The 72089-nt window shown below is 43.8% G+C and overlaps 4 protein-coding genes, 1 long non-coding RNA gene and 2 pseudogenes across 5 annotated transcripts; 4 read left to right on the top strand and 3 right to left on the bottom strand.

The window, feature by feature from the left end:
- Positions 1–5951, bottom strand: part of LOC129600316 (trehalase-like) — a 7740-nt pseudogene extending 1789 nt beyond the window's left edge.
- Positions 5952–8641: 2690 nt separating this feature from the next.
- On the top strand, positions 8642–11367 carry LOC129600323 (uncharacterized). The gene is made up of 2 exons (XR_008692039.1): positions 8642–9322; positions 10664–11367. It is a non-coding gene; the product is annotated as an uncharacterized LOC129600323 (long non-coding RNA).
- Positions 11368–11710: 343 nt separating this feature from the next.
- LOC129600326 (uncharacterized) lies at positions 11711–14246 on the top strand. The gene is made up of 5 exons (XM_055498808.1): positions 11711–11875; positions 11993–12278; positions 12693–12813; positions 12874–13067; positions 13288–14246. Exons 2-5 carry the CDS (start codon positions 11997–11999, stop codon positions 13966–13968), a joined length of 1278 nt encoding a protein of 425 aa, XP_055354783.1. The 5' UTR covers positions 11711–11875; positions 11993–11996; the 3' UTR covers positions 13969–14246.
- Positions 13994–15414, bottom strand: LOC129600327 (U-scoloptoxin(01)-Er1a-like). Its single transcript, XM_055498809.1, has 2 exons — positions 15019–15414; positions 13994–14593 (listed from the first exon to the last, which is right to left on the bottom strand). Exons 1-2 carry the CDS (start codon positions 15357–15359, stop codon positions 14395–14397), a joined length of 540 nt encoding a protein of 179 aa, XP_055354784.1. The 5' UTR covers positions 15360–15414; the 3' UTR covers positions 13994–14394.
- Positions 15415–29425: 14011 nt separating this feature from the next.
- LOC129600335 (D-alanine--D-alanine ligase-like) lies at positions 29426–32416 on the bottom strand. The gene is made up of 4 exons (XM_055498816.1): positions 32271–32416; positions 31996–32197; positions 30055–30696; positions 29426–30001 (listed from the first exon to the last, which is right to left on the bottom strand). Exons 1-4 carry the CDS (start codon positions 32414–32416, stop codon positions 29846–29848), a joined length of 1146 nt encoding a protein of 381 aa, XP_055354791.1. The 3' UTR covers positions 29426–29845.
- A 2445-nt stretch (positions 32417–34861) lies between these two features.
- LOC129600334 (melatonin receptor type 1A-like) lies at positions 34862–39491 on the top strand (annotated as a pseudogene).
- A 6549-nt stretch (positions 39492–46040) lies between these two features.
- On the top strand, positions 46041–47683 carry LOC129600328 (uncharacterized). The gene is made up of 2 exons (XM_055498810.1): positions 46041–46990; positions 47049–47683. Exons 1-2 carry the CDS (start codon positions 46111–46113, stop codon positions 47579–47581), a joined length of 1413 nt encoding a protein of 470 aa, XP_055354785.1. The 5' UTR covers positions 46041–46110; the 3' UTR covers positions 47582–47683.
- Positions 47684–72089: the final 24406 nt, after the last annotated feature.

The following is a 72089-nucleotide window of genomic DNA, read 5'->3' as shown; positions in this document are numbered from 1 at the left end:
CAACGCCGCGTCCGCTGCAGCGCGCCGCCACCGGCGTCAGCAGGGACAAGTAGAAGGTGGGCCGCTGCTCCTGCCGGCGCAGATCATAATCTCGCCACATCTTCGCGCTGCTGTTCCAGAACACCGATTGGATGGCGTCGCCGCGGTCCAGCGCCAACTGCCGGTACGAATCCGCGCGCACCGGATCCCCTACACAACAACCATTTTTTGGCATGAGAAAAACAAATACTGAAGACCAAAATTTTTCGATTTATTTTATTATTTATTGATTATTACTACTATTTTCCAACAGAAATCAAACAGTAAATCCATGTGTAATTTCATGAGAAAAATCGTCTATTTCGACCCAAAGAAAGGATTTATATTTTTTAATTTATTAAAGCATGAAAAGTCGTCGTCGTTTTGTTAAAGAAAGGTAGATTTTCTATTTCCAATGCAATACGGAATGAAAGCCTGATTTTATTCGTTAAGTAAGGCTTGGTACTTTTTATTACGGTAAATAAACAGGAGCCGGGTTAAGGTTTTCAATTTTAAAATAAAATAATTCAAAATAATTCAAAAGGTAGTTTCATTACTGTATTTTTTAAAAAAAAACTATGGGAGACAGCGCTGACCGGTGAGTTGGTAGAGATCGCTGAGGACGTTCTCGGTGGCGCACAGCAGCGCGTTGAGATCCACCGGGACGATGCTGCGCGTGCGGATCGTCAGAAACTCCGCGCCGGCGCTGTCCAGCCAGCGCGTCGAGAAATCCAGTCCGCTCTCCGCGCCCGCCGCCACATTGGCGTAGAAACTCGCCGGACCTACAGGAAAAAAAGCGCCACAATCCGTTAGGCGGAAAATAATGCAAAAGAATTTACAAAAAAAAATTAAAAATGTTTCTTAATAAAAATAAAATTACTGCACGTCTGCTGCAATACGAGTACTTTGAAAATCATACAAAACAACGATTAAAATATAATTAGAAAAGTACCGAAAAACAAATAGCGAGAATACAAAAAGTAACCAAAGAATGCCCAAAAGAAACCAATAAAATAATGATAAAATAATCAAAAAATGCCGGAACGCAGTAACAAAAATGATTAAAAACGTTTGATTAAATCAGGTAAAAAATGTCCCGAAAAATCGAGCAACCATGTTAAAAATTAACTGAAAAATACGGAAATAAACAAATAAAAATGTGGAAAAATAAATGCGAAAAACTAGCAAAATACCAAAATGATAAAAAATGAAGGTAATTACGTACTCTGGATGGATTTGTTGAGGAGATCCTGCGCGTCATGGTAGTCCTCGAAGTAGGACTCGGGGCGCGGCGTGCTGAGGCCGCCGCCCGTGTAGCGGTTGAGCGTCAGCGCCTGGCCGCGGAAATTGAAGGTGGTGCTGCGTTCCTTCATCCAGAATTTGTACTCCTTCTCCAGGTACGGCAGCAGCTTGCGCAGCACGAAGTCGGCGTCGGCCGGCGGGACATTCGGGTGCTTGATGTAGTGGTCGATCATCAGCGCCAGCACCGGCGGCTCCGACCGCCGGATGTAGTACACGCGGTTCCCGTTCGGGATGAACCCGTACCTACAGTAACGTTCGACATGGAAAGCGGTCGATTTTCTTGATTTTTTTCTATAATTCTTTTACATTTTTAGGTTTTCTTTCCATAATTATGTCAGGAAAAAATATAGTTAAATCTGGTTTTTTTTACAAAATTTAACAACGATCAACCATCTAATTTCAAGAGAATTAACTGCGAAAATTTCCTGTCTCTGCTGCCGGGAAATTCAGATTTTTCTAGTTTGACTTTTTTTATTTATACCAAAAACAAAACCACGTCACTGGAAATTTATCATACTTTTCGCTTGTTAATTTTTTGCGTGCTTGCTTCTTTTTTGCTTAGCTAAAGTAGAGAAAAATCATTTTTCTGCTAATTTTAACGGTAAATACACAATTAAAAAGCAAATAAAAATCGAAAAAAAATTTAATTGAATCGATAATTGCGCAGTGAAGGCAGGCTGCTTGTGCGGGCCATCGCGATGACCGGGGAACACGCGGCGTTGCATAAACGCTGCTGAAAAGCGGAAGGTGTGTCCCTATCTATCGCGCATCGGGTCATCGCACAAACCACAATCAGCTGGCAGCAGCCGGCACTGGACGATAAGACCATCTCTGTCTTATCGCCCACCGCCACAAGCGCCGGATGACATAACTGACCAGCGGCGATGGCCATAACATGAAACAAGCGATAGGCCGGCGCCCCAGCGTCTTGGCTGCTCCGACAGTAGCGATAAAATTATCAAAATTAACCCAATTACTCAATTATGCTCAATTAAAATAACCCAATTACATCAACCAGACAATACTAAACTAGCCTAATTAATAAAATAAAAAATATTCATTAAAGTATATCCAGTACAAATTTAACTACGCAAATTATGTAGAAATTCAGTTGAATAAAGCATGCAACTGTTTTATGGGTAAATTGATGGACATTCGACCGGCACTCACTGGTCAATGAGGTAGGCGAAGTTGAGGAGCATGCCCTTGGCGGTGTCCGTCATGCCCGAGACGAGGAGGCCCTGCAGCGTCCAGAAGGAGTCCCAGTAGTACACTTCGCGGAAACGGCCCCCGGGCACGATGAAGGGGTTGGGCAGGCTGATGATGGAGTGCCGCGTCGGTTCCTGGCTGGCCGACGCCGCCACCTGCACCCACACAAATGTTATTAATTTGCATCAGACAATTAAAACAATACTGCAGTAAATTGTATAAACAAAGTAAACAAAATACAGAGAATATTTAATAAAATTTAATAATAAATGTAAGGGAAAACGTGGGAAACTTTTTATAAAACCGACAAGACGCTGGCGCTGCCTCTCGCTATTCCGAAAACAAACGTGCAAAGAGCCACTGTTCTACAATAGTCTACATAATAACGATAAATTTACAGGCAACCCGAGGCTGGCAGTGAACAATGAACATACACAACAAACTGCACAACAAACGCCTGGCCCGAGGCTCCATTAAAATGGAACCACGTACAAAAGAAAACCGGCTGCAGACACCTTACGTAACCACACATTTATCTGGAAGAAAACAACAGGCTCGCCATGGCGAATCTTTGACTGCTAAAAACCGTAAAGAAAAACCGGCAATAAATGCAATTATTTACCGGAAAAATATACTACGAGCCGCGCGAGGAAATAAAATTTGCCCACTTAATTAAATACGATTTACTGCTAAGATAAGAAAAAGGAACTAACTAATCAATAACCGTGAATTCACAAAATAACTACCGCTGAAATAACAAAAAATAAATACAGTAAATACCGCTAAACTGATAAAATATTAAATAAGTACCGCCAAACCAATAAAATAAAATCAAAATAAATAGCCTGCTAAAGCGCTTAGAAATGATGCAAATGAATAAATGTGTACCTTGCGTCCGAGATCGCGCCAGCGGATGTGGACTTGCTCGGCGAAGTCGCGCAGCGGCTGGTTGACGATCTGGTCGTAGACGGGGAGGCCGCCCTCGGCGACGGTCTTGTAGTCGGCGGGGATGACCTGGAGGAGGTCGGTGCCGGCCGGCTGGAAGTAGGTGTCGACGAAGGCGCGCAGTTCGGCCTGGCTGATGTTGGGCCAGGGCCCCAGCTGCGCGAAGGCCGCCAGCGCCGCCTCCACCGGCGTCTTCAGCGCCCCGTCCACGTACGACTTGGAGTCGGTGAAGAGGCCCGACAGCTGCACCGCGTGCAGGATCGGCCCATAACAGTAGATCGGGCTGCAAACGAAAAATAAGTTAAATAAAGCAAATTAAAATTATGAGCACAAGCCACAAATGAAACTAAACAAACAGAACACTTTAAACAATAACCACAGATAAATAAGAAATCAAAAAACTTCAACAAGTAACTGAATCTTCAGATTAGGTTGCAAAATAAATTAAGTGACTAAAAGTTTTAGTCACTTAATTTATTTTGCAATCTAATAGTTTTTATTTTGCGTTTAATAGTTTTTACTGTTTTAGTCTAAAACAATAAAAACTACTAAACGCAAATCATGACAACAAAATGAACAAACACACTTCAGAAATATGTTGTAGCACATTATAAAGCAACTTTATTACTTATTCTCTAAAATCATAAATAACGGCTAAATACCGCAGTCTTAGAAAACAACTTTACCATCAACGAAAGGAATAAAAATAAGTAAATAAAAATCCAATCGTGCTGCAAATTGAGAATAAAATAAATTAATAACATCCCAGACAAATTACATACATATACAACTTGGTACAAGGTAACAAGTAAATCAATTAATTTAATTTATTAAACGATAAAAAAATAATAAATCGGCTACCTGGGCTGAGGAAAAAAAAGGAGAAAAATTCAAACCAATTAAAAATATCCTAAATAAACTGAAACCTGCCGAAAACAATTACAAAAAAAATTAACCAAACACTTTAAGAAGTTTAACACTAGAAAACCAACAACGAACTATTGAAAAATGAAAATAAAAACTGTCTCAGTTGAAAATATTTATTCACAACGACGGAAAACATCAGAAAAATCAATATTCACGATTTCACCGATCCAGCCCGATTATTTCTGCGAAACCACGAGCGTAAGTCAATAAACATCTATTTAACTCAACCAGCACGTGCTGCGATGAATAGATTGATAGGAAATCAAAATAAACAACACGACTCTCACCATTACATCGGCGCACAGCCTGTGCAAATCTGCATCGCCTGTCTCTCGCAACGGCAGGCAAAAACCCACCTTTCAGCGAAACACTGCAGAGTTCAGCACTCAACCAACTCAGTCCCCATCGTCGAACCCATTCACAATTTCACACCATTGTCTAACCACATTACCTTACAGGTAAATAAAGAAAAAATCAATCGAAAAATCCAAACAACGTCTCCGCGATGCGCGTGCCCAACCGATACCCAATCAGACACACGACGATCAGGAAAAGAAGATACTGCCATAAAAACACCACGAAACTGTACCCATCCATCGCGGATACGATATGGAATTAATTTTTCATAAAAATCTACATCCTAGAATCTAAAATAGTAAATTCTTCCGTCAAAAATTAAAATAATCATCTCATTCTGATCAGATCGTGAAGCGCGCCAAAAAAAGCAGACAACGAAATTCAGCACGATAAAATTAGCGTGCGCAGGGCCGGAAGACCCCTGTTATGCTACAGCTCGCTACGCCACAGCTTATACGGTGAAAATAACACGCACAGGGCCGGAAAACCCTTGACATAGCTACAGCGCGCCACGCCACATTTCATGAACAAACACGAAAATTCTGTTCGTACCTGGAACAGGCGGTCACTTTGCGACTGGCCCCGCTGCCCGTCACCAATCCGCAAATGATCAGACAAAACAGGATGAAATTTCTAACCCGTCCATGTCCATGGTGAAGAGTTGACGGAGCCATAATCAGGGGAAGAAGAAGGAAGAAACAGGAGTGGATCGTGAATGTGTTGCATTCAGCTGGAGTGCATGCATAAAGCCAACTACTACAGGAAATCCACACCTTGCGCTCAGTAAATTATTACAATTTTTGGAGGATTTTGCAGGCAAGGGAATTTCCAGGATTTCCTGCTGATTGTCGTGTACAGCAGCGTCGATCAATATTTTGGGAAAGTCGCGATGGAAACAATAATCCGGAATGCACAATAAATTTATGGAAAATTAAACTAATCGGAAATATTGCACCATATGCCAACAGACAGGAAATTAAGCGATTGCGCAGTGAATAAAAATATCGAATGGAAGCGATCCGATCCGAATTCAACGATTAAACTCGAACAGATGTTGCTAAAATGGGACGGGCAAATGCTATGAAAATTCCCTTGGGAAGTTACTGGCGCAATAAACGAGCGGATGCGTGGTGAATTGCTAACTGGATGTGCTATAAATTATCGCCGTGCGTGGTCGGGTTACGATCGCGGCACAATAAACAGTGCAAAACATTTCCTGAATGCGATGACACATACTGGACGGACAACCAATCAGCAGCAGCCAACGCGACACACCCCCGGCAGCAACACTGCAACAGCCAATCCGGTTGTGGCGTTCCGCCCTCGCCACACCGCGCGAGGTTGAGTCAGCGCCAGTATTATCTGTGCCAGCGCCCGAGACGGCGATTTGGCTGCTCTGATTTGTCGATGTTTTCCGTTTTTGAACAAAACATTTTGCCGAAGGGATTATTACAGCGTAGAGCTAGCACTCGTACTGGTCAGCTATGAGTTCATGAAAGCCGGTACTTGTAACTTGAAAAATAACTGATACCAAAAGTACGAGTATTAGTACGAGTCGGACAATGTACACTGTACAGATATACTTTACTGTAAGCAAATTTAACTAATTTTCGATCCTTATTATTTTCATTGATCACTCTCCAACTGAATATATTCTATATTTCGCGCAAAACTAAACGGTTGTAACGCAATGAAAAAAAAGTGAAGAAAAGGGTTTTGAAGGTGCTATACAGAATAGTTTACGCGGATTATATTTTGATACAATTTCCACACAATCGTCCTGGACTGGCACAATCAGGTCATTTCCTGCCGTTGGAATGGAGGTACTACGCCAGGTGCTGTTAAGGAATTATAGCGTTGCTGCTGCAATTCGATCAGTGCCACCTTGCGGTCCGCTAACTGCAGTTAGGTGGACCGGAAACGGGACATGTGCAGCTGTAGCTTATATAGATATTATGAGAATATAGTATATATCGATAGCCAAAAAGCTAGGCCGGTACACTTGCAGATGACCGGAAGCGTGGCTCCTCGATTTGAATTTGCGTCTGGTTTACATTGGTTCTATTAATTCTTATTTATACCAATGTACAGTACATAAAATTAATGTCTATATAAGAGTAAGCACATATGATAGATGTACGCATGTAACTACAATGTACGTATGTTCGTACATACATGTATATAATATCTATATCTATATATTATGACAAGCTGGGTCTGCGATATCCGTAGAGAGCGCGCCGGATGCTGTAACATTCACTTGATACTGGATACTTCTAATAATTATACTAGTCGATTCTGATGATTAGGGTATCATTTCTACTTATCGTTAGTGTGGCATTAGTATTGCAATTCAACACTAACGAATAGTAAAAACAGCTAGGGTAGGATAGGGCTGATTGTCTTCTTTAATTTTTGTCATGAATTCCAGGCTGCATGCGTATGGCTACCACTAAAATAATTTTAGTTAATTGTTGGAAGGCTGGATTATTTCCAAACATGTACATGTTAATGAGCATGTATCAATTCAATCAAAACTATCGCTTGTGAAAGTACTACGGGTAGTATCTTTATTTCACGATCAGTAAGTAAGTACAAAGTATATATGGCTTCGATCGCCTGCAACAAATTAATTCGACCTCATCGCGTGCTGCATTCCAACTACACATACTTCTGCTAAACGCAAATTAGTTTTAGTAAAGCATAAAGCTGACATTCGATGTTCCATTACATAATTGATGTGTGAGTTATGTTTTATTAGGCTGTTTCCTTATAATACATGAATCATGCCTTAACGCATAATATGCAAATGATGCAATCGGGATACGTTGTAGGCTGCGCTGGTCCGGAGTACCTTTGTTGTGTACATGTATATTATATTATTAAGGAAAGTGGCCCGGTACATGGTACCAAGTCGTGTACATGTAGGAAAACTTTCTCTTTCGCGCACTCCCAAACACATTTTGATTTCGGTTTATGACGGTTCTATAGCTAGGTGATTTGTATACACTGGCGTGAAAACCGTCTGTGCGCGCAGCATCCGGTTCGGGAGTTATGGCTGTTAGAAAATGTAAATGCATTCAGGCATACCAAAAGTCTCATAATAAACCGATCTCCTTCAGAATTTGCACGTAAATGCATATGGCCATAAATAAAGATCGTTTTCACACTGATCCTGACTTCCATGATTTTTTTCAAAATTTAAAATGAATTTTTACATTTTTGAAATTCGTTTTAAAATTTGAAAACATGCTGGAACAGTGGATCGGTGTAAAAACGTTCTTCGTAGTTAAATGCATTAACGTGCAGAATTTGAAGGAGATCGGTCCATAATGAAACTTTTGGCACACCTGAATGCATTTAAACTTTTTGGAATTTTTTAACAGCCATAACTCCCGAACCGGATGTTGCGCGCACAAACGGTTTTCACGCCAGTGTATATACAAATCATCTGGCTATAACAGAATATCATAAAACAAGAGAAAAAAATGCTTTGGGAGTGCGCGCAAGTGAAAAACTTCGTGCTTGTACACGACTTTGGTACCATATGTACCGGGCCACTTCCCTTAAATCAGTACGAGTCATAAACTGTACGAAAGTACGGTGTACGCCGGTCTAGGGTAGCCGAAATGACACCGATTGTAACGGTGAAAAAAAGAAATATCTACCAGTATATTGTGCAGTTTTAATTGCAGGTTATGTGCGTTCTCTAATATGTACTGGTACTTTTATGACACTCTCTAAATACGAACGCTACCATTCTGTATACATCACGAGCTCAGCGCCATCGTGCATTTGTCCGCGAGGCGATCGTAAAAAAAGTCCTCGCAAGAGACAAACAAAAACAGCAAAAATAAGACAAAACGCCGGTTTTTCACTTTTCACAAGGGCTGCTTTTCTGGGTATTAGTCACATAAAACGCTGGTATACGTGACATGTAGTACATTACACGCTTGCGCCGGATGGAGTTGAAGCTTGTTGAGCCTGAATTCCGCGGCGACGAATTAAGTGTATTTTATACCGCTTATAACATTCATGTACAATATTATACTGCATTACTGTGCACAAGCAGCAGCGGCCCGCGGGTATCTTTCGGCGAGGAAAAGTATTCGGCCATAATTCACACTTTCTGTTTTCTTATGAACTACACCATGTACACGACTGCATTATCCGTGAATGCGACGAACTGAAGGACCTGTATAGAAACTTATGGTGCTGCAGTAAATCAAAGAACCCAGACGTAACATGACTGCATACGCGTCGTAAGACACTCTTTGGCAATCAACTGATCAACAACACTGTGCTGCAATTAACACTTATATTTGCCTTATATTTTCATCCTCTGGATGTGCTCTTTTTTTGTCCCAAGATTGTGGAGCGTTTTGGCGACCTGATTACAGTCTAAAGCATTGATTTTGGCGACCTTTGATCTGATTGGTGCACGCGGAGGGGACAGTTAAGGACATTTGTCGTGTGTGAGCTGGCGTATCCGGATATGGATCGGCCCCTGCTGCGACGCAGAGCCCTATAGTCCGTAACCTTTACTTCTCCTTGTTTTTAACTGGTAAGACATTCGAGACGGGTGATCATGATGTGCCGGAAGCGGTACCTGTTTATCGTGTAGCTGGAAATAACGGAAAATTGCCTTAATTAATTGGCGCAATTAGCCTCGCTCAGCCTAATGGTCCTTTCCTCACGTACTATACACGTATTGTGACGTATTCAGTGACACCTACTGACCACCGACATTGACCATATACTTACTATTGTTGCACCACAGACAAATTAAGAGATTTCCTTAACATATCAGTGCAGTTGTTTTTCCATCGAAATTTTGATTTCGATTCTACTTAAGCGTACAGGCAATGCTGATTTATAGGGAAACTAAAGTAGCCAATAAAATTAATTACACTTGTACATTTTGAGAACGACCGAAGCTTCCCAAAATATAATTAACCGCATTTTTTGCCTAGAATCCTGTACATATGGGTTTATTCAAACTGCATTATTTATTTTCTTTTAATTTTTATGACATTGGCGCGTGAGACTCAATCCTTGCAAAATCAATTGTTATGTTTTCTTCCTTTTCTCGAATTATTTATTTTTTTGCAATCAGACATATTCAGAAAAGGCTACTGCATTGATCTGCTGTTTATGCATACGCCTTCCGTTTGTTTTTTTATAGAAACGTTCGTTGCTCATGATTCATGGTAGTGATACAATGAGAATATCTATAAAGTATAGCGATAGAGTAGCAACTGCTGTTAACCAAAAGATCTCAAAACGTCCATGTATCATGCGAATTGTCTAGGTAAAGCGTTTTTGGCGTTGTGCATGTTATCTGTATGACGTCACTGGATGTACGTTGAGAGCGTTAATTTATTCAGTCCAACTGGAAGTGGAATTTTATTTAATATTTTCTTAAAAATTTGACTTATTCCATCCAACCGGAAGTGGTTTCATGTTATGTTATATCAGGTGAACTAAGTGCCGCGTTCCGCATGGCGCATGGGCAGAAGAGGATGTTTCATTTAACATCTGTGTCAAAATTTTATTTTATAAGAATACGATATTATTCGGCTTTAGTTAGTGTGCACGCTTTCAATTTGCGGGATTAACGATAAATTCCCAGCAGGGTAGCAGTTTCCGCTTGCGGAGAATTATAGCTGCATATATACATAATACGGCATTAATCGGGCTCAACCAGTTGGCAAATCCAGTCCGAAGTTGCCGGGAAATATGCGCAATTATACAGCTCGCGGCTGACATGTATCTGTACATGTACAGTTGATTTGCAAGTAGAAGTTAATAAACTGCAATATACACTGCTCGCTTAATCAGTCTGACAAGGGACGTGATTCTCCGAAACCCTGGTAATGACGTTGTGGGCGTTGTCTACTTGCAGGTCATCATTTTGCCGGGATCGGATAAATTGGGATACTTTCATCATGGGTAACGCGGTGGTGGCGGTGATGCTGCGCAACGAGTGCAACGACAAGCGCGAGCGCGAGAAGGTGGAGAAGAACGACCACAAGAAGTACGTGCAGAAGAAGACGCAGCTCAACAAGAAGCGCACCTCCATGGCGCCCAGCGCCAGCCAGCCCAGCAAGGTCAAGTTCAAGAAGCAGACCAGCACGACGCCGCCGGCCAAGAAGGCCTAGATCATTCCCCCATCGGTGGACGTGACGTGGAAAGGAACCGGCTAATTTTTGTACCTGTACATAATACAGTACGTACAAGCAACATCACGCATATGGACACCGTTTAATGCAAAGGTCAATATGTTTATGTTAAAGAAATTATCAATCCCATGGTGAAGCGCGATGCCACTCAGGCGTCGCGCGTAACGCTTGCTTTCCTTAATTATGATCCTTCATTACTACTTACGTATAACAGTTTATTATGTGCATATTCTAATGCATTATAAATAATTACTTAATTAATCTGCACTGCTGTTCTCTTCTTCCTTGTTACAGATTTTATCAGCTGATTGTGCTTTTCCCGATAAAATATGGTCGTTTTCACTTCGAAATATATGATGATGCAAGAATTGGTCAGTGTAGAAAAATCACAAATTTGGCAAAACAATAAATTTAAGGATTTCGCTGCCGTTCTATGGATTTCTGTGTACGTTCTATCATGTTAGGTGGTTACTTGTAAAATTCGGCAGCCTGTTATGGAATACAAATGCTGACAATTCATACATACTCTGTATTCAATAGAAACTTCCCCTTTTTTCCGATGAGAGTGGTCGAAAAATACAAATTAAACACTACTTTGTATAATAAAATTGCACTGTTATTTGGGATTTATTTTTACGGACGGCCGAGGCGTTTAGTCTTACCGCTGTCGAAGCACGTAGCCGACCGCGGTGGATGGGCAGTCAGGTACTAAAAATGTTCGGACCGGCTCTGGCGACTGCCTCCTTTCAAGCGTTAGCAGTGCACAGAATTCTTGCCTGCTTTTTCGTTCTGGGTTCGCACAAGTTCTCCTCCTTCGCGATCTTCATCTTCCTCGCCGTTCTTATCGAAATCACAAGCGGAACAGTATTTCTCTGGATTGGATAGTTGTACGTGTCGCGTACAACATATTTTCTGGAAATCGAAGGGAAAATCAGGTAAGAGACAGCGACACATGCAGATCGATGCCTGGTTTCGATGCATCTACGGCGATCGCTCAACTCTTGGCTGGCTACTGCGATTGCTCCGTTCAGACCATGTCAACGGTGTTGCAGAACCATGCCGCCATCCCGAAAAACATTGCTACCGCGTCCAGCTGCGGGAGGATCGCGTGGTCCTCCGCAGCAACAGGCGCGAGCAGGCAGACGCCGCCGTCAACAGGGAACTCACCGCAAGCGCCGACAGCGGACGGCTGCCACGGTTCCCTCGCCTCCGTCTCCATCCACCGGACAGGAAGGCTCGCCGCTTCGTACGATTAAACGGGAGCCGTCGGAGGAGCGGAAGGCCTCCGTCAGCGGGATGACGGTTCAGGCTGACAAGGACGACCGACCCGTGCACAAGGTGAGACACGCGTCCATCGTCAGCGACGCAGCAGTGGGCGCGAACAGAGAACCGCTGAAGTGCGCTATGTATTTGGGCGGATATCTATATTAGTTTCCTGCGTATCAAGTTCAAGATTGTTGTCGTTTTTGTTGAACTTATTTATTCACCTATAAATTTATTATTTGTTTGATTTATATCTTTCTAAAAAACGTTGTTGACCCATAGCTTAAAAGGCTAGCAATGAGGCAGTCGAAGTTGAGCAAGGATGCCTCGTTTTCACGGGTTTTGAACAGGCACGAAAACTGTCACTTTCGTACTCTTTTTTGCTTTGTTTTATGACATTCCGTAGCCAGATGATTTGTATACATGGGCGTGAAAAAGTACCCTGCAATGGCCAGATTTTGTCGCTGCCATGTAATGTGATATTGATAGACCAACCGACGCGTTAAACGCCGCCGGTCGCCCCGCCCCATCCAACCGGTCACCCACGACGATGCGCCGGTGTCGTCCCGGCTGCGCCAGCCCAACACCCAGCAGCGCCGCGCCGCGGAACGTAAGCAACGACCGCTGACTAGCGAATGTCCGGACGTAACTCTATCCGTGTGTACTGTAGGTCGTGCCCGTTTTCTGCCTGACGAAGCGGTGGACCATCGCGTTCTGGAGAGCGCCGGTCGCGGGGAAACAGCGAAAAACCCGGCTGCACCGGACTATACGCAGCACGACGCCCGTGTCAAGCGCCTGCGCAGGGGGGCGAAAAAGGCCGCCGGTGAGCAGCCGCGCAAGAGACGCCGGACACGTCGCATCACGGTCAGTCCGTCGCAGCAAACGTTATTTGTTTTTTTTTTACTTGCAGGCTGCCCTTTTCACTGAAATTTTATTAGTACTGTCTGCTATTTTATTATGCTATTTCATTCATATTTCATATTTAAATACTTTATGTATTTCATATCTAAATAATTCTTTAGATTATATTATCAAAGTTATTTTACATATGTTTTTATATTTAATGTTTTGTATACTATTTTAGAAGAAAAAAGGGCAGCGGCTGTGCGGGACCGTGCAGACGGTGGAGGACGCCGGCTTCGAGCAGGAGGCCAGCGTGGCCCGGCTGCCGAAGCAGCGCAACGACTCGCCCGCCGTCGGGGACCGCGCTGAGCGCCATACTCCCCCGGCGGCGGTGGAGGTGGACACCGACGTCAGCGAGATCATCGTGGTGGACGATATGGACGAGGACGGACCCGGCGCGGCGCCATCGACCCGGGACGCGGCGCCCATACTCCCGGACAACGGCGGAACACTGCACAACGCCCTGGATGTTGTGCTGCGCGCGGGGTGTTGCAGCAGCAGACCCCGGTCACCCCGGGGCGGTGGGCGCGGCGGGACCGACCGTTCCTCCGGTGAATCTGCCGCCCAGCGTCACCACCGCCGCCCCGCCCGTCTTCGCCAGTGCCGCGCCGGGTTTCGGGGGGTTTCTGCCGCCGGTGTGGCAGCCGCCCATGGGGAGCGGTTACGGCTGGCCGGGCGTGCCGCTGCCGCCGTGGTGGTGGCCGTGGGGCGGCGCGCCCGGCTTCTTCCCGGGATTCGGGATGCCGGCGCCCGGGCCGGGGTTTCTCTACGGGATGAACGCGGGCGGCGTGCCTGGGCAGCCAATGGCGATTCCCGGGGCGGCAGCGGCCCAGTCGGGGATCAAACCGGGGGCGCCGGTTAACGGTGGACAGTGACGCGCCGGAAATGGCCTTGGAATTGTTATTGCACGTACTCGATTTTTGTATTGAGGCTTTTTTTGTTAATTGTTGTTCTGTTTGTTGACGATCGGCAATATTAAATTGTGTGTTCTGCGACACTGACATTTATTGAGCGGATAGTGGATGAATTTGTGCAGCAGCGCTCCAGTGCCAGGTGATTAATTAAGCGGTTGGACAGTACGGGAAAATTACAGGAATATCTCTCGAATTAAATGTATGGACCAAAATTAACTTGATGATACGTGTTACAGCGCTCTTGATAAAGCGAAAGCGAAAGACGAAAACTCGACTATGCGCATGATGTGCATTCAGCAGAGCAATTAGAACTGGTAAGTCAGGAATGAAAGCAAAGCAGGCGATGGGAAATTAACGACAGAGGGCCGGGAATCTTAGGTGCGGCGGCGCGGCTGCGGTTTGATGGGCGGGCGGGCGGCGGGACGGGGCGCGCCACTCCCGGCCACGGCCGAGCCGGAGGCGACGATCTGCGCGGCGCCGACGCCGGGCGGGACGTAGTCGTTGGGCGGGGTGTCGAAGAGCGGCTGGTCGGTGTACAGACGCGAATTGGCGAAATCCTCGTACGACGTGAACCTACACAAAGTACTGTATTACTGCCTTAATATTAATAAATTCAGAAAAATAAAATAATAACATATATAAATTTCAGTAATAAACAGCAAGTGTAAACAGTACAAATTCACAAACAGCCATTACTTTAATGTCATTTGGATTTATCTGTAGGAGTGTATGTTTAATATAAATATAAAAATAAAAAAAATGCAAAAAAAATATATTTTTATTAATGATGTACCGCATATATTTAATAAAATGTACTAAATATAAAATAAACATGCCAAGATAAAATCCAGCATTGCATAATAAATCCTTATAGCACAGTTCATAGATTTTATTTATCTGAATTTTATTCAGGCAAATATAATTTATGAATTTATTCTGTTTGGATATAAGCCCTTTATGGAATGACCTTTACTTAGGCCGGGCTGCATTCTACTTACCGTTGGCAGTCGACGTTGAAGAAATAATCGCAGACAAGCGTGACCTGGTTGAACAACGTGCTGTTCAGACACAAATAGCTGGTCTGGTTGCCGTTGATATCGCAGCGGTGGAAGACCTGACACTGCGCCTCCGGGTCGGCGTAGAAGCCCGCCTGCTTCTTCGACGTACAGCTGAACCGGGTCTCCGGGATTGTCGCATACATAGGAAACTGGCCGGCGTCGCGGTTAGCCAAAATAGCCTGCACTTCCGCCGCGTTCAGCGCCGGTTTCAGCAGATCCCACACGTACTGCTTCTGGGCCAACGCCACGCCCACAAAACACAGTAAGAAAATGACCTTCATTCTAACCGGCAAAATTGTAAAAAAATTGTAAAAAATTAAAAATAAATTCTCGGAAAAATTCTCGGAAATTTTTAAAATAATTTTTAAGTTTAGGCGGACACGTTTTTATAGCAGTCTGGTGTGGCTGGTTACGTCGGCCGTTGGATGAAGTAGATTATGTAAAATTAACCGGCAACAATGGTCGCACGCGGCCAACGGCAGTTGTCGCCCCTTGAACGCGCCCCTGAGCGGAAAAGGCAATGCAGCCAGGATTTATATAAACAACTAGTGCGTTTAATTTGCATTCGCGCGAGCTGAAGTGGTCGGCTGTATTATCCGGCGTTCGGGTGTTTAACCGGCTGTGACTGAGTTTCGGCAGCGGAATAACTTCCTTCCGCTTCTGCGCGTTAGCACTTTCTTTACCTCTGATTAAGCGTTCACTGTGAGCCTCACGAAATCGATCAAATAAAAACAAAATCCACAGCAAAAAAAAATAAAATTGACAAAATAAAAAGAAAGTCGACAGAAAAAATTAATCGGCAAAAAACGAAACTGCCAAAATAAAAAACTACACAAATAAAAATGAAAATTTATTTGATACAAATAAAAAACAAATCCACAGCAAAAACAAATTTGACAAAATAAAAAGAAACTTGACAGCACATAAAAAATTAATTGGCAAAAAACGAAATTGCCAAAATAGAAACCACATAAATAAAAAATAAAATCGACAAAATGAAAATTTATTTGATAAAAATAAAAATTAAATTTAAATCGACAAAAATAAGCAGTAAGGCGAAAATACTTTCGACCACAATAAAAAATTAAACGACAGGAATTGAAACGGATAAAATTAAAATCGGCAAAAATAATCATTAAGATTAAAATATTATCGAGCAAAATAAAAAAATTAAAGGACAGGAATGAAGCTGCAAAGGTAGCGACTGCGAACAAAAATCACAATCGAAGAAAACAGTAATTAAAATTGATCGGAAATAAAATCGGCGGAATTGTAATATTATGAGAAATTTCTCTTGTTTTTCTCGTGGCGGCGACTATATAACGGGAACAAGCACCGCATAATTACCCGACCATTATCTGTTCTATAGAAATCCTAAGAAAAACAGTAATTGAATATGCAGCGGCAATAACAACGGATCAAAATAGGCCGTGTAATTGCAATGGCAGCGTCCTGCGGCCCGTAAATCCGGCGTTGATTACTGTTTTTCCCGGCGCTGAATAGGCGATGTACACGCGGCGCTGAGTGCGCCAGCAGCTGGCAGCCGGATGCGGGAAGCCGCTTTGGGCGCAAAATGAGTGTTGTCGCGGCGGCGTAATTGCGCCGCTCATCCCGCTTTCGTGTAATCCCCTTCCTTCATCCGACAGCGCTCGCGTGATGCCATTTGTGCCGCGGAAACATATGTATAAGACACGCTGCGCACCTCCGCCAACTTGATCACTTGATGCCGCACTAAGTTTCTCCTATCAGATCGATTGGCTGCTAGTACCGCCAGCATTTCCGGTTAACGCTCACGTGCGGCTTATTCCGCGGATTGTGCACGCGTTGGCTCATTGAAGATTTTGTGTTACACAATTTGATTCTCTGTTCGATCATCTGTCTGCAGTCTGATTAAAGCCGCGGTGACCTTTTGCATTATACGTTGATATATTCATTAAGTGTCCATAATTTCATTAACGCGTGACCTTTCCTTATACGCCGGTTTTAATTAGGCGTTCTACATAATTTTTACTAAGAAACGTGACCTTTTGTATTAAGCGCCAATGTTTATTTTTATATTTTTAACTTTTTTACGATTTTATTTTGATTTTATTAAATTTTTACGATTTTATTTTTATTGATTTTACTTTATTTTGATTTTATTATTGGTGGATTTGTCGTGACCTTTTGCATTAAGCGCCAGTTTACTGTTTTTCCCGATTTTTGTTTTTATTTTCTTGATTTTGTTAAGCCAGTGCGGTTCGATTTATGGTGACCTTTTGCATTATATATCAGCGTTTAATTAGCTGCATAGTTTTTGTGACCTTTATAATTATGCACTACTGTTTGATTAAGTAATCGCGTTTGATTTTATTATTGGTGGATTTGTCGTGACCTTTTGCACTAAGCGCCAGTTTATTGTTTTTCCCGATTTTTGTTTTTATTTTCTTGATTTTGTTAAGCCAGTGCGGTTCGATTTATGGTGACCTTTTGCATTATATATCAGCGTTTAATTAGCTGCATAGTTTTTGTGACCTTTATAATTATGCACTACTGTTTGATTAAGTAATCGCTGCTGTTTCCAATGCGGAATATATTATGGCCCCGCTGGAACTAATGGACCCACCGCCGTCCGCCCACGTCGCTCCCGACGACGTCATCAGCGTGTCGGTGGGGCGCGACCTGTCGGCGTGGCTGGTGAAATCCTCCGGGCGCGTGTACCGCCGCCCCCGCGGGGATATCACGTGGGAGGAGGTTCCGGGCGTGCGGCTGACGAAGATCGTGGCCAGCCGCCTGGAGGAGGCCGTCGGGATCAACCGCGACGGGGAGCTGCACCGCTACGCCCGCGGGACGTGGTCGCTGGTCAGCGGGGGCGCCGCCCGCCTGGGCGGGGACGCCGGGGAGGGGCTGATGGCGCTGGAGATGGTGCGGGAGATGCTGGTGCCGGCGGGGCGGGCGCGTTCGCGCTCCAGCAGCCAGCAGGTGGCGCCGCGGCGTCGGCCCAACGTGGTGGCGTGCCGCAGTACGGTCAGCTTCGATCTGCAGCCGGAGCAGGCGGAGGGGGCGCCGGCGGAGGCGGAGGGGCCGGGACGGGGGATGGTCAACGGCCCCATACCGGAGCACCACAACGAAGGCAGTTCGTCGAGTGTCCCCGCTGAGCAGGCCAAACACTGCTAAGATGTCCTGAAGCTGTTTTATTATTTATGCTGAATTTTACTTAATGCTGAAAATTATATTAGTTATCTCTACGCATTACTGATTTTCGATGCTGCAGTTGTGTTATAATCTGTACAATAATAACGTTGATTTGATATGATGACTAAATAAAGCCCATCTGATATAAATACGTATCAACGAAATCACTTCCGGTAAAGGAAATATTACTTATGTACATAATAGGATTTGTATACCTACTCGAGTAATTTTGGTTGTATTGTAGTATAATACACCCGTTATATTGCTTTAATACTGCACATATCTGTATATCTCTACAATCCAAATGCAAATTAGCAGTTAGAAATCATAGTTGTAATTACTCTTTACAAGTTAGCAGTAAGCCGTACGAATAAGCTATAACCCCAGATTTTTGAATGTTTATCGATTGTACTTCGTATGCGGCGTATGCGCTGTTAATCCGCGGAGGCGCTACTTACAAGTTAGATCACATTTTGCGGCTAGCGTGATCTGGAAACGTGATTCAATGATCGCCAACGTTGCCGTTTCTTTATTGTAATTTTGCTGCTCAATACATGATGCAAGTATTTTTAGTTTGTACGAACATCAGAAGCGATTTACTGACAACGTTGTTTATTATGACCAAGCTACTTACTTACACCGGAGTTACACCGTATAATTTATTGGCAATAATCTCCTAAATTACAAAAAATGGTAGCGCTGGTACACTACTTGACAGCAAAAATATTAAACACTGAAAGAACAACCAAAGTCTCTGTCCTCTCTCGGGTGAAAAGGAAACGTACTCTAAACAGCCATAGCATTTCCTTTAACAACAACAAGACTAACCAAAAGCGCTGCTTGAGAAACGCAGTAGAACGCGCTTAAATTCCCCGGTCTCCATTTATGTACTAACGAGGGAAAGCCGGGACGTCCCGGCCGGCTTTATATTTATTGCTTAAATCAGTGGATCGGCCGTTTCCGGTGCGGTCTCCCTTCTCTTTCAACGGCATTCTGAACCGATGCGATCCGACTTGCACACAGCTGTACCAGTTTGTCCCGTAATTTCTATCGTAAAGCTACAGATAGCACGTTTTTATAATCAGCGCCAAAGTTGTGCTATGAACGATTGCCACTACACTGCGTCCAGCACATAGATATGGACGACTTTGTACACCATAAATTTTTCTAGGCATATGTTGTTTTACTTGTATCCCCTGTATCTAGCCGTGTCCCTCATGTATTCCACAAGAATTTGCTGACGTACCTCTTTTATAGTTCAATGCGGTATCCTATCATATCTCTGCAGTCTGCATTACCCTTTATGTATCCTACATAATCCCAATAAACCAATAAACAATACTTGTATCCCAATAAACCTAAGAAAACAAGAAAAAAATAAGAAAAAATACAGAAACCTAAGAACATTAACGGTATACAATAAGAATACACGAAAGACACCGCGAGGCCGAATACTGTAGGATCGGATACGCAGGCAAAAAAGAATGTTCACTTGAACAGTATTTACACTTTTGTAAAATAAATATGTGCATGAGGATCGCCTTCGAAATCCACAGTATTCCACTGTATCCCACAGTATACTCCACGTACTTTTCGTGTATCCTGCTGAATATGTATATATGCAGTATATATATATATATATATGTATATATATATATATATATATATATATATATATATATAAGCGTGGTAATGCTGCTTGTGTATTAGGAACGGTCGAGAAGCAGCATCAGCTCGATGGTTTGTTTTTGATTTGCTAGTTACCTAGTGTTTCGTATTTAAAACTTGTATGCGTACTGCGTTGATATGTAGAAAAATATGAATTTTATAAAAAGCACCAATTTAATAAATATATATATATATATTTTCAGCGGGACATTTCGTCGTGGGACATTTCGCCACACGTTTTTCGTCGCAGCGGCCAATGTGTTTTGGGACAACTCGTTTTGTGGCCGTTTTGTTGTGGCACATTTGATCGCGCGACTCTTGGGTTGTCGAAAAATTATCGACTGGTATATGGCAACGAACTGTCATATGACTATTTGCCACAAAAACTGGATGTCCTTAAACGAAATGTCCGTAAAACCAAATGTCCCGCGACGACCTGTCGCGTAGCCGTAAGTCCGTACCATATGTACCGGGTCACTTCCCTTAATAGCAGCTTAACGTATATGCTTTTTCTGTGTGTGTATAATATTTTTCTTATTAGAAGCATGACGAATTGAGCTGGTCATTAGCCGATGGATAGAATCACAGAAACTGTACAATTTCTTTCCAAATCCGCTCGGGCAAATCGTAACTTGATTGTTTTGCTGTTTTGTAAGAACAGTGGCAACACATCAGAGAAACCAAAAAACAAGAAAGTTTCTGTTGATGTAATTAGCTGACTGGCTACAGTAAAATACCCAACTGTGTGTTTGTAGCGTTTAGCGTCCTAAACAACAATTCAGGCTAGCCGGTTCTGCCACAGACCCAGCGCTACAGTTTTCGCCGGAGCGAAGCAGTGACTTATTTGTTGTTGATGACCCTTATCGGTTATTCCGACCGGATGTTGGTTGACTTGTTGGTGAAACCCAGCGCACGCACTGCCAACCGCTTACAGCGGTGTGCATGGTGTCAAAACAGTTTTTTATATCGTATAACAACTCTGCATTTCCCGGCAGATAAATTCAAGCTAAGCCGTCTTTAACTAGCCTGAAAATTAATTTACTATTTTCCCTAGAACCGTTACGATGAACCGCTTCCTTGCTGCCGCTCTCTGCGTCGTCGTGCTGGCCGTTGTGGCGGTGGAAGCGGCGCAGAAATGCCAGAAGATCAAGATCGACACGCAGGTCAACCCCTCCTTCAAGAACAAGGAACCGCCGGGCCGGGCAGTCTGCGCAAGACGGCGCTGCGCTGGGTGAAGAAGGAGCTGACGTGCAAGAGCGCCGGCGACTGTCCCAAACCGGCCGGCGCCTTCAAGTGCGTCGTCGGCGAGATCGACATCCACAACTGGGACGAGCCGGACATTGTCGACCTGGCCCAGTTCAAGCAGATCAACATCAAGAAGCACACCAACGGCGTCATGTGCTGCGCCAAGAAATGAGCTGTGCGAACGTCTGCCGCTGACACAGTCTGACCGGTCACACTTGTAGTGTGCAGGTTGCGTAATCTAATCCATTCTGTTACCCTGCTTCATTTTACCGGCCATGCCGGTTGTCGGCGTGACGTCAGCGATATTCGCTTCTCAACATTTGACTTGTTCGCTTGCCTGAGAGTGATAATGTACGTACTGTGCACGTGAGGCTTGTTGTGAACTAGCGAGATAATTCAAATATTAGAAAAGATGAACTTTTCTCCCTTGTAATTATCTTCAGTCTAAAGAGGAGTGATTTTGTCATTAAACATTAAAATTAATGCCCAACGGTGTTTGTCATCTATCCGTAATATATTCTGTACAACATGCAGTACATGTAGTACATGTACATGTACAGTACATGCACATGCACATGTATATGTACACGTACATGTACATATACAAGTACAAGTACAGTACATGTAGCACATGCAGTCTACAGATACCGATAGAATACTTACTTATATAATACAGTGGCACAGGGCAGCTACACAGCAAAAACTCATTGCCGCAGCTACACATTACTCGTACAAATATGCGCTGAGCTCTCACACGGTTTTCACGTCCATGTATACTTAAAGTACAAATTATTCGGCTACACAATGGCATTCAACGATATAAAAAAGTATTGGGGAGCGCGCGGAAGCTAAAGTTCCAGCGATTTTGCTAGAATTAGCGACGTTCTCGTGCAGTCGCGCTCCGTTAATTCCCTGTACACCAAATGGCAGCTAATATTTCAGGGTCGGAGCATTGCGGATTTTTCATATTCGTATCTAGTGGCGTACACTTTTTACCTTTGTATTGCGTTTTCTTAAGCCACTTCACCTTTTCCCTCCATACTAAAATGTAGGATTAATGTCTGTACTATTTCGTTAGTACAGCTTTTAACATGTCCAAGGAAACCTGAAGCGAGCGTGTCAAGAAAGAGTGTAACCGGAAAGATCCAGATTCCAGTTGTCATGCTTCATATTGCGAACGCCCTCATTTGGCAATACAGTGCAGAAGAACAATATAGTATAATTATAATGCCTTTCAGTTTAAACGCTTTTTAAAATTGTTCCACAAAGTTGTACTTGACTAATGATACATGGGAATGTAGAGGAATTAATTGAGCACCGTCACTAAATTCTCCACATTTCGCTTTCTGTTTGACAGTCATGAGCTGTCCGGAACGCCTTAAAACAAAAAGTAAACGGATTCCGGCCAAATAAAGCCCACACTATCCACGACTCTGAAATAGTTTGTGCACATGCGCACTTGAATGACCGTTTGCACGCGGGCATCCCTCATTTAGCTATACCATGTAGTCATGTACCGGCCGGATGACTTTCCTTAACTGACTAAAATGATTTGCACATTATAACTGGTTGCGAACGGCTTCAACTGCTCCCCAGCCGTCAAGTTGTTCCTCCTCAGAAACCTCTGGTCGGACGAGTTATTCCTGCCTGGCTTCTGGCTGGCATCGGTTCATTTGTTGCTGGCGCTTTAGAGCCACGGGAACTCAAAGTCTATCAGCCTGATAAGCCATGACAGCCACAAACAGCGAACAGTCAGACGATGAGCACTGTACGTTTTGTTGTCAACATCCGGTTGACAATAAAACCGGTTACTATCCTTGGATACCTCTAAATGTTTTCAAGGATAGCAAGTCTCATATAGACCACATAATTATACCGTGACAATTCCTTTAATAGCGGCTCACTGTTAATATTTCTCTTATTTGTAATATGTTTCTTACTGAAACCATGAAGAATGGAGCAAGTCATTAGCCGACGTATAGAAAATGTACAGTTTCTTAGTAAACCAGCGCACTGCCATCCGCTGAAACAGCGGTGCAAATTTTGTCAAAACAATTTGCGAGGCAGTATAAAAACTCTTTGCAGTTCACTGAAGCTATCACTAATTAGTCAAAAAATTAATCTGTCTGCAATTTTACGCACTATACAGATATAAATCTGTCGTTTATGCGTGAAGATGAAGCGTTTCCTGGCTGCTGCTCTCTGCGTGCTCGCATTGGCCGCGCTGGCCGTGGACGCGGCGCGGATATGCGAGAAGATCACCGTTGACACGCAAGTCAACCCTTCCTTCAAAAACAAGGAGCCCCGGGCAGTCTGCGCAAGACGACGATGCGCTGGGTGAAGAAGGCGGTGACCTGCAAGAGCGCCGGCGACTGTCCCAAGCCAGCTGGCTCCTTCAAGTGCGTCGCCGGCGAGATCGACATCCACAACTGGAGCGAAGGGGACATTGTCGATCTGGCCAAGTTCCGCCAAAGCAACATCAAGAAGAACACCAACGTACTCCTCTGCGGCGCCATGAAATGACCGGACGCCACTGACACAGCGAACGGCGCAGACGGTTGAATCAAGTGTGACCTTTCTGGGTGACGTCAGCGATATTCGCTTCTCAACCTATGACTTGCAAGCGATAAGCGTTCGTACTATGCACTTGAGGCCTGTTCGTGGTTCTTGTATATATCAAGCATCAATCGTATATACCGGAAGCTGTACTGTACTGTCGCAGGGCCGATAGCGACGAGCGGGCAGAAGGAACCAAAACTGAGAACACAGGAAACTTAGGGACCAACAACATAGGTAGGGTTGGTAGTTCGGGGTGCAGATAGGGACCGCTGGAACCATGCTCACTCGGTGTATGTATTAAAGCCCCAGTGTACTATTATACCGTGCGATTAAATTTAGAGCGAAACGCTTTCACTAATCCCCAACATTTGGCTTAAATTACCAAATTTTGCACACCACTTTCGAATTCACACACCAACGTTCAGAAAAACGTGCCATATTCTGCAAGAAAAGACTACAATCTTTACAATCAGCTGAAAGCCCAAAGATTAATAACCGCTAGAAACCTTGCCGTAAGAAGAACTTCGAGGAACCGGTCTTAATGGCACAATACAGCACGAAAACAACAACAAAGTAGGAAAAGAGCAACAAAGCAACAACAACAAAGTACGAAAACAGGCACAATATAGCACGAAAACAACAACAAAGAAGGAAAACAGCAACAAAGCAACAACAACAAAGTACGAAAACAGCTAAGTTTCATTGACTACCACAACACTGGACCTACGGTCCAGTGCTGCGGCAGTCAACCAGTATAAAAACTGCCAAGTTTCATTGAAGTGTCATAAGCACGTTGATAAGTACGGACACCACGGCCTTTCGTGTGCATTTTCCGCAGGTAGACACCCGCGACATGGCGAATTGAACAGCATCGTGTGCCGCTCTTTAGTGTCAGCTGGAATCCCTGCGAAGTTAGAGCCCCGCGGAACGTCACATACTTCCGAACGACGCCCTGACGGCTGCACAACCTTTGCCTGGCAGAGAGGGATGTGTTTAGCGTGGGATGTCACTTGCGTGGATACTGTTGCGCCTTCCCACATTAAATCTACGGCGGCAAACGCAGGCGCAGCTGCGTTGGAAGCGGAAGAAAGAAAGGCGCAGCTGTATGCGTACTTGTTCGGCAGATATATCTTTGCTCCGATAGCTTTTGAAACAATGGGCCCTTGGGGACCGACCGCCATCGCCATTATCAAAGAACTGGGCAAACGACTAGAACAGCAGACAGGAGAGAAGCGTTCTCATGAATTTCTACGTCAACGACTGTCGTTGGCGATACAGCGGGGGAACGCGGCCTCAGTTTTGGGAACAATGGAAGGAGCAGAAAAGTTAAACGAAGTTTTAATGTTGTAAAATTGTGATGTTTTTTGATTATGTAACAATACGATGTACCACAGGTGAATAAAGAACCCAGTTTCATTGACTACCACAACACTGGACCTACGGTCCAGTGCTGCGGCAGTCAACCAGTATAAAAACTGCCAAGTTTCATTGACTACCACAACACTGGACCTACGGTCCAGTGCTGCGGCAGTCAACCAGTATAAAAACTGCCAGTTTGAAGTAGTGAGCCGGTGTGAAAAACGGACGAATTGAAATTTGTCTCTCGGCGATTTGCACAGTGCTTACCATGGCCAAGTCACTGGCTCTGAGTGGCTCCCGGCTCCAAAAAATTTTGTTGGTTGCAGGAAGACACATTAAGCCTTGCGTACACTTAAAAATTTTTTTCATCGGTCATGGTAAAAGTGGAGAGAGGCTGAACTGAAATGATTTCAACGAGCTTAAAGTTTATGTGACAGAATTTAATTACCACGACTGTAACAAATTCAGTTTTTTATTCCAACACAATGTAACTTAGGTACTCTTGTCCGATCTCAGATGACTTTAATCTCCCACTTTCGGCAAAACTATTTAAAGGTTTCCATTTTATTGCCAGTGCTTTTAATTAATCGGGGAAGATCTTTTTTCTTCCTTGTTGATGCATATACTCCGAAGACTGATGCAGAAACGGCAGTGAGCGTTTTGGTTTAGGAACAGGCCAATCGCACGTTGGCTACCGATATACCGTCTGAATAGTATATCTGCCTAGTACAAATTATCCCGCTGGAGAAGACGGTTACAGCCAGAACTGCGTGGCTAACCACCCCATGCGTGGCTGATTCCTTTCTTCGCGCCACTGGCAGCGGTCCACAGAGCTGTCCGCGCAACAGTAGTTAGATCCCTCTCCTCGAAATTATATATTGTCCCCGTACTAAAACGAAATGCCCACAGCAGCGATTAGAATCGTGTTGCTCAAATTAATTAAGTTAAGCCCAGACAAGAATCATACTCGTATGTATACTCTGTACATTCTGTTAGGTGAAGATGACAAGCGTTGCAGGTCTTACTTTTGGCAGTCGACGTCGAAGCAGTAGTAGCAGACGAGCGTCACCTGGTTGAAGAGCGTGCTGTGGACGCAGAGATAGCTGGTCTGGTTGCCGTTGACGGCGCAGCGGTGGAAGACCTGGCAGCGCGTCTCCGGATCGGTGTAGAAGCCCGCCGGCTTCTTGCTAAGACAGCTGAAGTTTGCGGAATGACGTTGTAGTGATACACACCCACCGCATCGTATACCCCAACGAAGTGCGCCTCCGAGAAGGTCTTTTGCCACCCAGAATTCTGGATCATTGTGCGATTACTTAATGTAAATGGCTACTGTAATGTACCTTTTAATGTGGTACATCGGTTTGCTCCCAGTAACCATGCACCGCTCACTGAAAACTGCTATGTCCCAAAGGAGTACGGCATTAGCCGTACAGGTATGAAACAAGTGAAAGGTCATGCTTCCTTGGGGGATTCCCCCAGCGCGGGTGGAAGTTACCTGTACGCCAACTGTCTGCCGCGATGCCCAGTTTTCCCAAGAGTCAAGAGACAAGCACCTTTTTGGCCGGTAATATTTAACCGTTATCTTCAACATGCACCGAAGAAACCAATTGTGCAGGAAAAAGGGAAACGACCGAAATTATCTTTAGAACCGCAGAAGCAATACCTTGTACTATACATGTTCCGGGGACCGGAGCTAATCCTGCCAAAGCGAGGTAGGAAGCCGAAAATCAAAATTAGAGTGCTCGTTGGTGTCGGCGGCTTATTACGTTGCCCGGTCAGGTACCCTGGCAAAGGCTGGCATCGGGAATCGGTGCTTTCAGATTGCACAGGTTAACAATGTAACATCTTTATACCACGTACGTGCTTGCAGATATCCACATTGGACTAACTAATTCATATACCAAAGGGGAATTACATTGGACACATATTAAGTGAATTTTTTCCTATCATAATTCTATGTTGATCTGTGTTCTTCATACTGTGTCCGCATTCATATTGTATATACAAGCATGCGTGTTGCTCAACAGAAATACGATGGTTTTTCTCATGTCGATTTAAAAAAAATATATTCTTGTTTGCTTGCTCTCTTCTCCAACCTTTTCATGCCAAGGGACGGCATCAACTTAGACGGAGAGCATTTGGTAGATGCTACCAAGCCGAACCTATATTTATCCTAAATTGCGCGTACTCGTACATCCTCAACATCTGTGCATGTGACTGATGTGAGATCGTTGTGTATTCCGGTAATGGTTAAAAGTCGGATGCTTAGGAATTAGGTCAGTTAGTTGCACCGAGTCGCAGACCATCAGCGGCGTTCTCATCTCATGAAAGTTTCATTTCACATTCAAGCTTATGTATTTCCTGGTGTATATCATGTATGTATTCATAGTATAATGTGTATAGTAACGTTGCAGCACGGGGGCTAACAATGGGTAGCAAAATGCCAATAATGACAGTCTTCGAATGTATGGTTCCTCGAATTTCAAGTCGGCAGGCGTCCTTCGAATGCAAGATTCTTGTTGGTGAATATCCACTAATGAGGATATTGCATTCCCAGGACGTCGACTGTCAAATGACGACGCTAGTGTTTTTTGGATAACCGCGTTCGATGATCCGCGCGTATGTGGTTCCGTTTACAGGTAACGGCGAATAATGTTGCGATATTTCTTTTCCGGACGGTTCCGTGCCGCATGCCTCACAGTCAAGTGTATCCGTCAAATTCGATGATTTACCTTCAAGTTATTTTGGTCAATCTGCGATCCAGATCCGTATGCATCAGTGCATTCTGTGACCATATGATTTGTGCACATTGGCGAAAAAACTGTGTGTGCGCGCAACATCCGGCTCGGGAGTTGTGACGGTAAGCAAATTCCAAAAAGTTTAAATGCTTTGAGGTGTACCAAAAGTCTCATCATGGACCGATCTGCTTTAAATTTTGCATGTTAACGCACATATGCATAAAGGTCGTTTTTACACCGAACCACGGCTCCAGCATTTTCTTTTAAATTTTAAAATGAATTTTAAACTTTTGAAATTTATTTTAAATTTTGAAAATGTCAGATATGACACAGAAGCAGATGGAAAATGGGGCAAATATCGCCTTTATTGGTACAATAAAGCAACAACAACAACACAAAACCAACAGAAAACCCGATGGGGGAAAAGCTGTGGAAAAAGTGCCTGCAGTGCGCTATCCAGGAATCGTGATAATGATTCCGCGTGCTGCGGGTATGCAACAGCTGATGCTGCAAAGCATGGAATCGCCCGTAGGCGCAGGGCTCCACCCCCAAGAGTGCAGAGAAATGCGCTGATTGGTCAGCGTAGACAAAGTATACGCTGAGTAAGCAGCGTAATAGCGCGGCACGAATGGAGTAGCCATGTGCGGGCGGGCGACAGAGCAAAGCCACAAGAGGTGTCTACCGCCTCGAGTGAGCGGTCTCTGACAAAAAGATTGGTACAACCCTGGTTCGGTGTAAAAATGATCTTCATACATACGTGCATTTAAATGTAAACTTTTAGAGGGGATCGGTTGATAACGAGACCTTTGAAACACCTGAGTGCATCTAAATGTTTTGGAATATTCTGACAGCCATAACTCCCGCACCGGATGTTGCGCGCACAAACGGTTTTCACGCCTAGGTATACAAATCGTCTGGCTACAGAATGCGATAATACACAGCAAAGAAGGGTTTGGGAGGGCGCGAAGATGAACGTTTTCGTGCATGTACACGAATTTGATACCATCTTTACCATGTACCGGGCCAAATCCCTTAAGCATGCGGAACAGCGGACAGGATAACTTCGCAACCGACCGAAAGCCGGCTTACTAGATGAGCGCTTCTTCCTGGTCTGCGTATTACACACCATCATGCGAGTATTACGTTCCAAAAGCGGCTGCGCAGCCGCATACTGCACAGTGATAATACGTGATTCAATATCTCTGTACATAGTTTACGATAGGAATTACGGGGCAAATCACAAGCTTGTACGCCAGTCACGCCACATTGCACAATTCGTTATAATTACACTATATTATTATGATAATACTGCATACTTTAATACCTATTACTGTATCACGATGACTGAATAAAAATTAATATAATTATTGTTGTATTGTATATTACTTGTATCTAGATGACATAACATGTCGTATAGCGAATGGTCATCGGTTGTACAGTCTACCACTTGAATGTTTGTCGACTTCACTTGGTATTCGCGGTTTTCTACCGTATGTAGCGACAGTTATATCACGTGCACGTGGACGCTAGCGTGATCTGAAAATTTGACCGGAAATGTTGTCATTCCTTTATGTAACAAATTGTGTACTGCTGCTGCGAATACGCGCATAAAGTAAGCACTTGTACTCACATCAACAGCGGTTTACTGACAGTAATTTTGTTCTTTATTAAGAAAAAGTTAGTTCAACCGCCTTAGACGCCCGGCGCAGGCCTCAAATCAATCAATAAGCCGCTTCCGCTGCGGTCTTCCCCAACAGCAGCCGCTACGATCCCACAGCTGTAATTGTACTGCGCTTAAATATTAATGTATTCCGCGCCACACGATGGCAGTTTCCCGCTACAACCGGTAAATGCGGCGCACGCGAGACCCTGGTTAAAATAGCGGCTGCAAAATTTATTTAAAATTCGACTTTTGCTCTTATGTTCAGTGATGCCGGTAATAAAAAAGAGTATTGAGCAGAAAGACACAGCGCGCAAAAAATATCAAAAAGTAATAAATGGATTTATTTAGCATGGAGAAAAGGTCACTCTCCCGCCTGGACGGTGACCGGCGATCCGGGACTTCCGGGGTCATCGTCCGCCTCGTCGGCGGGGTGGTCGAGATTGTACTGCCGCTGCACTGCGTAGGAAATGATGTCCTCCACCAGGACGCGGGGATCGATGGCGGCCACCTCCAGAATCTGTAAAAACGATCTCGGAAGTGGACGCCACAAAGGTTCGGGACGGGACTCACCTGGCCGACGGCCATCCGCGACTCCAGCGACAGGATGGCGTTGACGTTGACCTCCAGGACGTAGAGGTTGCTGTTCTGGTCGTCGTCGGCGCGGATGTCGATCTTGGCGTACCCGTTGCCGCCCAGCACCGCGTAGGCCTTCTTGGCCAGCTCCTGCAGGCGGCCCTGCAGCGCCGCGTCCTCCACCAGCGCGTAACTGATGAAGATCTCCTTGCCGGCGTCGTCGCGGTGGTCCTCGCCGTGGCGGAGGTCCTCCCAGTAGGCGTCGAAGGCCAGGAGCTGCTCCTCGCGGGACGCCGCCCCGTGGAAGAGGCGCTGCACCACCGGGTAGCACTTGAGCCCCACCGTCGCGTCGCCGGTGAGGAAGGCGACGTACTCGGGGCCGTTGAGGAAGCGCTCGACGTAGACGCCGCCGTCCTGGTTGACGCGGTTGACGTGGGAGGAGTGGAAGAGGGCGCGGACCTGCGAGCAGGCCTCCTGCTTGTCGTGGACGACGGAGGCCTTGGAGATGCCCAGGCTGCCGTAGGAGACGATGGGCTTGACGATCATGGGGAAGCCCACCGAGGTTATGGCCGTGTCCATGTCCGTGGACAACTGCAGCGGCTCGATCTCCTGGTACTCGGAGGTCGCCACGCCGTTCTTCTGTAAAGCCCTCGCCGTGTTAATTAAGCCTAGCAAATGCTGGTTAATAGTGTACAAGTATAAAGGTTATAATTATACGACAAGAATGCCGGCGAATGCACGTACGTACAAAATGCCGGTATTTAACAATATATTATTTTAATAATTATATAGGTACAATAAAAATACCGATTAATTTAAGCAGTATTAAAGAAGTGCCGGTTATTTTATAACTGCTTCAAAAATGTCGGTTTATACTCGTAAATCAGTTTAATTATGCCGCTGAAAATACAGGTACTGTATATAAAAGATTGGGTTTTATTACAACTGAAAATGCTGGCTCATTTACATTATTTGTACATTGATCATTGAAAAAATGCCGGTTTTATTTATTTTTCAATATGCACATCAACGAGCACCACTCAATATATACAATCAGATGAAGAATTTGTCCCAGTCCCAGTTGTCCCAATTTAACATGGGAAGGGACTGTACACAGTACACTCACAGCATTTCAACGCATAATTTCCAAACTTTGCATGTGTTTTCGAAATACTGGTCACCAAGCAAAAGAATTTGTGATTTTTGCAGTATTAAATAAACACACTGCCGGGTAATCACATAAATTTATGTACATACTTAACTGAGTGGTAAAGATGAAGTTATTACAAAATGCCGGTTAGTTGTAAATGAAAATTATGTACTATATTAACGAGTACACATGCATTATAAAATATTGGTCAAGTTTATCGAATGCGCGATGAATACGTTGTCGAAAATTTACTGAAAAAATGCCGGTTAATTTATGCACATGCTGGTTGTATCCAGTTCCGCCAATGGATACAGCACATGAGCAATAATTTTCTTGCCGCATTACTTATGAATAAAAATTGCTGATTCATCTTTTTGATTGTTGATATTTAAATTCCGCGAAATAATTCGAATGAACCAATTTAATCCGGGATTGCTGTGCGGCGTTTCCCTTGAGCGCTATTAATTTCGAGCAGTTTTTCAGAAGTATGTCCGCATTAATGGTTTTACTGATGTGGATGGATACTGCCTACCAAAATAATTTCGAGCAAATTTAATCGGCTTTAACAAGGTAGAAATAAATCTCTAATAATATTTCAAAATCCTTATTATCCCAGTAAATACATCCCTATCCGGCGAAATTAATTTTCCCGTGGAAACTGACTTATCCAGCCGGTGATTCATATAAGGACAATTAGCGAAAAATCACGCGCCGCTGATCCGCTGCGCCTTGCTTCGTTTTCTTCTGTTTTCTTATGTTTTCTTATGCTTTCTTATATTGTTCCTTACCCGGAAGACGGCCTTCTGCGCCGTCTTACTGCTGGCCACCCGGCAGAACCGCGAATCCCCGCCGGTGAACGGCAGACGCCGGCGCTCCAGCTCCCGCGTCACGCTGATGCCGGGGTACCCGTCGGCTTCCGTCCCATCGACAAAATTGCACACAATCAACGGCTCCACGTCGCCGGGAACTTCCGGCGGGCGTCCCGACGCCCTGGATCCCGTCCAGCACCGGCCGGTAGTCGGCCAGCGTGACGCGGTGCACGAAGACGCGCTGACAGCCCAGCCGTTGTAAAACGCCCTTGAGCAGCTCGATCCGCGTCTCCTTGCTTAGTTCGTGCACGAGGCGCGTGCATTCCGGGAGCGCCACCGAGGGCGGACTGCTCTGGCAGCCCACGATGATGTGCACGCGGTACGCGCGTAAATCCACCATCTTCTAATAATAATAATAATAATAATAGCAACAAAAATCAAATTTATTATTCCGTCGTATATGTAAAAAATGGCATATATGTCGCAGAAATTATAAGAAAACATAAGAAAACATAAGAAAACATAAGAAAGCACAAGATTACATAAGAACCCATTAGAATTTTAATCAGAGGAAGTTTCCGTAATAATAATCAACCCGCTAGCAATCGCGCTTCGATCAAATAGACAATTTTTTTGCAAGAGTTCTTGAAGCAATGCGCAAGAAAAAAAGAAGCCATGTGATTGTGTATGATGGTGTGTAGTGTACTTTGACCATATATGCGGCGTGCCAGCGGAATAACTTGTGTCTCATGTCTCATACGGTGTATCAGCTGGTTGAAAGTTTTATCGCGCGGTTGTTTCCGCTGCACATGTAATGCAGTTTGTGTGCTACTGTGTCGGGCGTTGAGTGAGTGGAGCTGCGGCACGCATTCCGCTCTACCGCGAAATGTTGTGCTTTTTTTCTGGCCGCTGCCGCTCATTGATAAAATCGCCAGTGCTGAACAGCTGTTGTAAAATTAATAAGTTGATGCAGTTGGTGTGTACAGTTAGTTTCCACAGTTTTGTGCTGCGTCTGCTTTACAGTACTTTCTGGCCTTGACAGTTCCGGACCGGACAGATTGCGGAGGGCGTGGTCATGTGGTTTTTGTCGGCAACAGATGCTTTCAGTAAAAACGATTAACAAATCAATATTATATACGTGCACTTGGGATATAAAATATGTTATATGTTGTTATGTACTTTTGCAAATATGTACCGTTGTACGTAAAATGTTTGCAGCGTGCCTGTTCTACACGTTTTATACGAGTAGTACGTATGTACAGCACACAAAATAATGTCATGATTAAATTTTAATGTCCACTTCGCAGTTTTTTTTATTTTGTCTTATAAAGCGCTCGATAACAGTGAGGAATACGCCGAATACAAGAATCTATGGGCAACTATACCAAAACGATGCACAGTACTTATTAAATAAATAATTGGCCAGTGTTGTTACTTGTTAATATAAAATGGCGGTGTTGTAGTGCAATTTGTTATGCGTTGATATTACCAAAATTACCAAAATGTAAATAACATGCTTATTTAACAGTAATCACTGCTCGAATATTAAGAAAACTTGAAGATATTAAAACAACACACGATTATATAATGCTGTTGAAGAAACGTATGCAGCAGTATATTCCACGTGCTGCTCCACTATTATTCAGGCGTAAATGACGGAAAAGAGCGGCAAAAATACAATAATATCTCTGGATTTGGCACTGCATCGGCTTCCAAACCCGCAACAACCACGATAAGCCGTGCAGGGTTTCGCATATCAACCTGGTTGGATCTAAATTGGGTGTCTCACATCACCTGATGTACATATTTCTTATTCCTAATCCACACATCACTAGAAACTCTTTACCATCTATGATCTATCCAACTACGTGCACGAATAAGACGTAAATGATGTTGTTGCCCAGATATTTGTGATTTCCGGTAGGCACACCGCCCACGCACTTATGTTTTCGCTATATCTATATATATCTGTACAAGAAGACACGAGAGCTCTCCATAACGCAAGTTCTTATTAGCAAATGCCCACAAAATTCCAGCCACGATCGACTGATTTCTCTATCAAAAACGGATGACGATTTCTCCGTTTTAACATGGACGGACAAGTTGGCAAACATAAAACAACGCCAATGTCATAAACGGCGTATATGCAACAACCAGTTAGAAGCGAAACGGCATGTACTGTAGAAATTGGTACACAGATGTATTTACGTTGTACATGGAACGTTATAAATAGCGATGTAAATAAAACTACCATGACACGAACTTAAAAAAAATCTATAAAAATCACCATAAAAATAAAAATCTTTTAATCGTCATTAAAAAACTGCAAAAAATATGATATAAGCAAGCATAACAAATACAATAAATTACAACAAAAAATACTGCAATACAGATAGAATCAGCTTATCGCGAATTAAAATTATAATAAAAACATAGGAACTTTATGGTGCAGATAAATGCAGGTTTCAGTATACAATTGCAAGACCGTTATCTGTATTAACCGCCGCGAATCAGAAAAAACTGAAATACACAGCACAATAATTATCATTTCATTTTATAACATTGTTTGATATTGGGTGGCCATGCGTCAGCACTGATGAATATTTACTGAATTATATTATTGACCGACGACCGGTGAACGTCGTTCCTCGCAGTACCAGGGATTTCGTAAATAATACTGCGTTATCGAGCAAATTGCATTATAGCTGATTAGTCTATTTATATATAAAATGTCCAGACAGCCTTTTGCTCCTTTCGCGGAGAATTTCACTGCCGGCATAAAGCGGGCGTCGTGAGGTAATTTCCTTAACACAATTGGAATTATTTAGGAATATACAGACAGCTAAAAACAGTAATGTCGTGATACGCCGAATTGTCGTCGGTATCACGCAAACCGGCATTATCACATATCGCGCTCGGCCGCTTCCTATTTTTTTAAATAGTTAGCAGCCGGATCGACAAGCAGGTGTTTCCGGTGCAAAAACTCCGCAATCTAAGCATCACGTGCCGTGCTAATTTTCGGGGCGCGTGTACTACACAGTGAGGTACGGTTTAATCAGGAGAAGATTGTCCGACATCTGTACGGATTTATACAGCGCCGATTCCTGGTGCCGGCTTAAGCGTACACGCCTCGATCTCTTCCCATCAGTGTGCCCATTTAAAGCGCCGGCAGCGCTGGTATCCGATACCGCGATCTTGTCAAAGCCCCTTCATGGCGCATCCATTTCCCGTGTTGTTGGCAGCGGCGTTTTAACCCGGCAAGTGCACCCGCGAGGCATTTTTTTCACCGGCCGCTTTCACCTTTATAGTTCGGTCGGCCGGCGCGTTAACGTTGGCCGGTACTTTGCGAATATGTTGGACGTGTTGGACACGAATGTGGTGGCGCTGTTCAACTGGAGCAACGGCTCGGGCAGCGGCGCCGACGCCGGACATGTCCATCGCAGCGATTTGATGCACCGCAATCCGCTGGACGGGAATAAGCCGTTGCAGACCTTCTACGTCATCTGTCTGGCTTTCCAGAGCGTCTTCGGCACCATCGGCAATATTCTGGTCAGTGCCAAATTATACCGCTGTTAGTTGTTGTTATTGGAAAAATTGTTGGACAATCTTTACACTTTTTCTAATTTTTTTGCATAATTTGCTGTATTTTTTTACATGCATAGTTAATTTTTCTTACATTTTCTCTTTAATAAACGCATTTATTTTTTATAGTGGTTTTAGTATTATTTTTATCGCTGCAGTATGTTTATAGTACTCGCAGCTTTGTTATTTTTTATTTTTACACTATTATTATACTGTAGTTGTAGTTATTTGTGTTTTTTTTTAAATTCCGCTGCCCGTCGTTAATCGCTCAACGCTTATTTTATTTCCATGCCAAATGCCAATATATGCAGGCTTTTTATTGCCTATTCGTCTCGCGTAATGCTTTATCATCGGATCGAGTTACATCGCACAAAGGTCACCGTGGTTTCTTTTGTATTCTACGCATATTCGTTTGAGCAGTAACTCGAGCCGGTCTTTTCCACGCCGGTTTATCCCATACGCGGCGTAAGAATGAGGTCATAATTTACGAATGAAAGGTCAGGAGAATTTTCCTGCCCGGACATCCGCTGTCTGCTCGGCCTGGACGCCGATCTTACCTCGCGGCCAGGTCGATTAGTCGCGGGCTAATGTCAGCAGCACTTCCGGTGTTGTCGCTGTCGGGTTTTCCCACCGTATTACGCTGACATTTCCTTACAGTCGCCCAGCGAAACCAACGACTGTAGGCTGAAACGGATAATATTTATTTATATTATGGAAATATTATCTCTCTAATTAAAAACCGGTGTTACCGTACTGCATGTCCGACAGAAACCTGACCTGTATACCTTATACTTTAATTAAAAGCCCTGGCTTTCTTGTCAAATGTCAACGCCTGCCTACTGAACTCTTCCGCACAATATTTACAAACATCTTCCGTTCTTTTGCACTGTGAGTCTGTGCTACATGGTGTTGCTGCACTACTGAACGTTAAATAAACGTAATAATTGTATACAAATGCCCAAGAGGTTAATTATGCAAATACTTCCGGCGTTCACACCAACTGCCACCGCTCGATGTAGTAGAATAGACTGCCGCTTCACGTTGTCTCCAAAGATTTTTTAAAAATTCCCACTCGTTTATTTTTTAAGCAGCTTGTTATAATTTTGAAAAAAATAATGCAACCCTAGTTCAGTTTAAAACTGATCTTCATGATAATGTGCGGTTTTGTGCACAATTTGGGAGAAGCGGTTCACGACAACACTTGCACGCATTTAAACTTGTTGGAATTTTCTTACAGCCAAAACTCCGCCAACCAGTGCGTGTTGCGCGCATGCGCACAAACGGTTTTCCCGCCAATGTATATACAAAACACCCCGCTACATAATGTCATAAAACAGAGCAAAAATGTGTTTGGGAATGGGAAAGCTTTCGTGCATGTTAAGACACGAAGTGGGTACCATATACAAAGGTCACTTCCGTTACAAGAAAAACGTACCTGCACGCCGCCGCTTAAAGCAGCGCGTGGTTTTGTTTGCGTAAACAGTGTAAGTAAAGGGCTTCCTGTTCTTCCCAACTGGAGTTAAGCTGGCATGAAGCCCTGCACTTCCGGCGTAGATGCGACGAGTAAACGGGCGCAGTACGCGGTGAGGTCAGGAGACTGATTACACGTTATTGCAGCCGCGTTGAAAGCTCATACATGCCGCATGTAACAAGTGTTAGTCGCAGCTATCCGTGCTAATTAACGCCCGTCTCCGTTGGCAGGTCATGGGAGCGGTGTGCATCGTGCCGGCCCTGCGCACCACCGGCAACTACTTCATCGTCAATCTCTCCCTGGCCGACCTCTTCGTCACGCTGGTCACCCAGCCCGGCAACATTGTCGGTACGTTCGTAGAACACGGCGTGTGAACAGGTCAATTTCCCCGCCGGAAATTCTTCTCCTGTCTCTGGTCGGCGTGCGTCTGACGTTCCCAGTCCGAAACGTCTATAATTAGCCGATGATCATTAACGGCCTATTGCGTGACGTCAGGTTGGCACGCGCCCTTGCTTCCTGTTGACGCGCGGCGGGCCTGATAAATAACGGTTCAAAACGTGCCGGCAACCTGTTTTTAAAATACTGCATTGAAATAAAAAAAAACATATATGGGAAAATAATAGTTCATATTAAACTGATTTTTAAAAAAAACGGCTGATTAAGATTTTTGCAACTGCTGTTCGTGCCGGTCACTAATTTCTTAAGCTTGAAAATTTTTAATAATTTACCGATAACACGTAATTCTGGAATGTTAATAATACAGTGACGTGTAATCGTCAAAAAAGGCTAAGAAAACTGATTAACTGCGTCATACTAATGTCGAAGCACGCCGGTTTCCCAAGGAAAATTCTTTGGTAATGATCAGGATCGTTTTTAAAATTTCTTGGATAAAGTATTGACGCCTGAAGGGTTTTCTTCGCTGCGCATTTTCAGATTAAAATTAATTCTATAAGTAATACAGACTAATGACCAGCATTTCGGATTTTCCATCTTCTTTCCGCATCCTGAATAATCCCTTTACTCCACCAACTCCAGCGCAAGATTAACGTCGGTTTAATTAGCATGCATAGGATGCATCGTATCTGACAGAAAATAAACGTGCGCGCGTTATTAAAGCTTAAGCGAGCGCGTGATGAATTTAATACACAATTATAGCGATGCACCTTTAAGTAGCCCTGCCAGGATCGGGTTCGCTATAGTGGTAAATAAAATTAATAAAAATTGTGGGCGGCATTTTAGGAGCGTTACTGGGCGAAGAGTGGTGGAGTGCCCGGCCTGTCATGTGCTCGATCGTGGCGACGCTGTGCGCCACCGGCTGCATTTCGTCTACCTGGAACATTTGTATGATCGCCGTCAACAGGTATGTAGATTAAATTTTACCGGTGTCCACTACTTTCGGTTGTCGGCTAAACTATTCTATTTTATTTATTTTATTTTATTTTATTTTATTTTTACTATTTTTATTTTTATTTTATTTATTTTATTTTATTTTATTTTTATTTTATTTTATTTTATTTTATTTATTTATTTTATTTATTTTATTTTATTTTTATTTTATTTTATTTTATTTTATTTTATTTTATTTTATTTTATTTTATTTTATTTTATTTTATTTTATTTTATTTTATTTTATTTTATTTTATTTTATTTTATTTTATTTTATTTTATTTATTTTATTTTATTATTTTTGTTAATTTTAGGTACGTGATGATCGCCCACTACGAGCACTATGAAAAAATCTACTCTCGACGCAACACCGTCTTCATGTGCATCGGCGTCTGGATGGTCATCTACAGCATCGAACTGCCCAATCACGTGGGGTGGGGCGACAACCGCTTCAGCGTCGTCTTCTACATGTGCACCTTCGCCAACCACCTGCACTCCTACGCTTTATTCTACATCCTGGTGGGCGTGGCCATCCCCGTCATCACCAGCTTCCTGGCCTACCTCGGCATCTACCTAAAGGTCAAGAACTCCAACCTCGTCCGCCAGCGCATCCTCAACCGCGACGAGAAGGCCAAGGACGAAGAGGACCATGTCCAACCGGAAGTTCCGCGAGAACGTGCGGGTGGCGCGAGCGTTGTTCAAGGTGTACGTCATCTTCCTGCTGATGTGGGCGCCGGTGGCCGTGCTGATCCTGATGGGCAAGGGGACCGCCGTGCACCCGGTGTGGTACATCCTGACGGTGCTGATGGCGCACGGGAACAGTTCGATTAACTGTGTCGTCTACGCGGCGTCCCTCGACCACTTCCGGGAGGGGTACCTCCGTTTACTGGGGATACGGCGGCGGCGCGCCGGGGTATCGGCGCTGCACAGCATCCACACCAGTCAGAGCCAGAACACCGCCGGCAACGTGACCGTCGGAGCGACGTCGGTGCAGCTGACGCCGGTAAAGGTCAACGTCTGCAGCGCGTCTCAGTAGGCGGTTAACGGTTCCCACGCGCTGCTGCCGTGGGAACTGACAGTCGCCGGTGTCGGGATGGGCCTTGTTCCTATCCGCGGCAGGCGTTTACTACGGGCAGTTGGCCACGTTGCTGATCATTCTCTAGCTGTAATTTATTTAAGGCTTATTTTCATATGCCGATTCAAAAGCCCTTGAAGCTTTTCCGTGTTGTGGCGCTCTTATGTGTCAGCTATGATCTGTGCATCGGTACGCGACATTTAAACTGATGATTAATATATTTTTCTACAATTAAGAGCATGGGTGTACTTCAAATGCACATGTGTTGTAACGGTTAAATGCACACTACTGTACATACGAGTACTCATAATCATCCGCCAGTTTCGCTACGCGCGCCTCGAGTGCTGTATTCTCACAACAAAATTCCTGGGACTGGCATCCGTCCTAATGCTGTGATGTGAAACACTTGTGTGTAGGCAGTTTCCAGCTTGAAGATAGCCAGCTGGCGGAGTCTCAGCCAACTAGATATCGCTAAGCCGACAACTGACTGACTTCGTCTGGCCCGGAAGGCCACTATCCTTCCGCGTTGAGGAGGCCCGATCAGCCAATCAGCCGCAATTCCTCGATCGCCCCCGTCTGACATAATGTCATCATGTAGAAACGATATATCGCCTTGAAGATGGCGGTCCGGTCTTATAAAGCCCAGGAACGAGAGAGTCCATGGAGACCGTGTGGTCGTTACACGGACGATTAGAGTACGGAGCGGTAAAATACAGCTTCGGATCGTAGCGATCTGAAAAATACCGCAGTACGAAGTTGTCAACTAAATGCGGCCGTTAAGTGTCGATGTTGTTCGTTCCTCTTTACTGCAACGGTACGTAGTCAGCAACAGCAACCGCAACGGCGCAACGTCATCGACAGCGAAGGCGGCGCTATCGATAATAAAATAATACTGAACTGTCTGAACATAGTGCGTGCACTTAGTATCGCGTACTTAACCCATCTCGACCGGAGAAGCTTTGACCGTTGACTTTTGTCAACACCGTACCGTCAACATTCGGCCGGATTAATCAAATAATACCCGTAGCTGCTGCTTAAAATGTAGGAAAAATACCGACGGGCTTTGCCAGGTCGAAATATGGCATATGCGTATAGAGGGTCAGCCGAATTGCTTTGCGAGCTAGAATGTCTATAGACACTGTTATGGTTTCCTTTACTTCGCAGACAGTTTGTCTATATCAGCGTGGGATGATCAAATAATAACTGTTGACATAATAAACAACAGCCAGTTATAGATCGCGTTTACAAATGACCATGGAAGAGGTACAAAGAGAAGTTCGATCTAACAAAAAAAAGACAAGAACAGTACTTAGAACATTCGGGCGATTACTGCTAGCAGTTTATAATGTTATTGATTATTCTCTAGTTGTAATTTATTTTTTGGCTTATTTTCTTATGCGATTCTATATAAAGCCCCTGAAGCTGTGCCGCGTCCTGATTATATATTGTGACGACACGTATGTCAGCTATGATTTGAAACTTACGCTGATCGCGCGCTGCAATTCTAGAGCTGCTCTGCATTGAATATCGACCCCCTGCCTCGCGTCCTCGTCATCACCACACAGCCGGTTGTCGTCAAATGTTGTTCTGGTGATGTTCGTGCTGGTGATCTTTCCAATGATCTGGCGTAATGTACCGCCCAGTGGGTAGAGCCTGCTGATACCGGAAAAAGCCTGGATGGCATGATTGATCGCGTGGAGACGCAATCCGATGGGGAACCGATGTCGCCGGCGAATCCCGGCGAAAACGGGAAGCGGCGGACGGAGAACATGGCGGGGTTTTTTTTGTTAATGGTCAGCATGTTGGTCTCCGGGAAGCCACTGCTGCTGGCGAAGTTTGTAGCGAGTTTTGTAACTCCAAAAGGATTCCCTAATTCCCTTGTGACGACGCAGTCATCCACGTCTACGGCCATGGTGGATCCGCTGGGCGCCGCACTGGCGTCTGTCGAGGAAGTGTGGCGACGGGTTAGCCGGATGCTCTCTTTCTTAATCAGGGGTTCGATTTTATTCTACACAAAGAGGGATATTGTAGAGATACTACCGTAACTCATAATTTCTTAGAAATTATATTAGCATTATTCATTGCGAATGTGTAGCTGATATCTGATCTTATGCACCCAGTACACCGATCCCTACTAAGATACATACGGGCTAAGCTTTGTGTCAGTGAGTGTGTTTACCGTTCCCTGTGTGGTACTTAAAGCCGTGTCAGTAACATGTATTCTTTGAAGTTTGAACATCGTGTGTCAGTCTAATGAGTAATACGACGGGAAGTGTGATGGTTCCTTAGAGGACACAATATCCATATATTTTATTAATAATTGTTACTCTCGTTCCGTTTGCTTGTCTGTTCGATTTTTCGAGATACCTTTGTCCCATCCTTGTGGGCGCGGGAACTACATGACCATTCGGCATGATGGCCGGATTATTGATGGCTGGAACTCCATACTTCTGGGCCGTAATGCATGATCATGCATGCATTATGGGCTGGAGGTTTGGCGGTCGTAAGGAAGGCCATTTAAGTGAAACCTTTGCAATTCGGCTGACCCCCGACACTTCGACAGGATGTCACTTTGTAATGATTGGATATGTAGTCATCGTGATCGAGTCGACGCTGCTCCTGCACGAAACTGAGCGCGCTCATTATTTTGCGTTTAAATATGCCGAGCGATTAATTATGCCGGCATCGCGAGTGCATTATTACTCATGTTCCACTGCCCACACTGCGACTGCGTGGCTGCGGCCTATGCCCGTTTGACTTCTGTTTCTACCAGTTTCCTCTATCACTCCACTACTTATCAGCAAATACCTCAGACGTACGAGTATCTAAAAGTGGTGTCCACTACCGTATGGTGGACACCACCCGTATGGTGTCCAGTACATCAGTTCGACGTCAGAAAATCTTATCAAAAATTTCAGTCGCGTCAGAACGAAAGCACCTTCATTTCGAGAAAGGACTGTGCTTTCATTCTGACGAGATAGAAATTTGACGCAGTCATCGCTGTGCCAATCTAACGCGTTCAACGCGTCCGTGCATTGTTAATTTCCTTTCATGTATTGTAGGCCTGCAAATAACAAAACAGGTACTAGTACTTCCGTATTTTATACCTACATAATTATGTGCGTGGGTTTGGGCTCGAATATATGCAGACAGCAATACGAGCGATGCGCACTTCGTACTTGCTCATGCAGGAACGACACAATTACAAGTATTTTCAACGCCTGGAAAAAGGCCTGCCGGTCTTATATACAGCCGAGGAACGGCAGAGTGCGCGAAAGAAAGGAAAACATACCGTGTGTGGTCGTTATTCTGATGACTAGGGGATGGTTATGAACTTAATATGTACAGCTCCTGCTCATAGCAATCGGCAAAATGCCGCAACAACAAGAAAAGTAAATGCAGCTGGAACGCATGCCCCGCGTTCCTTTTTATTGCAGCGGTGTAGTCAGCAGCAGCAAGCAAAACGGCGCCACCTTATCGAAAGTGAAAGCGGCGAAATCGATGACAAATACCGAACAAACATGACATTTGTGCATACCGCTACCGGAAAAGGTTTTACCTTTGATCTTTGCCAATGCCCACCGCCAACATTCGATCAGATTAATAAAATAGCTGCTCCATAAGAATGTTTACTGGTTTTGCCAGGTCAAAATCTGATACATAACCTAGGTGGCGATGCGTCAGGCGGTTTACTTTGTTAGATAAAATGTCTATTTGTTCTGTTCTGTTCTGTTCTGTTCTGTTCTGTTCTGTTCTGTTCTGTTCTGTTCTGTTCTGTTCTGTTCTGTTCTGTTCTGTTCTGTTCTGTTCTGTTCTGTTCTGTTCTGTTCTGTTCTGTTCTGTTCTGTTCTGTTCTGTTCTGTTCTGTTCTGTTCTGGTCTTATTTGTTATGTTTAGTTACTCACAGAAGGTTTGTCATCGGCAGCGTGGACCGGAAAACTAAATAAATTAAGACTTTTGACCTCTCTGATCACACACACAGGACCAGCTACAGGAGAGTGCGAAAACAACGACCTTACTTATTTATGCATCGCGCCACTCGGTGATACGTGGGGCAGTTTTCGAAACTGAATGCTCATTGCGAGAGAGTCACGAGGAAAGCGATAAAAAACAATATCGTACGAGCTGCTTTGCTGACAGTCATATTGAGGACAAATTCTGTTGATTATTGCATCTACTGTCTATGTTATCGCCCGTCAAGGCCGTGCATAACGTTTTACCTCCAGTTACGATTTCCGAAACTTCCCGCCAGGATCATACCGAAAGTTTTAGCACACGGTAGATGAAGATATGTAGTGGCATTATGGCGATCAAAATGAAAACAAAACATTTCGGAGGAAAGTTATGTAGCATCATTAATTAATAACATGCTATTTAGCGACTTTAATTAATTTGACAGAGACGTATCGGAATTGATGTTATCAACGGTCGGAAATAAGCGTGCTGTTAACCGCATTTAGCACAAAATCTGGGGTAGAGATGGCAACGGCCGGCTAAACGGATGACCTGGCCATCGCCGGCAAAAGCCCTAGCCGGCTAACCTTATTTTTTAAAATAAATGCTGCAAAGTGCTGCAAATGCTCGCCAAAAAAATTGTAGTTCCGTATATGTTGTGAAAAACGGTTTTCGAAAACGTTGGAAGCAAAAAACAGCGGTTATTCGGGAATTATCACGAGCGAAATCGACAGAAATTAGGCGCAAGCCGAAGAAAATGTGATGCAAAGTGACTGTGTGGCGCCATCTTTACCGCCAAAAATTGCACAACGATGCCGCCGTTCGCTGCTTCAGCGACGGCCGCCGTATTGCCGCAGCTGGCTGAAGTCTCAGCCGTATTTACAGCCGGCCTGACGTCGGCTACGGCTTGCAAAAACCGTCGGCCGGCTGGCCAGTAGCCGGCTAAGCCGGTGCCATCTCTAATCTGGGGGCATGGCTAATGCATTACCGGCACCGTGTCTGGAAAGTGGAAACGTTCTTACGAGATTGAGAAGGTCCAAAGAGAAGTGGCTTCACGTTTCGGATTACCAGCAGTAACAGCGCACCGCACTGGTTGGATCCAGCTGGCTGCAGCTGAACTACAGGATATCGTAGTATCGTACACAAGTATATTTAAATTAAATAAATTATTCGTAAAATATTACAAAATTTTCGAAATTTTTCTTAGGTTGCATTCTTATATGCTTTCTTCCGAGGCGGAATTGTCAAAAAAGCGCGCCAGCTGCAGCGGAATTGTGAACGAGACAAGATTCTACACCAAGCTTTCGTTAAGAGCAACACATTTGTCTGGGACTTTGAAATGCGCGGTGACGGTGTAACAGTTTCCATTCCACAAATCTAATACCTTGTACGGCTGAAATGGACGCGGGCTCGGTGCAGTATATGATGTGCTTGAGGACAAGGACCCGGTACATAGCGTCAAAAATGGGATACATACACTAAAATGTTCGCTTTCGCGCACTTTGAATCACTTTTTTGTAATGCTTTATGTCATTCTAAAGCCAAATGATTTGTATAAATCGTTAGGAAAACCGTTTGCGCGCGCAACATCCGGTTGCCGAGATATGGCGCACAATGAGTGAAAAGTTTGAATGCATTGGTGTGCACCAAAAGTCTGGTTATTACCCGATCTTCTTTGATAGTTACTCATGCATTACTTTCTTCAATAACGTATTGATCACCATTAAAGTATTTTCCAGCCAAAACGTTTCAGTAATTTCTTGGCCAGTGTCTGTAGGTCTAGAAACCAAGATCAAGACACTGGATGGAAAAACTACCAGAACAGCCTTTCCCTGCGGTAGATGAGTACGAAAATGATCCGATGTAACTACAGATGCCGGGTCATCTCCCATAATGTCCGCGCATTCCGCAAACATACCGGCAACGTGAACAACCAGCTCGACCACGATGCAGTTGAGTGAGTTGACGCCAGTAAAGGTTAACGTCTGCAGCGCCCTCGTGTTCCATCGCTGATTTGCCGCATGCGAACATCTTCCTCGTCAAAACTCTGCCGCGAGCTATGTATTGCAGAAATATCAAGACAATTATCTCTGCATTACGTGACATCAGCATAACTTATCTGCAATGAAATTCTTACATACGGAAGAAAAAGCCGTACCAGAGTGTTTTGGCACTTGTTCGTGTTTTGGTAAGTGGTTAGAAGTAGAACAACATTTCAATGCACAAGTACCGGCTATCATTCTCATCCTCTTGCTGTACGCTGTGCCTTAAGCGGCACTTGTGCATAACGTCAGTGTCACGTGAAGAACCGGTTTAAGAGAAACTGACAAGGCAGACCTGATCGTATCGCACACTCACTCGCAGACACGTGAAATATCTCGCAAACAGACAAAGTACAAAAGTTAAATCTGCGTGGTGTGCAGAAAACCACCACAAACTGCCACTTTGCGAAAGTAGTGCAAGCAGACTTTCTTCACTCGCCTACATATACACACATTTACTTTGGCCGTGCTTCTTTCGTTAATTTCCGTTAATTTCCATATAAATTATGAATATATTAAACTGTGCTATACGTTGAGCGCGTTCGTTATAATCTTTCCCGATCCCGTTATTGGAATTACCCAGGATGTCGCCGCCTCGGCAACATGTATTACTGTTTCCGTATCCATTATTCGGACACATCAGTCCGCTGCTGCAGTTAGCCCGGAAGATGGCGCCCCACCACGACGTGACGTTCGTCACCTCCGCGCTGCGCGTCCAGCAACTGCGCCAACGCGGCATCTTCACCGCGGCCGACGAGGCGTCCATCCAGCTGGTGGGGCTCCTGGACGCCCTCCAGGAGAGCGACGACACCGAGGGCACCTTCCAACAGATGCTGGAGGTGGGCGAGAAGACCTTCCCCTTCATGACGAAGCTCTTCCGGACCCTCCCGAGCTCCGCGTCCCCCGACGCACTTGGCGACGACTACCGGGCGCTGCTGGACCGCCCCCTGCAGCGGCCGGTCGACGTCGCCATCATGGACGTCATCGCGCTGCGCGAATCCCTGCCCCTTCTGCATCCCCGCGGGATTCGCTGCTTCGTCTTTAACTCCTCCGGACTGATCTTTTCCAACAAGCTGAACGTTAACCAAGACACCCCGGCGCTCCCGGACGCCGCCTTCTTCTCGGACTGGGAGGCCCACCCCGATCTCGCGGTCAGCGGGGTTCCGCGGGCGTTTAAGGAGATGTGCATGGACTGCGACGGGGAGCTGTTCCCGGGTCTGGACGCCCTCGCCGGGTTTATCGTCAATTCCATCGAGGAGCTAGAACCGGAGGTCGTCCGCACCATGGCCACGCACCGGAAGACGGCCGGAAAGCCCGTGCGGTTTGTGGCGCCGCTGTTCGCCGACGAAGCCGGTAAAGGTCACGGGAACCTCGTCGGGGAGTGGCTGGATGCGCAGGGTGAGCGCAGTGTAGTCTACGTCAGCTTCGGCTCGTTCGCCGTGTCCCAGAACGAACAACTCCACGGTAACCGGCATTCCTTAGATTTCTTAGGTTTCTTAGATTGCATTCGTTTATACTGCAGAAATCGCCAAGGCGTTGTTGTCGCTGAATAAGCCTTTTATTTGGTCCTTGAAATCCCATCAGCAGAAGCTCCTCCCACCGGAAATGCAGGCTTCCATCGCCGGCCAATCCGCATCTAGTAAATATCTGGTGTTGGCATGGACGCCGCAGCGTAGCATCCTTAACCACCCGGCAACGCGGCTCTTCGTAAGTCACGTGGGATACAACAGCCTGCTAGAGACCTTCGACGCCGGCGTGCCGTTGGTGTGCTGGCCCATGTTCGGCGACCAGTTCGCCAACGCCGACATGGCGCAACGGCTGGGCAACGGCCGGACCATCCCGGACACCGGCGCACTGCATTCCCGCACGGTGCCGGCGGCGGAGATTGCGGAGGCAGTCACCACGGTCGGGCAGTGGGAGCGGAACTTTGGGGACGGCGATTATGCGCGGAAAGCGGCGGAGGTCAGCCGCATGGTGAAAGCGGCCGCCGCACCGGGTGGCAGTTCCTGTGAAGCGTTCACGAAGCTTGTTCTGTCCGATATTCCGCTCGCGTAGTGCTGCTTTATTAGTTGCCTTCTTAATTACTACTGCGCCTTGATTTCTTTATGCTATACGTTGACAATTAACTGCACTATTTTTGGTAATAAATATTTCTCGAAATCGAAAAATATTTCAGATCCTGTTTGCCATGCATGACCTGTGTCAAATACAGGGCTGAAGTACACGTACACTCGATATGGCAAGTTTCGTTTACAGTTTTTGCGCGATAGATTTGCGCGGTCATATCAGCTACGTCAGTCTATGTAAGTTGACGTAAATCCATGCAATTTCTTTTAAGACATTATTGTTGTCCGTGTAAGCTTATGTAAGAAACTTGAGTAACGTAAGTCAACGTAAGTAACTGTTAATGTAAGTCTATGCAAGTTGGTGTAAGACATTGCTATCCGCGTAAGTTAATGTGAACAACGTTAGCGGCATTTCCGCTATGTTTCGGTTTCCCTCGTTCGTGCTCTTGTTGTTGGTTTTTGTTGCTTGTGCCCACTCATCGCAACCCCGGTTACGGTCGATACGATTGACTGCTTTTATTAATAAGAACCACGCACAGGTCTCAAGTACACAGTACGTACACTTATCGCTTACACACACAAAAGCACAATTAACAATAAGTCACAGGTTGAGAGCGGATATCGCTGACGTCACGTCACGCGGAAAGGTCACACTTGGTGTAACCCTCTACGCCGTCCGCTGTGTCAGTGGCGGTGCGGTCATTTCTTGGCGCAGCAGAGCACGCCGTTGGTGTTCTTCTTGAGGTTGATTTGGCGGTACTTGGCCAGATCGACAATGTCCCCTTCGCTCCAGTTGTGGATGTCGATCTCGCCGGCGACGCACTTGAAGGCGCCGGCCGGCTTGGGACAGTCGCCGGCGCTCTTGCAGGTCACCTCCTTCTTCACCCAGCGCATGGAGGTCTTGCGCAGACTGCCCGGTGGCTCCTTGTTCTTGAAGGAAGGATTGACTTGGGTGTCGATGGTGATCTTCTGGCATTTCTGCGCCGCGTCCACAGCCAGCGCGGCCAACACGAGCACGCCGAGAGCAGCAGCCAGGAAACGCTTCATTGTAATTTTAGCGGTTAACGAAGCGCCTCGATAAAACACAGATCGTGCGGCAATTAAACTTGCAAAAGTAAATCAATTTACAGATAGCTTGCTTGCTTCAACTGCCAGGAGATGCGGAGTTTTTATACTACCTAGACAGTTGTTTTGACAAAATTCCACCCGATGGTAAGCGGAAGGCATTTGCCTGAATCATCCTTACAATGCAATCAATATCGGCCATAACAGCGAAAACAGCCAATAAACGTAAGTGGATTTGCTGTTGCGATACGACGAAAGCGATAGCGCTGGTCCGCTAATACAACCGGCTTGCCAGAAATGTTTCGGACGCACGAAGTGATTAAGCCAACCCGCGGCTGTTGTTCAGCCAGTTCTAAGCCGGTCAAATTGCATTTGCAGTGACTTAACCGGAGTTTCTTGTCTTTGTTTTGTGGTTTCTCTGTTGTTTTGCTCTTATTTGTGTACAACAGTGGCACAACAATCACGCTGTGAGTGATATGAGTCATACGACCGAGCGGATTCAGAAAAAACGAACGTGCGACTTAAACTGTACATATCAATCGGCCAATGACTGGCTTGTTTCAAAGTTCTTTTTGTAAATTTTAATGAGAAACATGTCACGCATATAAAGAATATCCAAAAGACATTTCCAACCGTAACTTTCTATTTTAACGCCCTGTAATTTGATGTTATACCCAATACGTGTACATAATTAATATATATTTCTTCTTCCGTAAGCGATGATGTAAATCATCGATAAGAAGTAAATTAAAAATTTCTGTGAAGAATAGGAAAAACGCACTTTTACAATTTTTTATGGTCCTTTTTCGAACAGCATTTTTCTAGTGCTGGTTCGCGTTTGATGAAGTAGTTTCGACGATTGCTTATAACTTACTGAATAAGTATCAACTGCTAAATTGTAGTATAAGACATACCAGTGTTTATAACTGTGTCGGAAGATGTTTTGGAAAGCTCAGATCTAAGTTTTTGTTACTATTTTTTTTTCTTTTATAGAACACCAAGGTTTCTCCGCTTTCGCTTTGTTTTATGACATTCTGTGCCCAGATGATTTGTAAACACTGTACACAAGCATAAAAACCGCTTGTGCGCGGCGTGCGCGCAACATCCGGTTCGGGAGTTACGACTTGAGAAAATTCCAAAAAGTTTAAATGCATTCAGGTGTGCCAAGAGTCTTATTCTGGAGCGATTACCTTTGAATTTTGCGTATACCGGTAAACGCACATATGCATGAAGATCACGCCGATTCACGCGTGATATTTTAGTACAGTATAACTGTAAAAACGTTTTTTCCAGTTCTGCCAGTTCATGACGTTGTAGTCCTCTGCACTCGTAAATGCACTTAAAGTATGTTAAAAGATGAAATTAGACAAATCCCGCTGTGTTACACATATTGTCATATGAAAGCGCGATTTCTTGTAAATGTGGTGACTTCATAACAAAAATGCTTAGGAGCGTTGCATGGCTTCCGTTTCCGGAGGCCAAAACAAAAGTGGATGTACATAATCACTGGGTTTCTTGCTGGTTACTCGAGAAGAAGTACGGGCACTTCGTGGAAAGCGCTTCTGATCTGCAGCTGGCAAGCAAACACAGCAGCAAGAAATAAGAAAACAATTATTAATGTACTCATCGTCTTAAGTGATTCATGCTGTTTGATATTGCTGTCATCGGGTAGCTGCGGGTTGCAGTATTGTACTGTATTACGCAATTACAGTTACGTTCTCGGTATTACCGGTATATGGCTGTACAGAATACAGATACGGCCTAAGTGCGAGTGCAATGAGCTCAGTGCTCGCCGTGACCGACCAAGTCCGCATAAAATCTCGTCGCGGGACACTTCGTCGGCCACATTTGGTCGCATGGACATTTAGTTTCTGGACAAGTCGTTGCTAGTCAACTTGGTCGGGAGACATTTGGTCGCGAGACATCCGGTAACACGGAAAGATCGCGGTCAGACACTTCGCCGGCAGGCCAGTTGGATAGCCAATAAATCTGAAAGAAAAAGTCGTCGTTCCAGTTCCCATCACAATTTTTGATCATGTGCTATAGGGGCTAGACCGAACCCATCTCTCCGTTTCCACATTGACACAGATAACACACAAAGGACGATGATCATGGAAGTAAAGTAAAACCAGACCGATTTCTTTCCTTATACGAGGCTGCTAAGGCTGCTAATGCGAATGCTGCTAAGGCAAGTCAATGATAAGTCAATGCTGCTATGGCAAATTAATCAAATCAAAAGAGTACCTGCAGACTAACAGCGCTTGTAGCCGAATATTTGTATTCTAAATGTAAAATCTGCTCGTCCTGCCCAGCGAGTACTGCTGAGAGTTGATCATTTACATTTATTTAATAAATATAAGTGTAGTTTTCATCGGTTCTTCTCAGCATGGCCTAATACAGTTTTTCTACAACTACGAGTAGCCGTAAAGGGAATTGGAAAGTGATTAATTTATATTTATCACATGAATACTTTGGAAAGTAAGTTCAACGCATGTTTGCTAAATCTTAAATGTGTTGAGCTATGCTGTTATTAATAACACTTTTACATGCCTCTTATTTACTGAGTTTTATCGAAGTATATTTGATTTTATTATTATTTTCGATTGAAATATACAAACAAATTTTATGCAACGATAAGTCCATGCAACGAAAAGTCCATGCGGCGAAGTGTCCCAGTCTGGCAACGAGCAGCTTTGATGCAAATTGTCACGTTAACGAAACACCCGGAAACGAAATGACCGTACAACGAAAGGTCCTAATACCAGTTGTCTCCCGACCAGAAGTCCTCTAAACGAAGCGTCCCCGACGAAATGTCCCGCGGCGACTTGTCACGTAGCCGTGCTCGCATTGCATTCAATGCATAACGCTAACGGGCCGGGGAGCCTCGTTTTACGGCGCTTTCGAGGCAGATGTCGGGCCTCGAAAACGGATGTCGCGCTTGCAAACGATTTTCACGCCTACGTATACAAATCTTTTGGCTTCAAAATATGACGAAGCAATACAAAAAAGCGCTTGGTAGTGCGCGACAGCGAAGTTCCCGTGGATGTACACGAATTTCGTGTTATGTACGGGGTCAAAGCCCTCAAGTTTAGCGGTAGTTAACGTTACCAGTTAGAGGAAATCCAGCAGCGTGTACGTACTGGGAACTACGCGTCCTAAGATTACCAGTAACGATGTTAGTCATTGTTTTCAATGTTTAACTTGGAATCATTTTAATTAGTGTCCATTAGCGCAGGCATTTTTTCATGTACCTGCATCTGTAAATACATAACTCTACAGACAAAATGTATTTAATTTGGCTACTGTAGTAAGCTAAAGGGCAAGGAGCCGATGTACTCCGATCCTGCCGATGTACTCCGTGTGGGGCGGAAACAGGCAGGCCAAAATGGAAAATGATGGAGAATATACTGTAACTTTCTGCGCGGGTCAGCGGCGCAACATTATGGACCACCGCCGTTGAGGCGGACGATCCCGGAAGTCCCGAAACGCCTGCCACCGTCCACGCGGAATCACGATCTTTTCTGCATGTTACAGCCTGGCCACGCCAAGTTCGGACAATTTTTCCCCTAAAATTACTACAAGCCACCCGTCTAGAATTAAAATCGAATTTTAGTTTTTTATGATCAGCGTATGTGTCCAGCAACTTTTGCATTTAAAGTTTTTGCACTGAAAGCATTTCCAAAATTACCGTAAGATTGAAAATGGAACGGACCAGCTTCGAAACGTGACTCGACCCATCTGTTCTGGGATGCAGATCCCATTTCACAAATGGTTTAAAAATTTCACACCTTTCCTAGTCTAGGCTGATTAATTTCATGGTGTTGGCCAACCAATTCTCTTCCAGACGGCGCCTAACACAGCCCGATTTCTACCGGGACTACGTGACCTTTTCAGCCTTTCTGCGGGCACCTCCAAAACGTGGGATGACCTTTTTCGGGCGCTCGGCGTACAGCCGTGAGAGGTCGTAGCTATCCAATCTTGATAAAATCTTGTTTATGGATGACTATCCGTCTAATCTATGTTTTCCATTCCCACAAAAAACCCGATGCGTTTCGTACCAACGAATTATGATATCAATCATAACATTTTTTAGTCACTGCTTTGTTAGATTCTTCGTCCAGTTGTCCGGCACTTGCATCTTCCCGCATGTATAATAGATAGCTGTCAATTCATTAAAATCTTGTTACCGGGCCCATGTTTTACCCATGGTCAACTTAAAATCTCCCACATTCGTGCGCTAGGCAACCGCGTTCGTTGGCAGGTGTGTTATCACATACAAGTCTATGGGAGACAACCTTTGCGTTGGGGTTACTAGAGCCGATCGCGCAGGGCTGAGTTGCTAAACCGTAAAGGACACCCTTTGAGCAGTTATATAGTTTTCAAAAAAATTAGCTGAAAAATTCAATTTCGTGGAGTTTCTAGAGGGACGGTTATAAGCGCCCTAAAAACGACCACTGCCCCGCCCACTTAATCACCGCCTACCTGCTTAAAGATATGTCAGAAGATTCCAGTTTTGGAATCGCCAGATCCGCAATAAAAAGTCACACTAGAAAAGTGTTAAAAAAGAAACATATTGGCGAACAATAGTATTTTTAAATTTATGCGACTGTCCGAACGTGGCGTGACCAGGCTGTACATAAGCCCATTTATTAATTCTTGTAATTTTTTGCACGCGCTGTTGCTGTATCTTTCTGCTCAATAATATTCTTTCTTTTTTATTACCAGCATCACTAAATAATAAAGCAGAAGTCGAATTTTTTACTATAATGTGCAGCCGGAACATGGACTTTTTTAATCAATTCCACGGGCGCGTTGGATAGTGTCATAGTAATACGGTAGCCGCTAGATGAAGTGAGACCACTGTTAGATCGGGCGCTGCCTTGTACTCGTCGGGCAATGAGCACGAGCCTTTCACCCACCGGGTGGCGCACACTGCATTGCATTTAGTACTATACTGCCCCTGCTAGGGGCACCCCAAACCACAACAAATCAAATTTATAAATAGCGAACTATCAGAGTAGGGTTGTTAACGGTGCGGTGCGGTGTACACCGGTGTGGCTTCGGTGCGGTTTTTTACAGAAATCGCACCTACTCAATCGGTGTAAAGCGAAAAACCGCACCGGACGGTGTGGTGAAAATCGAAAATCGCACCGCAGTTTTTTGCACCGCACCGCACCGGTGTACACCGGTGCAGCGCACATCAGTACTGTAATCGCGAAATGTTACGCGCTCTGCGCTTTCCTCTTTATCCCGCCGGAATTTTTGGGCTTAAGTTAAACTTCCTAAAAGCATCCCCAGCAGAATGCATCCAGTCGTAGCGAAACTGTTACAAAGACGTAAAACATCGAAAAGGGATTTTCGAGAAATTTTAATGACGAAAAAAATTGTAGAGCGTGGAAACTGTCAAACGCTTGCGCTACAGTCCTTCACATTTTCTTTCTTATGGCAGCCCGGTTGTTGCAGCAGCTGCAGTTTCAAGCCGATATTCAAGCCAGCTTCATGTATAACTTGTGACTTGTGAGTGGATATTTTTGTACGTTACACACTTACGCCCGTCATGGCCCGTGCGTTTAATAGGCGCGAATCCAGCCTGCACCGTCGTCTCATAAAAATTTTCATTAAAATTACAATTTTGCGATATCTTCGGTTAACCGGTGGTTAACCGGTGTACGTCAACGCGGTTACCCAAACGCACCGGTGTGCGCCGGTGTGGTTTTTATCAAAAACCGCACCGCATGTACCAATTTTTTTTCCAAAATTGCACCGCAATTTTTCCAAATTGCACCGGTGCACTGGTAAAAAACCGCACCGTTAACAACCCTATATCAGAGCTCTGACATTGTGCTCTTAAAATAAATATCTTTCGTTGCAAAGAATAAGAAAATAGCAAAGAACAGCAAAACATGTAAAATGTTGGTAGCAGCAGAGTGAAACGGTTTGAAATCAAAAACATTTTTGCATGGAGCAAAGTACGCTTGCAATTTCCGTACACCAGACTCTGTGGTCTCACTTCATCTAGCGGCTACAGTACTGTAACGCATTGTGCAATGTGACGCATAACTGTGTCTGTGTGCCAGTGGTTCTCGTAATTTCTATCGTAAAACTTAAAAAGTACACATAGCATGTATTCATACTACACGTCTGCGCAGCCGCTTCTGAAACTACTCGTAGCCAACAAGCCGGCAATTGTTTCATCACGTAATACTCGCATATCTAAACTGTGTCTAAGAAGATGGCCAGAGAGAAGCATCATCTAATTATGAGCGACTAAATTTTAACTACATATCAAGCAGTGTACCAGCGCTTGCAGTTTTTGTTTTTTTGGTTTGGCTACTACTAGTAAAATAATTACCGGCGGTCGGATGTCAGCCTGTTCCGGCGTGTCGCAGTGGACCGTTAGTCACGTGTCGGTGTAAAAGAAAACGAAGCAAAAACCGTCGCGATGAGCAAGTGAGACACTCTCGCCACTGCAACAACATCGATTCATTCTGGCCAACCGGTCCCAGTTTCCGGCTGGCGATCTCGCGTTTTCCGGAAGCCGGCACCACTTACTGCGTCTTACTCATAACTCCGCCCCCGCAGATAAGCAGATTACCAATGATTCCTTTCTTTTCTTCTCTCCGTGTCCGTGTCTAAAACACATATTTGTTTGTATGCCAAACGGGTTATACGCCAAACGACGGCGTTTTTGCAAGACTTCCGGACAATTTGCGAAAACATCGATGTTTTCGCACGAAATAAGGCATTTGTGCAAATCAACGGATTTTCGCAAAAAACACTTATGCTCTCGCGCGAAAGACGGCATTCTGCAGAACCAGCGGACTTTTCGTAAAATTACAGGTATTTTAGAAGCAGTAGCGGCATATTTTCGGAAACCTCAAGAGTATATGCAAAAACAGCGATGTTTTCGCATATATAACGGCAAATTTGCGAACCTAACAAATTTTTTTGCGAAAATATCGATGTTTTCGCATGAAATACGGCATCTTTACAAATCAGCGAATTTTTCGGAAAAAAATCGATGTTTTTGTGCGAAAGACGACATTCTGTAGGACCGAGGGATTCTGCGCAAAATTATCGGTTTTTTTAACAGAATAACGACAAATTTCCGAAACCTCATCACTATTCGCAAAATCATCGATGTTTTTGCATATATCACGGCACTCTTGCGAACCCAACGAATTTTCCTGGAAAAACATCGATGTTTTCGCTTGAAATACGGCATCTGTGCAAATCAAGGGATTTTTCGCAAAAACATCGATGTTTTCGCGCAGAAAACGGCCGTCTGCAGAACCAGCGGCCTTTTTGCAAAATCATAGGTATCTCAGAAGCAACAATAACGGCATATTTTTAGAAACCTCAGGACTATATGCGAAAACATCGATGTTTTCGCATATATGACAGTACTCTTGCGAACCCAACGAATCTTCTTGGAAAGTCATCGATGTTTTCGCTTGAAATACGGAATTTCTGCAAACCAACTGCTTTTCGCGAAAACATCGATTATTTCGCACGGAAGACCGCGTTCTGTAGCACTGACGGATTTTGCTCAAAATTATCGGTTTTTGTAACAAAATAACGACAAATTTCCGAAACCTCATCACCATTCGCAAAAACATCGATGTTTCTGCATATATGACGGCATCCTTGCGAACTCAACGAATCTTCTTGCAGAAACATCGATGTTTCGGCATATATGACGTCACTTTTGCGAACCCAACCACTTTTCTGGCAAAAACATCGATGTTTTCGCTTGAAATACGGCATCTTTGCAAATCAACGGATTTCTCGCGAAAACATCGGTGATTTCGCGCGGAAGACTGCCGTCTGCAGAACCAGCGACCTTTTTGCAAAATCATAGGTATCACAAAAGAAATAACGGCGTATTTTTGCAAACCTCAGAACTGTATGCAAAAACATCGATGTTTCTGCGTATATGACGGCACTCTAGCGAACCCAACGAATTTTCTTGCGAAAACATCGATGTTTTCGTTTGAAATACGGCATCTTTGTAAATTAGCATATTTTTCGCGAAAACATCGATGATTTTGCGCGAACGACGGCAGTCTGCAGAACCAGCGTTTTTTTTGCAAAATCATAGGTATCTCAGAAGCAATAACGGCGTATTTTTAAAAACCTCAGGACTATATGCAAAAACATCGATGTTTCTGCGTATATGACAGCACTCTTGCGCAACCAACGAATCTTCTTGCGAAAACATCGATGTTTTCGCTTGAAAGACGGCATCTCTGTAAATCAACGTATTTTTTGCTAAAACATCAAACATTTCGCGCGGAAGAGGTCAGTCTGCAGAACCAGCGGCCTTTTTGCAAAATCATAGGTAACTCAAAAGCAATAACGGCATATTTTTGGAAACCTTAGGACTATATGCGAAAACATCGATGTTTTTGAATATGTATGACGGCACTCTAGCGAACCCAACGAATCTTCATGCAAAGACATCGATGGTTTCCTTGAAATACGGCATTTTGCAAACCAACTGTTTTTGGCGAAAACATCGATTATTTCGCACGGAAGACGGCGTTCTGTTGCACTGACGGATTTTGCCCAAAATTATCGGTTTTTGTAACCAAATAACTAAGATTTTCCGAAGCCTCATCACTATTCGCAAAAACATCGATGTTTTTGCATATATGACGGCACTCTAGCGAACCCAACGAATTTTCTTGCGAAAACATCGATGTTTTCGTTTGAAATACGGCATCTTTGTAAATTAGCATATTTTTCGCGAAAACATCGATGATTTTGCGCGAACGACGGCAGTCTGCAGAACCAGCGTTTTTTTTGCAAAATCATAGGTATCTCAGAAGCAATAACGGCGTATTTTTAAAACCTCAGGACTATATGCAAAACATCGATGTTTCTGCGTATATGACAGCACTCTTGCGCAACCAACGAATCTTCTTGCGAAAACATCGATGTTTTCGCTTTAAAGACGGCATCTCTGTAAATCAACGTATTTTTCGCTAAAACATCGAAGATTTCGCGCGGAAGAGGTCAGTCTGCAGAACCAGCGGCCTTTTTGCAAAATCATAGGTAACTCAAAAGCAATAACGGCATATTTTTGGAAACCTTAGGACTATATGCGAAAACATCGATGTTTTTGAATATGTATGACGGCACTCTAGCGAACCCAACGAATCTTCATGCAAAGACATCGATGGTTTCCCTTGAAATACGGCATTTTTGCAAACCAACTGTTTTTGGCGAAAACATCGATTATTTCGCACGGAAGACGGCGTTCTGTTGCACTGACGGATTTTGCCCAAAATTATCGATTTTTGTAACCAAATCACGAAGATTTTCCGAAGCCTCATCACTATTCGCAAAAACATCGATTTTTTTGCACATATGACGGCACTCTAGCGAACCCAACGAATTTTCTTGCGAAAACATCGATGTTTTCGTTTGAAATACGGCATCTTTGTAAATTAGCATATTTTTCGCGAAAACATCGATGATTTTGCGCGAACGACGGCAGTCTGCAGAACCAGCGTTTTTTTTGCAAAATCATAGGTATCTCAGAAGCAATAACGGCATATTTTTAAAAACCTCAGGACTATATGCGGAAACATCGATGTTTTTGAATATGTATGACGGCACTCTAGCGAACCCAACGAATCTTCATGCAAAGACATCGATGGTTTCCCTTGAAATACGGCATTTTTGCAAACCAACTGTTTTTGGCGAAAACATCGATTATTTCGCACGGAAGACGGCGTTCTGCTGCACTGACGGATTTTGCTCAAACTTATCGATTTTTGTAACCAAATAACGAAGATTTTCCGAAGCCTCATCACTATTCGCAAAAACATCGATTTTTTTGTATATATGACGGCACTCTAGCGAACCCAACGAATCTTCATGAAAAAACATCGATTTTTTCCCTTGAAATACGGCATTTTTGCAAACCAACTGTTTTTGGCGAAAGCATCGACTATTTCGCACGGAAGACGGCGTTCTCTTGCACTGACGGATTTTGCTCAAAATTATCGGTTTTTGTAACCAAATAACTAAGATTTTCCGAAGCCTCATCACTATTCGCAAAAACATCGATGTTTTTGCATATATGACGGCACTCCAGCGAACCCAACAAATTTTCTTGCGAAAACATCGATGTTTTCGTTTGAAATACGGCATCTTTGTAAATTAGCATATTTTTCGCGAAAACATCGATGATTTTGCGCGAACGACGGCAGTCTGCAGAACCAGCGTTTTTTTTGCAAAATCATAGGTATCTCAGAAGCAATAACGGCGTATTTTTAAAAACCTCAGGACTATATGCAAAAACATCGATGTTTCTGCGTATATGACAGCACTCTTGCGCAACCAACGAATCTTCTTGCGAAAACATCGATGTTTTCGCTTGAAAGACGGCATCTCTGTAAATCAACGTATTTTTTGCTAAAACATCAAACATTTCGCGCGGAAGAGGTCAGTCTGCAGAACCAGCGGCCTTTTTGCAAAATCATAGGTAACTCAAAAGCAATAACGGCATATTTTTGGAAACCTTAGGACTATATGCGAAAACATCGATGTTTTTGAATATGTATGACGGCACTCTAGCGAACCCAACGAATCTTCATGCAAAGACATCGATGGTTTCCCTTGAAATACGGCATTTTTGCAAACCAACTGTTTTTGGCGAAAACATCGATTATTTCGCACGGAAGACGGCGTTCTGTTGCACTGACGGATTTTGCCCAAAATTATCGGTTTTTGTAACCAAATAACTAAGATTTTCCGAAGCCTCATCACTATTCGCAAAAACATCGATGTTTTTGCATATATGACGGCACTCTAGCGAACCCAACGAATTTTCTTGCGAAAACATCGATGTTTTCGTTTGAAATACGGCATCTTTGTAAATTAGCATATTTTTCGCGAAAACATCGATGATTTTGCGCGAACGACGGCAGTCTGCAGAACCAGCGTTTTTTTTGCAAAATCATAGGTATCTCAGAAGCAATAACGGCGTATTTTTAAAAACCTCAGGACTATATGCAAAAACATCGATGTTTCTGCGTATATGACAGCACTCTTGCGCAACCAACGAATCTTCTTGCGAAAACATCGATGTTTTCGCTTTAAAGACGGCATCTCTGTAAATCAACGTATTTTTCGCTAAAACATCGAAGATTTCGCGCGGAAGAGGTCAGTCTGCAGAACCAGCGGCCTTTTTGCAAAATCATAGGTAACTCAAAAGCAATAACGGCATATTTTTGGAAACCTTAGGACTATATGCGAAAACATCGATGTTTTTGAATATGTATGACGGCACTCTAGCGAACCCAACGAATCTTCATGCAAAGACATCGATGGTTTCCTTGAAATACGGCATTTTTGCAAACCAACTGTTTTTGGCGAAAACATCGATTATTTCGCACGGAAGACGGCGTTCTGTTGCACTGACGGATTTTGCCCAAAATTATCGATTTTGTAACCAAATCACGAAGATTTTCCGAAGCCTCATCACTATTCGCAAAAACATCGATTTTTTTGCACATATGACGGCACTCTAGCGAACCCAACGAATTTTCTTGCGAAAACATCGATGTTTTCGTTTGAAATACGGCATCTTTGTAAATTAGCATATTTTTCGCGAAAACATCGATGATTTTGCGCGAACGACGGCAGTCTGCAGAACCAGCGTTTTTTTGCAAAATCATAGGTATCTCAGAAGCAATAACGGCATATTTTTAAAAACCTCAGGACTATATGCGGAAACATCGATGTTTTTGAATATGTATGACGGCACTCTAGCGAACCCAACGAATCTTCATGCAAAGACATCGATGGTTTCCTTGAAATACGGCATTTTTGCAAACCAACTGTTTTTGGCGAAAACATCGATTATTTCGCACGGAAGACGGCGTTCTGCTGCACTGACGGATTTTGCTCAAACTTATCGATTTTTGTAACCAAATAACGAAGATTTTCCGAAGCCTCATCACTATTCGCAAAAACATCGATTTTTTTGTATATATGACGGCACTCTAGCGAACCCAACGAATCTTCATGAAAAAACATCGATTTTTTCCCTTGAAATACGGCATTTTTGCAAACCAACTGTTTTTGGCGAAAGCATCGACTATTTCGCACGGAAGACGGCGTTCTCTTGCACTGACGGATTTTGCTCAAAATTATCGGTTTTTGTAACCAAATAACTAAGATTTTCCGAAGCCTCATCACTATTCGCAAAAACATCGATGTTTTTGCATATATGACGGCACTCCAGCGAACCCAACAAATTTTCTTGCGAAAACATCGATGTTTTCGTTTGAAATACGGCATCTTTGTAAATTAGCATATTTTTCGCGAAAACATTGATGATTTTGCGCGAACGACGGCAGTCTGCAGAACCAGCGTTTTTTTTGCAAAATCATAGGTATCTCAGAAGCAACAACGGCATATTTTTAAAAACCTCAGGACTATATGCAAAAACATCGATGTTTCTGCGTATATGACAGCACTCTTGCGCAACCAACGAATCTTCTTGCGAAAACATCGATGTTTTCGCTTGAAAGACGGCATCTTTGTAAATCAACGTATTTTTCGCGAAAACATCGACGATTTCGCGCGGAACACTGCCGTCTGCAGAACCAGCGGCCTTTTTGCAAAATCATAGGTAACTCAAAAGCAATAACGGCATATTTTTTGAAACCTTAGGACTATATGCGAAAACATCGATGTTTTTGCATATGTGTGACGGCACTCTAGCGAACCCAACGAGTCTTCAGGCAAAGACACGATGTTTTCGCTTGAAATACGGCATCTTTGTAAATCAACGTATGTTTCGCGGAAACATCGATGATTTCGCGCGGAAGACTGCCGTCTGCAGAACCAGCGACCTTTTTGCAAAATCATAGGTATCACAAAAGAAATAACGGCGTATTTTTGGAAACCTCAGAACTATATGGGGAAACATCGATGTTTTTGCATAAATGACGGCACTCTTGCTAACCCAACGAATTTTCTAGCGAAAGCATCGATGTTTTCGCTTGAAATACGGCATCTTTGTAAATCAACATATTTTTCGCGAAAACATCGATGATATTGCGCGGACGACGGCAGTCTGCAGAACCAGCGGCCTTTTTGCAAAATCATAGGTATCTCAGAAGCATTTACGGCGTATTTCTGGAAAACTCCGGACTATACGCGGAAACATCGATGTTTTTGCGTATATGACAGCACTCTTGCGCAACCAACGAATCTTCTTGCGAAAACATCGATGTTTTCGCTTTGAAATACGGCATTTTTGAAAATCAACGTATTTTTCGCGAAAACATCGATGATATCGCGTGGAAGACTGCCGTCTGCAGAACTAACGGTTTTTTTGCAAAATCATAGGTATCTCAGAAGCAATAACAGCATATTTTTAGAACCTCAGGACTATATGCAAAAACATCGATGTTTCCGCGTATATGACAGCACTCTTGCGCACCCAACGAAACTTCTTGCGAAAACATCGATGTTTTCGCTTGGAATACGGCATCTTTGTAAATCAACGTATGTTTCGCGGAAACATCGATGATTTCGCGCGGAAGACTGCCGTCTGCAGAACCAGCGACCTTTTTGCAAAACCATAGGTATCTCAGAAGCAATAACGGCATATTTTTAGAAACCTCAGGACTATTCGCACAAACATCGATGTTTTTGCGTATATGACAGCACTCTTGCGCAACCAACGAATCTTCTTGCGAAAACATCGATGTTTTCGCTTTGAAATACGGCATTTTTGAAAATCAACGTATTTTTCGCGAAAACATCGATGATATCGCGTGGAAGACTGCCGTCTGCAGAACTAACGGTTTTTTTGCAAAATCATAGGTATCTCAGAAGCAATAACAGCATATTTTTAGAACCTCAGGACTATATGCAAAAACATCGATGTTTCCGCGTATATGACAGCACTCTTGCGCACCCAACGAAACTTCTTGCGAAAACATCGATGTTTTCGCTTGAAATACGGCATCTTTGTAAATCAACGTATGTTTCGCGGAAACATCGATGATTTCGCGCGGAAGACTGCCGTCTGCAGAACCAGCGACCTTTTGCAAAATCATAGGTATCACAAAAGAAATAACGGCGTATTTTTGCAAACCTCAGAACTGTATGGGGAAATATCGATGTTTTGCATAGATGACGGCACTCTTGCTAACCCAACGAATTTTCTAGCGAAAACATCGATGTTTTCGCTTGAAATACGGCATTTTTGTAAATAAACGTATTTTTCGCGAAAACATCGATGATTTTGCGCGGACGACGGCAGTCTGCAGAACCAGCGGCCTTTTTGCAAAATCATAGGTATCTCAGAAGCATTTACGGCGTATTTTTGGAAAACTCCGGACTATACGCGGAAACATCGATGTTTCTGCGTATATGACAGCACGCTTGCGAACCCAACGAATCTTCTTGGAAAAATATCGATGTTTTCGCTTGAAATACGACATCTTTGTAAATCAACGTATTTTTCGCGGAAATATCGATGATTTCGCGCGGAAGACTGCCGTCTGCAGAACTAACGGTTTTTTTGCAAAATCATAGGTATCTCAGAAGCAAGAACAGCATATTTTTAGAACCTCAGGACTATATGCAAAAACATCGATGTTTCCGCGTATATGACAGCACTCTTGCGCACCCAACGAAACTTCTTGCGAAAACATCGATGTTTTCGCTTGAAATACGGCATCTTTGTAAATCAACGTATGTTTCGCGGAAACATCGATGATTTCGCGCGGAAGACTGCCGTCTGCAGAACCAGCGGCCTTTTTGCAAAATCATAGGTATCACAAAAGAAATAACGGCGTATTTTTGCAAACCTCAGAACTGTATGGGGAAATATCGATGTTTTTGCATAAATGACGGCACTCTTGCTCACCCAACGAATTTTCTAGCGAAAACATCGATGTTTTCGCTTGAAATACGACATCTTTGTAAATCAACGCATTTTTCGCGGAAATATCGATGATTTCGCGCGGAAGACTGCCGTCTGCAGAACTAACGGTTTTTTTGCAAAATCATAGGTATCTCAGAAGCAATAACAGCATATTTTTTGAACCTCAGGACTATATGCAAAAACATCGATGTTTCCGCGTATATGACAGCACTCTTGCGCACCCAACGAAACTTCTTGCGAAAACATCGATGTTTTCGCTTGAAATACGGCATCTTTGTAAATCAACGTATGTTTCGCGGAAACATCGATGATTTCGCGCGGAAGACTGCCGTCTGCAGAACCAGCGACCTTTTTGCAAAATCATAGGTATCACAAAAGAAATAACGGCGTATTTTTGCAAACCTCAGAACTGTATGGGGAAATATCGATGTTTTTGCATAGATGACGGCACTCTTGCTAACCCAACGAATTTTTTAGCGAAAACATCGATGTTTTCGCTTGAAATACGGCATTTTTGTAAATAAACGTATTTTTCGCGAAAACATCGATGATTTTGCGCGGACGACGGCAGTCTGCAGAACCAGCGGCCTTTTTGCAAAATCATAGGTATCTCAGAAGCATTTACGGCGTATTTTTGGAAAACTCCGGACTATACGCGGAAACATCGATGTTTCTGCGTATATGACAGCACGCTTGCGAACCCAACGAATCTTCTTGGAAAAACATCGATGTTTTCGCTTGAAATACGACATCTTTGTAAATCAACGTATTTTTCGCGGAAATATCGATGATTTCGCGCGGAAGACTGCCGTCTGCAGAACTAACGGTTTTTTTGCAAAATCATAGGTATCTCAGAAGCAATAACAGCATATGTTTAGAACCTCAGGACTATATGCAAAAACATCGATGTTTCCGCGTATATGACAGCACTCTTGCGCACCCAACGAAACTTCTTGCGAAAACATCGATGTTTTCGCTTGAAATACGGCATCTTTGTAAATCAACGTATGTTTCGCGGAAACATCGATGATTTCGCGCGGAAGACTGCCGTCTGCAGAACCAGCGACCTTTTTGCAAAATCATAGGTATCACAAAAGAAATAACGGCGTATTTTTGCAAACCTCAGAACTGTATGGGGAAATATCGATGTTTTTGCATAAATGACGGCACTCTTGCTCACCCAACGAATTTTCTAGCGAAAACATCGATGTTTTCGCTTGAAATACGGCATCTTTGTAAATCAACGTATTTTTCGCGAAAACATCGATGATATTGCGCGGACGACGGCAGTCTGCTGAACCAGCGGCCTTTTTGCAAAATCATATTTTCTCAGAAGCATTTACGGCGTATTTTTGGAAAACTCCGGACTATACGCGGAAACATCGATGTTTCTGCGTATATGACAGCACGCTTGCGAACCCAACGAATCTTCTTGGAAAAACATCGATGTTTTCGCTTGAAATACGACATCTTTGTAAATCAACGTATTTTTCGCGGAAATATCGATGATTTCGCGCGGAAGACTGCCGTTTGCAGAACCAGCGACCATTTTGCAAAATCATAGGTATCTCAGAAGTAATAACGGCTTTTTTTGGAAACCTCAGGTCTATCTGCGGAAACATCGATGTTTTTGCATAAATGACGGCACTCTTGCTCATCCAACGAATTTTCTAGCGAAAACATCGATGTGTTCGCCTGAAATACGATATTTTTGCAAATCAACTGTTTTTGGCGAAAACATCGATGATTTCGGGCGGAAGACTGCCGTCTGCAGAACCAGCGGCCTTTTTGCAAAATTATAGGTATCTCAGAAGAAATAACGGCGTATTTTCGGAAACCTCAGGTCTATCTGCGGAAACATCGATGTTTTTGCATAAATGACGGCACTCTTGCTCAACCCAACGAATTTTCTAGCGAAAACATCGATGTTTTCGCTTGAAATACGGCATCTTTGTAAATCAACGTATTTTTCGCGAAAACATCGATGATATTGCGCGGACGACGGCAGTCTGCAGAACCATCGGCCTTTTTGCAAAATCATATTTTCTCAGAAGCATTTACGGCGTATTTTTGGAAACCTCCGGACTATACGCGGAAACATCAACGTTTCTGCGGATATGACTGCACTCTTGCGAACCCAACGAATCTTCTTGCAAAAACATCGATGTTTTCGCTTGAAATACGACATCTTTGTAAATCAACGTATTTATCGCGAAAACAACGGTGATTTCGCGCGGAAGACTGCCGTCTGCAGAACCAGCGGCCTTTTTGCAAAATCAAAGGTATCTCAGAAGCAATAACGGCATATTTTTAGAAACCTCAGGACTATTCGCAAAAACATCGATGTTTTTGCAATTACGACAGCACTCTTGCGAACCAAACGAATTTTCTTGCGAAAACATCGTTGTATTCGTTTGAAATACGGCATCTTTGTAAATCAACGTTTCTTTCGCGAAAACATTGATGATTTGCGCGGAAGACTGCCGTCTGCAGAACCAGCGGCCTTTTTGCAAAATCATAGGTATCTCAGAAGAAATTACGGCGTATTTTTGGCAACCTCAGGTCTATCTGCGGAAACATCGATGTTTTTGCATAAACGACGGCACTCTTGCTAACCCAACGAATTTTCTAGCGAAAACATCGATGTTTGCGCTTGAAATACGACATTTTTGCAAATCAACTGTTTTTGGCGAAAACATCGATGATTTCGGGCGGAAGACTGCCGTCTGCAGAACCAGCGGCCTTTTTGCAAAATCATAGGTATCTCAGAAGAAATAACGGCGTATTTTTGGAAACCTCGGGACTGTTCGCAAAAACATCGATGTTTTTGCATATATGACAGCACTCTTGCGAACCCAACGAATTTTGCGCGAACGACGGCAGTCTGCAGAACCAACGGTTTTTTTGCAAAATCATAGGTATCTCGGAAGCAATAACAGCATATTTTAAGAAACCTCAGGACTATATGCAAAAACATCGATGTTTCTGCGTATATGACAGCACTCTTGCGCACCCAACGAAACTTCTTGCGAAAACATCGATGTTTTTGTTTGAAATACGGCATCTTTGTAAATTAGCATATTTTTCGCGAAAACATCGCTGATTTTGCGCGAACGACGGCAGTCTGCAGAACCAGCGTTTTTTTTGCAAAATCATAGGTATCTCAGAAGCAACAACGGCATATTTTTAAAAACCTCAGGACTATATGCAAAAACATCGATGTTTTTGCGTATATGACAGCACTCTTGCGCAACCAACGATTCTTCTTGCGAAAACATCGATGTTTTCGCTTGAAAGACGGCATCTTTGTAAATCAACGTATTTTTCGCGGAAACATCGATGATTTCGCGCGGAAGACGTCAGTCTGCAGAACCAGCGGCCTCTTTGCAAAATCATAGGTAACTGAGAAGCAATAACGGCATGTTTTTGGAAACCTTAGGACTATATGCGAAAACATCGATGTTTTTGCATATGTATGACGGCACTCTAGCGAACCCAACGAATCTTCATGCAAAGACATCGATGGTTTCCCTTGAAATACGGAATTTTGCCAAACCAACTGTTTTTGTCGAAAACATCGATTATTTCGCACGGAAGACGGCGTTCTGCTGCACGGACGGATTTTGCTCAAACTTATCGGTTTTTGTAACCAAATAACGAAGATTTTCCGAAGCCTCATCACTATCCGCAAAAACATCGATTTTGTTGCATATATGACGGCACTCTTGCAAACCCAACGAATTTTCTTGCGAAAACATCGATGTTTTCGCTTGAAATACGGCATCTTTGTAAATCTACGTATGTTTCGCGGAAACATCGATAATTTCGCGCGGAAGTCTGCCGTCTGCAGAACCAGCGACCTTTTTGCAAAATCATAGGTATCACAGAAGAAATAACGGCGTATTTTTGGAAACCTCAGAACTATATGGGGAAACATCGATGTTTTTGCATAAATGACGGCACTCTTGCTAACCCAACGAATTTTCTTGCGAAAACATCGTTATATTCGTTTGAAATACGGCATCTTTGTAAATCAACGTATCTTTCGCGAAAACATCGATGATTTGCGCGGAAGACTGCCGTCTGCAGAACCAGCGGCCTTTTTGCAAAATCATAGGTATCTCAGAAGAAATTACGGCGTATTTTTGGCAACCTCAGGTCTATCTGCGGAAACATCGATGTTTTTGCATAAACGACGGCACTCTTGCTAACCCAACGAATTTTCTAGCGAAAACATCGATGTTTGCGCTTGAAATACGACATTTTTGCAAATCAACTGTTTTTGGCGAAAACATCGATAATTTCGGGCGGAAGACTGCCGTCTGCAGAACCAGCGGCCTATTTGCAAAATCATAGGTATCGCAGAAGAAATAACGGCGTATTTTTGGAAACCTCGGGAATGTTCGCAAAAACATCGATGTTTTTGCATATATGACAGCACTCTTGCGAACCCAACGAATTTTGCGCGAACGACGGCAGTCTGCAGAACCAACGGTTTTTTTGCAAAATCATAGGTATCTCGGAAGCAATAACAGCATATTTTTAGAAACCTCAGAACTATATGCAAAAACATCGATGTTTCTGCGTATATGACAGCACTCTTGCGCACCCAACGAAACTTCTTGCGAAAACATCGATGTTTTTGTTTGAAATACGGCATCTTTGTAAATTAGCATATTTTTCGCGAAAACATCGCTGATTTTGCGCGAACGACGGCAGTCTGCAGAACCAGCGTTTTTTTTGCAAAATCATAGGTATCTCAGAAGCAACAACGGCATATTTTTAAAAACCTCAGGACTATATGCAAAAACATCGATGTTTTTGCGTATATGACAGCACTCTTGCGCAACCAACGAATCTTCTTGCGAAAACATCGATGTTTTCGCATGAAAGACGGCATCTTTGTAAATCAACGTATTTTTCGCGGAAACATCGATGATTTCGCGCGGAAGACGTCAGTCTGCAGAACCAGCGGCCTTTTTGCAAAATCATAGGTAACTGAGAAGCAATAACGGCATGTTTTTGGAAACCTTAGGACTATATGCGAAAACATCGATGTTTTTGCATATGTATGACGGCACTCTAGCAAACCCAACGAATCTTCATGCAAAGACATCGATGGTTTCCCTTGAAATACGGAATTTTGCCAAACCAACTGTTTTGTCGAAAACATCGATTATTTCGCACGGAAGACGGCGTTCTGCTGCACTGACGGATTTTGCTCAAACTTATCGGTTGTTGTAACCAAATAACGAAGATTTTCCGAAGCCTCATCACTATCCGCAAAAACATCGATTTTGTTGCATATATGACGGCACTCTTGCAAACCCAACGAATTTTCTTGCGAAAACATCGATGTTTTCGCTTGAAATACGGCATCTTTGTAAATCAACGTATGTTTCGCGGAAACATCGATGATTTCGCGCGGAAGTCTGCCGTCTGCAGAACCAGCGACCTTTTTGCAAAATCATAGGTATCACAGAAGAAATAACGGCGTATTTTTGGAAACCTCAGAACTATATGGGGAAACATCGATGTTTTTGCATAAATGACGGCACTCTTGCTAACCCAACGAATTTTCTAGCGAAAACATCGATGTTTTCGCTTGAAATGCGGCATCTCTGCAAAAATAAACGTATTTTTCGCGAAAACATCAATGATTTTGCGCGGACTTGGCAGTCTGCAGAACCAACGGCCTTTTTGCAAAATCATAGGTATCTCAGAAGCATTTACGGCGTATTTTTGGAAAACTCCGGACTATACGCGGAAACATCGATGTTTCTGCGTATATGACAGCACTCTTGCGAACCCAACGAATTTTGCGCGAACGACGGCAGTCTGCAGAACCAACGGTTTTTTTGCAAAATCATAGGTATCTCGGAAGCAATAACAGCATATTTTTAGAAACCTCAGAACTATATGCAAAAACATCGATGTTTCTGCGTATATGACAGCACTCTTGCGCACCCAACGAAACTTCTTGCGAAAACATCGATGTTTTTGTTTGAAATACGGCATCTTTGTAAATTAGCATATTTTTCGCGAAAACATCGCTGATTTTGCGCGAACGACGGCAGTCTGCAGAACCAGCGTTTTTTTTGCAAAATCATAGGTATCTCAGAAGCAACAACGGCATATTTTTAAAAACCTCAGGACTATATGCAAAAACATCGATGTTTTTGCGTATATGACAGCACTCTTGCGCAACCAACGAATCTTCTTGCGAAAACATCGATGTTTTCGCTTGAAAGACGGCATCTTTGTAAATCAACGTATTTTTCGCGGAAACATCGATGATTTCGCGCGGAAGACGTCAGTCTGCAGAACCAGCGGCCTTTTTGCAAAATCATAGGTAACTGAGAAGCAATAACGGCATGTTTTTGGAAACCTTAGGACTATATGCGAAAACATCGATGTTTTTGCATATGTATGACGGCACTCTAGCAAACCCAACGAATCTTCATGCAAAGACATCGATGGTTTCCCTTGAAATACGGAATTTTGCCAAACCAACTGTTTTTGTCGAAAACATCGATTATTTCGCACGGAAGACGGCGTTCTGCTGCACTGACGGATTTTGCTCAAACTTATCGGTTGTTGTAACCAAATAACGAAGATTTTCCGAAGCCTCATCACTATCCGCAAAAACATCGATTTTGTTGCATATATGACGGCACTCTTGCAAACCCAACGAATTTTCTTGCGAAAACATCGATGTTTTCGCTTGAAATACGGCATCTTTGTAAATCAACGTATGTTTCGCGGAAACATCGATGATTTCGCGCGGAAGTCTGCCGTCTGCAGAACCAGCGACCTTTTTGCAAAATCATAGGTATCACAGAAGAAATAACGGCGTATTTTTGGAAACCTCAGAACTATATGGGGAAACATCGATGTTTTTGCATAAATGACGGCACTCTTGCTAACCCAACGAATTTTCTAGCGAAAACATCGATGTTTTCGCTTGAAATGCGGCATCTCTGCAAAAATAAACGTATTTTTCGCGAAAACATCAATGATTTTGCGCGGACTTGGCAGTCTGCAGAACCAACGGCCTTTTTGCAAAATCATAGGTATCTCAGAAGCATTTACGGCGTATTTTTGGAAAACTCCGGACTATACGCGGAAACATCGATGTTTCTGCGTATATGACAGCACTCTTGCGCACCCAACGAAACTTCTTGCGAGAACATCGATGTTTTCGTTTGAAATACGGCATCTTTGTAAATTAGCATATTTTTCGCGAAAACATCGATGATTTTGCGCGAACGACGTCAGTCTGCAGAACCAACGGCCTTTTTGCAAAATCATAGGTAACTGAGAAGCAATAACGGCATATTTTTGGAAACCTTAGGACTATATGCGAAAACATCGATGTTTTTGCATATGTATGACGGCACTCTAGCGAACCCAACGAATCTTCATGCAAAGACATCGATGGTTTCCCTTGAAATACGGCATTTTTGCAAACCAACTGTTTTTGGCGAAAACATCGATTATTTCGCACGGAAGACGGCGTTCTGCAGCACTGACGGATTTTGCTCAAACTTATCGGTTTTTGTAACCAAATAACGAAGATTTTCCGAAACCTCATCACTATTCGCAAAAACATCGATTTTTTTGCATATATGACGGCACTCTTGCGAACCCAACGAATTTCCTTGCGAAAACATCGATGTTTTCGTTTGAAATACGGCATCTTTGTAAATCAACATACTTTTCGCGAAAACATCGATGATTTTGCGCGAACGACGGCAGTCTGCAGAACCAACGAAATCACAGGTATCTCAGAAGCATTTATGGCGTATTTTTGGAAAACTCCGGACTATACGCGGAAACATCGATGTTTCTGCGTATATGACAGCACGCTTGCAAACCCAACGAATCTTCTTGGAAAAACATCGATGTTTTCGCTTGAAATACGGTATTTTTGAAAATCAACGTATTTTTCGCGAAAACATCGATGATATCGCGTGGAAGACTGCCGTCTGCAGAACCAACGGCCTTTTTGCAAAATCATAGGTATCTCAGAAGCAATAACGGCATATTTTTAGAAACCTCAGGACTATTCGCAGAAACATCGATGTTTTTGCATATATGACAGCACTCTTGCGAACCCAACGAATTTTCTTGCGAAAACATCGATGTTTTCGTTTGAAATACGGCATCTTTGTAAATCAACGTATTTTTCGCGAAAACATCGATGATTTGCGCGGAAGACTGCCGTCTGCAGAACCAGCGGCCTTTTTGCAAAATCATAGGTATCTCAGAAGAAATAACGGCGTATTTTTGGAAACCTTAGGACTATATGCGAAAACATCGATGTTTTTGCGTATATGACAGCACTCTTGCGCAACCAACGAATCTTCTTGCGAAAACATCGATGTTTTCGCTTTGAAATACGGCATTTTTGAAAATCAACGTATTTTTCGCGAAAACATCGATGATATCGCGTGGAAGACTGCCGTCTGCAGAACCAGCGGCCTTTTTGCAAAACCATAGGTATCTCAGA

The sequence above is a fragment of the Paramacrobiotus metropolitanus genome, unplaced genomic scaffold (assembly GCF_019649055.1).
Source record: "Paramacrobiotus metropolitanus isolate TYO unplaced genomic scaffold, Prichtersi_v1.0 Parri_scaffold0000171, whole genome shotgun sequence".
Lineage (NCBI taxonomy): Eukaryota > Metazoa > Tardigrada > Eutardigrada > Parachela > Macrobiotidae > Paramacrobiotus > Paramacrobiotus metropolitanus.
The sequence above is the reverse complement of the archived record's forward strand: the minus strand, read 5'-3'. Positions and strand labels throughout refer to the sequence as shown.

Coding starts and splice junctions, on each gene's coding strand:
- LOC129600326 (XM_055498808.1), top strand. CDS start 11,997: ATGCCGCCATCCCGAAAAACATTGCTACCGCGTCCAGCTGCGGGAGGA. Junction 12,279..12,692: donor ACGACCGACCCGTGCACAAG/GTGAGACACGCG, acceptor TGATATTGATAG/ACCAACCGACGCGTTAAACG. Junction 13,068..13,287: donor GCCGGACACGTCGCATCACG/GTCAGTCCGTCG, acceptor ATACTATTTTAG/AAGAAAAAAGGGCAGCGGCT.
- LOC129600327 (XM_055498809.1), bottom strand. CDS start 15,359: ATGAAGGTCATTTTCTTACTGTGTTTTGTGGGCGTGGCGTTGGCCCAG. Junction 14,594..15,018: donor TTCAACGTCGACTGCCAACG/GTAAGTAGAATG, acceptor TACTTTGTGTAG/GTTCACGTCGTACGAGGATT.
- LOC129600335 (XM_055498816.1), bottom strand. CDS start 32,416: ATGGTGGATTTACGCGCGTACCGCGTGCACATCATCGTGGGCTGCCAG. Junction 30,697..31,995: donor CGCAGAAGGCCGTCTTCCGG/GTAAGGAACAAT, acceptor AGGGCTTTACAG/AAGAACGGCGTGGCGACCTC. Junction 30,002..30,054: donor CGCGGATGGCCGTCGGCCAG/GTGAGTCCCGTC, acceptor TCGTTTTTACAG/ATTCTGGAGGTGGCCGCCAT.
- LOC129600328 (XM_055498810.1), top strand. CDS start 46,111: ATGTCGCCGCCTCGGCAACATGTATTACTGTTTCCGTATCCATTATTC. Junction 46,991..47,048: donor CCAGAACGAACAACTCCACG/GTAACCGGCATT, acceptor TTTATACTGCAG/AAATCGCCAAGGCGTTGTTG.